This window comes from Typopeltis vanoorti, chromosome 15, assembly GCF_054136105.1.
Source record: "Typopeltis vanoorti isolate ZY-2024b chromosome 15, IOZ_Tvanoo_1.0, whole genome shotgun sequence".
Taxonomy (NCBI): domain Eukaryota; kingdom Metazoa; phylum Arthropoda; class Arachnida; order Uropygi; family Thelyphonidae; genus Typopeltis; species Typopeltis vanoorti.
Window position 1 is genome coordinate 11791229 of NC_143563.1, and position 60948 is coordinate 11852176.

Here is a 60948-nt window from a genome sequence, read left to right on the forward strand (position 1 = left end):
CAAGTAAGCCTTCAGTTATGTCAGTTGCATTATCTATTGTAAATGACGGTAGGTTTTTGTACTAGCAATCAGTTACCTAGTTAGAGCATTCGCAAGTAGACGTTAGGACCAGTAGCTGGAAGGCCAAGTTTCGAATTCCATCCAGGATACAAGAAACAAGACACAAGTATTCTGATTTCATAGCTTAGAAATGAGATATTCACAAATACTTCTATTGAGAAAACGCATGGATCTGTTCTCAACCCAGCTAAACGTAGAAACTGTAAGGATTCTACTGCTATGGTTTGAGGAAATATAAGAGTAAAATTCAGACGCCACTGTCAAACACAAAATTTCATTCTAAACTTTACGCAACATTTAAAACCTTTATCTAGTTTCTGGAATTCCTAAAAGGACTCCAAGAAAATTTGGACCTTTGGTTGAGAGGAGACTAATAAGCTCAAATTCATCACAGAAAAAGCCCTGTTCGTGGAGGAATTGCTCAAAATACCTATTTATCATTTTAGCGACATTTAGTGGAAGTTTAACTAGATGGGACATTTTAAATCATGGCTCCAGTAGAGTACTGAGATCTTAAAAATGCAGGGTTTACCGTCTTACATTCTGTCTGTATGTTTTGCAACTAAAGTTACTTCAAGACCTGCGAAAGTATTGTCGTAATATTCATTCCATATTAAAAAGGCGAATGGTAGCAACACATATCAAGATATCCAAGGACGATTATCACGTTATTATATCACACATAAGATTATATTTATTATTATTTTATTTTATTTTTTTAAATTGTTCTGGCTCTAACAATCAGTTGGAGACACAACATCTCTTGCTGTTAGAGCCAGATAGTGGTATTTGTAGTTGATATAACCTTCCTGCAACCATGGCATCTGTTCTTGTATCTTCTGAAACTGTGTCCATAGTGCCTACACGACAATTTGTGATACATTAAGTCAACATGCCAATTTCGCCTGCGAATGTTAGGCTTTAAATCGCCTAACATTTACTTTAAATAAACTTTAAATAAAAATAAAGGAAATAAAAAGAAGAAAAATGGAAATGAAGTGATGTGGTCACAACGTATGTTTTTTTTTTTTTTTTAATTTTTAATTTTATAGACATGAGCAATTTGTATGGTGTGCGGACTGAGTCGTAGACCAATTTCTATTGGAAAGTCCAAATTTGTATGCCATAATGCCTAATCGAATATTTGCTTTCGGAAAAGCTGTTGAAAATGAAATATTCCCAAAAACATAGCCCGTGTAGCTCAGTGGATGTGGCGTTTGCACACCACGGCGCTTGATCGCACGAAGGAAGACTGTTTCCAATCTAGTCGTCGACTAGAGGAAATTTTTCTAAGCTGTTTTCGACCAGTTCCGGAGTTAGTCGATCTCTGGCACGGGCAAACGGGTTTTTTTCCCTCCTGGAAACTCGGGTTTTTCGTCCCGTAAACTAGAAAATCGACCGTAGAACCCACATTTTTCCAGACATTAAATATATCGTGTTAGGGTTACGGACCACGAGATGGCGGCACTTGTTGAGTCGTCTCTGTTCAGTGCGTGCCGCTTAATTAGTGATAGCCTTGGGGGCCAGCTATCTCTGATTGGGCAGAAGTTTAGATTGAACTGCCTACTCAGTCTCCTAAAGTTAGATAGGGCTAAAAACGGCCTCGCCTACTCCCTATATATACGGGAATAAAATGGCGTTAGCTGATTTTTTTTTTTTTTTTACATTTTATTCTAGTTTGAGGATTCGACATTACAAATCATTGCTAAAAGAGGAATTAATTAAAAAAAAAAAACATTTGCCAGCATTTGATGTTCATAATCACAACTACTATTATTATAATGTCTGTTCTATGATCAATTTTTTTGTGACCAGTCACATAAATCTGGAACTTAGTTAATCGACGTTTGGCATATGTAAGTAAAGACTGAAGCTAATTTCTAATATATTTAAATTTAAAATGGACATTTAGTTTTAATCTCATCAAATTGTTTTCCATGAAATCTGTATCTGTATTTAACGAGGATCCAGCAGATTATATCATGAAAATTTCCAAGGATGAATAAAATATTGTGAATTTTCGTCCCTTAGTATGAACACAATAAATAGACATTGAAGCTAACTTGTTATTCTCTTTCAGATGTGGCTGTCACTAGTTGTGTGTGTGTCATATTAGCATCAGCCTCCATGTACAGAATTCTGAGAGTGTCATCTGTACTTTCTACGGAACCACCGGTCTCCCTGTTTGGCGTTATCTGGCTTATATACGGAAACTTCCTAGGACAGGGTAAGACAACATGATTCATCGTTAATGCTAGTACTTTTATGTATTTACTATAGAGAGTACTGAAATGAGGGTAATACGCGCATGACTTTTTACGCGAAGCAGCTTATATTATAAGTGGCTTTCATAGTTGGGAATACACTGAGGCAGAATACAGAATAATACAGAAATAATGTAGGATGGCTATTAATTGTACAGTATAGAGCATAGTTGTTAAGTAGTAAAATTGCAATGATTCCAACAGAACCAGAAGCTTTCACGATGTTCTGGATGCTTTGGATAATTTTCTCACGATATGGGATTGTTAAGGTTTCATTGATAACAGGATATAATCCATTAATATTTCATTTGCATACTCAGTTAATGTTATTCATTCTGATATTTGAAATCCTTTTAATTAACAGGTACATCAAATAGTGCCTTGCAATACCCACCTTTCCGACTGCTGTTTGCAATCTGGAACCTGTCAATGTTGGTGATCGTAATGGCCTACTGCAGTACAGTGCATTTATGACATTTGAGACACGTGACAAGTCAATAGAAACTATAGCGCAGTTATCCAAAGCTGCTAAGGAGGGAAGAGTATCTTTTGGTACTTTGCAGAATACAGCGATACATAATTACTTCAAAGTAAGTTCAACAGATGACTCAATTGTTTTATTCAGACGATTTTCTTTATTATGCCTCTTTGGATGCGTTTTGCAAGTTTCGAATTATTGCTGGGATCCATTGTAGGAATTTTTATATTTTGTTTATTAACAGTCCACAGACATCAAATCCATACGGGTCCTTCGGCATCATTTCAACGAAAATGAAGTTTTTCTTGAATCAGAGGGAATCAAATGGTTCTTCGTGGAACCTACGCCTTCATGCTCACTGAGGATATCCTCACGTTTCGGTATTTGCCTTACGGCAAAGAAAATTTCATTGTCTCTAAAGAATGTTTGTTCGTCCGTACTTCAGGACTGTACGTCCAGCATGGTCATCCTTGCAGAGAATCCCTCGGTATCATGTAAGTATGCTGACTTATTCACCGCCTGTCATTTTCACTGTTCCTTTTATCCTATTTTATTATTATGAGTAGATCCGAATTATGCAAATCACTTTGCTTTTTATTTTGTCTTCCATTGAAACGCCAAAAAAATCACTTATAAGAAAAGAGGATAAAAATCATCGTCTATCACTAGGAAAATAAAGGAAAATAAAGTAAAAGATTCATACAAGAATATTTTGGATGCCGTGGGGACCAAAATGCCCATCACTTAAAGATAGATCATCTGTGTGTGCTTTAAGATTACCCATCAGTGAGGAGATCATCCCACCTCCGAACTATTCTACGTCATCGTTAAAAGTGTAGGTGGGCTAAGAGATTTCTATTTTTTTTTTCTTTGTTTTTTTGTTTGTATTTTATTTATATTAAACTGTCTGTATGATCAATCAATTTTATCATAAGATTTTCGAAAAAAAGTTAAGTTTTGAAATGCTATTAGCAATTCCGCTTTGGCTGGACTGGATCGATTTAATTAAATTTTAGTTAAAATTTTCGGTGAATTATTTTTTCGATGAATTGCATTTTTAACGAATTGTCGTTCGATGAATTGCCTTTTCCATGAATTGTGTTTCGATTAACTGTTTTTTCGATGAATTTTCATGGAACCGAATTACAATTCATAATTATAATTTATAATTTAAAATTACACTTATAAAGCTACTAGTTAAAATTAAAGAGCTAAGATATTGGAATGAACTATCGTTATCCCACATGACATTAACTGTATATTAGTTGCAGTTTAGTCATGCGTATCCTTGAACTCTCGTGAATTGGAATTTAAATAAAAATTGGAAAAATAATTGTTTTCCTTTTCATTTAGTGGTTCCAGGAACCGAACTATTATGTAAATTTATTGTCTGTGTTCTCTGGATGGTTAGTCCGGTTTCTTGGATGAAGGTTAAAAGCCTTATAAAGGTTTCTAGCTTCCTAGAGAGGTTTTGATCCAAATGTTTTTCAACCAAAAGGAACGGATTTCTAACCCTAAATCCATGCTGTACGACTTGAAAGCTGAATATCTCCCATAAGCAAGGTACTTGATCACTCAGCCAGATGATACCAATCATCTACCACCTGGGGGGTATCCGCAAATATCCACGTCCAATGGTCAGTGTAATTCAAACTCAAATAATTGTTGGCAAATACTCTGACCACTTGGTGAACGACGCCACAAATACCGAATGAAATCGTCTCCCAAAGGAACACTCAAGAGTTAAAAATTTCCGCACTCAAACCAGGATCACAAAAATTAATCTATACCGTTTGTAAATAGGCGGTGTTTTCTGACTAAATCTCACCATAAATATCGGCTGATATTGTTTGTGGGATCTTCTTTCTTATACTTTTACTGATCTTCCTTCTCGTGTCGGCAATTTCGCTTGTGGCTTTTTACAATGGTACATACGAGAAATAAGATCAGTAAAAAAATGTTCAACTTTCCTGGTATCACTTGTGGAAGTTTAAATTCTGAAATTCTTATCACCTTGATTGCAAATAAATAGAACATAATTTGCCCTTCCATTTATACCCAAGGACTATGAGAATTCTTTTCCCGATGAACCTTATATTTCAGACTTACAGCTATGACAGCTCTGGAATTCGCTGAGGTGTAATATTACTTTTTTGAACCGTGGTACACTTTATCGTGACGGTGCAGCATATTAAAATTGGAGACATTGCTGGAAGTAAATTACTGATTATTGTGGCAATATTATTGGCTTCTACAAAAAAAAAACAAAAAAACTCCGTTTCTGTAGTTGAAAATATTTCTGTGAAACAGACCCAGAGATAGAACTGTAATAAGGATTGTCGACCATGAGGAAAAACGATTTTATATACGAAGACTGGAGTAATTAAAATTGGTTTATTAATTTTTACAGTATTATGAAAATCATGGAAGCAGGGGTTGATCTTAAATGGATTAATCAGTGCTCCTTTCTGAAACAGTTGCCTTTTCAACTAAAGAAGATCCACAAGGAAGAAATCAAAGTACTTGAAATGGCGCACATTCAGGGCGCACTCATTCTTCTAATTTTAGTTTATCTGCTCTCCTTTACGTGCCTGATTGGAGAGCTTTTGTTGAACAAATTATACTCATTTTCTACTTTAAAATGATCAAAATGCTTCATATGAAATATAACATTTGAACTTTACAAATTGTGGATATACATCCACTGTCCAAAAAAACTCCGAACTTTTCTAAAATAGAAGAAACAAGTGGCGCCACCTGTTGTATCGTTTTGTTGTCGAAAGCGGCAACCTTCATTAGTGTTGTGTCAACTATTTATGACATTTGTTTCATTAGAAGCCTAGTTACAGTGCCAAGAGTGACAGTGTGTTTTGACGAACGGTTGGAAAATGAGATTCAAACAGAGAGCTGCGATTGATTTTTGTGTTAAACTTGGTAAACGTTTTACTGAAACGCATCAAATGCTTCAAAAAGTTTACGGTGATGAATACTTATCCCATGCTGAAGTTTATGAGTGGTTTAAGCGATTTCAAAGTGGTCATGAGACGCTTGAGGACGACGAAAAGCCGGGCCGTCCAAAAACTGGACGGAGCGAAGTTAACATCTAAAAAATTCGTGATTTCATCAAAGAAAACCCAAAATCGTCCACGAGATTCATTGAAGATGAATTGTGGATTCCAAAATCAACTGTGCACAACATTTTGACCAAGAGGTTGTGCCTTCGTAAATTGAATTCGCGATTTGTTCCGCACAAGTTGACCGACGACCGAGAAATGTATCGAATTGAATACTGCAAGGACCTCATTAAAACCGCTCGTAAGGACTCAAACTTCCTTGAAGCAATCGTTACTGGTGACGAAATGAATGTTTTGAGTATGAGCCCAACATAAAGCGCCGGTGTGCTGAGCGCTTTATGTTGGGCTCATACCACTAGAAGAGGGGTATTCGAAAAAAAGTCGCTTGGAGAAGTCAAAAGTAAAGACAATGCTGATTTGTTTCTACGATTCCAAGGGCATTATCAACAAAGAATTCGTTCCGCCTGGCCAAACGGTGAATGGCGAGTTTTATCTCGAAGTTGTGAAGCGACTGATAGCGAGAATTCGTTGAGTACGGCATGAATATCGTGACGACCGACCGTTCGTCAAAACACACTGCCACTCTTAATAAAACAAATGTCATAAACAGTTGAAACAACACTAATGAAGGTTGCCGCCGCTTTCGACAACAAAAAGATACACCAGGTGGCGCCACTAGTTCCTTCTATTTTCGAAAAGTTTGGTTTCCTTTTGGACAGAGGGTGTAATGAAACCCTCTGTTGCATGAATTAATTGTGATTGAATGAATTATTTAAACAAATTCGCCGATTACCTGGCATATAAATCCTGTATTGCTCAATGATTAAAATATTTATAACGAAGGTTGATTAAAATATTTCTATCTTTGCAGCGTATTTTATAGCAAAATATAACCAGAAAGTTCGTGTTAGAAAAACTATCAAATGGAATAAATTTCATTTATTCGTTATTAAGTTTATTTATTTTATAAAATGTATTATAAGAAACATTTTCAGTAAGTTTATAAAAATAGTTATGTACAATTTAATTTTAAAATTGGTTTAAAGGCTAGCATTACGTGTTCATATAGTAAAGAACTAAGATTAAGAGTAGTGTTATATAAATTTAGAGATGAGTTTAAAATATAAATAAATATTTAAGAATCTGTTATAATAATTTGATATTTTTAATAAAAATTAAAATATTTTAATCGTCCTTAATTAAAAATAAAAATTATTTGAACACTTTTATTTATTTATTTTTTCAAAGAAAGGATATTTTATTATGACGAGAAAAATTGTTCGGAGATTCTCTAATCTCTTCATTGCATATTGATTTAGGAGTATTCTGAATCAGATTCAAGAAAATCTCAGTAACGACACTACCAACATTAATGCAATATCACTTCATAAGAAATCATGAATCATTAATTGAATAAACTGTAAATCAGCTACCAGATGGCGCAGTAATTAACCACAATGAAGCGGCTATTATCCAAAAGAATAATAATATATATATTATAATATATATATATATATTATCCGAAAGAAAAAAAAACACACACATATATATATATATATATTTCACTTAGGAAAATAAAACACTCTAAAAGTTGTGAACAAAGATTTTAAAGCAGAGGCAAAAGTATCGAAACAAGGTGCGATGAGAAGGAATGTAAGAAAGTTGAAGAAACGGATATTCACACTTATATGGAAAGATTATTTCGAAGTATTATGAAGTATTATTATGAAGTGTTATAACTAATTCTGCTTCTCTGTTGTCTTTCTTTTTCTGTCATTCTTCATCAAGTTACGAGTACTTTCACCCTATTCATTTTCTACTTTGCTTCCTTAATCCATCTCCAATCCACCTTTTTAATTTCTCATCTGTTTTAAAGAAAAAAGGTGTAGCAGCAGAAATTTTACTATTAAATATCACTGATAGTTGAACACGGCTTATATACTAAGAGAAGATTTTATTTATTTTTTTTTAAAATAAAGATAAATAAAGGGGTATATAGATAACTATGCCCTAGATAAAAAATCTTCTTTCATAATACTATGTTTTTTTTTTTCCCTTCTTCAACTATTTCTTGTGTTTTTAGCACTATTAATAAAGCATAGTTTAGATATATATAGTTTAGATATATAAAGCATAGTTTAGATATATATATATATATATATATATACAGGGTGTTCGGGATAAATTTGACATATTTATAATTAATTATATTTTTCCGTAAGTTACATGTATTAACACACACTTCTCTTCATTTAAAAGTTTGGACCCTTCTTCATTCATATACAAGATGTCAGAAAGGATGGATAGCTGGAACCCACCTGAATCATGGAAGAGAATAACTTGTATCATGATGATTCGTGCCCGCCATCAAAATAAGGATATTACGACTGCTGCCCAATGCTCCCTGAATACAGTAAAAACAATCAGGCATGAACTAGAGACTTGCAATGGTGACTACGAGGATGTAGCAAGAAGAAAGATCCCTAGCAGACGATCTGATTGCGTTCGTACAGCAGAATTCCTCGCAAATCTGCAGGAACAGGTGTTGAAGAACCCTGGCATTGGAATTCGGGCTTTGTTCGTGGAGTTGCTAACTGTAGTCAAGCCGTGGATAACAAGGGTAGCCAATGGTAGGCCGTATGTATGGCAGCAGGATTCGGCCCCTTGCCACACCTCTGGGAAAAGTCAAAAATGGTTGTCTGAAAATTTCTACGACTTCACCAGTCCAAATGTTTGGCCTCCAAACTCCCCAGACCTTAACCCCATGGATTATTTTGTATGGGGCGCAGTTGAAAAAGACACCAATCGCACTTCCAGTAATACAAAAGCCCAGTTAATGGATAAAATTAAAACAGTTTTTGCGGCCCTTCCCAGGGAGACTGTAGCATCAGCTTGTTCGAGGTTCCGAAGCAGAATTGAAGCTGTGATCGATGCTAATGGTGGTTATTTTGAGTAAATCTTGTTGATAGTATTGTAATTAACTCTGCCTGTAATGTTTTTTTTGTCAATTCATTAAATTTAATAGATACAAAGAAGATTTTCTTTTTCCTTACGAAACTGCCAAATTTATCCAGAACACCCTGTATATATATACCCCTAATATAAATATATATATATATATATACACCCCTAAGCTTAGTTCTCAACGAATTTCTGCTTAGCTGATTTGTTAAAGAAACATTGAAAATTACACCACGCATTTGTGTTTTTCAAACTGCGGGACGCTACCATTACTGGGCCGAGAAAGATTTAATGGATCATAACCAGCATGTTTTTAAAAAATATAATAGAAAACATCAGAGTTAACAATTACTAATTATATGAAGAGCCAAAGGCTCCAATTCGGCGACATAACTTATTTAAGTTAAAGGATATTACATCCCATATTGTTTCTTAGCCGAATAAGAAACTCAAAGAGTTTCATGCCGAATATAGTAGAAACTATATAAAGTTCGGCGATTCCAAGCGTAAGCAAATACCTGGATACCGCAACACCTGACCCATTTGGTAGTGCAAACAGAGGCGACTCATAGTAAGGGTGTAATTGAAGCATTTGGCTTCAATTGAAGCTTGAAGCCTTTGGCTCTTCATATAATTAGTAATTTATTAGGACACTTTGGCAATTCTCATAGAAGGGATGTAAGTTCTGTTCGCTACAAACTTGGTATTAAATTGCTCTACCTATTCACTGATGAGACCTCAATAAAGGTCGAAACCGGTCTGGGTAGTGACCGTCTCTCATAATGTTGAACAGTAATACAGCTCCCAGGAGTTAATTTCACATTATGGGTAAATACCAAGAATAGTGATCGGAGCTTGCTCCACCCTTACTATGAGTTGCCTCAGTTTGCACTACCAAATGGGGCAGATGTTGCACTATCCAGGTATTTGCTTACGCTTGGAATCGCCGAACTTTATATAGTTTCTATATTCGGCATGAAACTCTTTGAGTTTCTTATTCGGCATGAAACTCTTTGAGTTTCTTATTCGGCTAAGAAACAATATGGGATGTAACATCCCTTAACTTAAACATCAGAGTTAATCTCACAAATTTCGTAGATTTAAAGAACACTTTGATTTCATTATGAACAAGTTTGTTTAAACATTACTTGCTTTATTTAAGACATTTATTTAAGCTTCATTCGCCGCTAGACAAAACGCAATTGAAAAACTCAGCCTTTTATGTCGCAGCTTCCGCGAATCAAGATAGAAGAGAAGTCCACAGATTCTCATAATAGCTTTCGCTGACCACCTGAGATCTCTCGATGTCTTGAACAGTTCTCGATCCTGTGAAAACAAAGAAAGCGTATTAATACTTAATACTGAAGGTTGTGGTGAAATCAAGTTATAATTACAAGATGCAAACGTAACTGCGATGACAGTTATCAATTCAGATTAAAGCTAATTTAAATCAGGCTTAACATCATGATCGATGAAGCGGCAATAATTGAAAATATTCCTCAGAGCAGCAGCTCGTTTTACAAAAAATTCTGCAAATATAATAATCATTGAATTAATAATTTTTGTTGTTTTGTTATTTTCACTTTCTATCTTTCTATCTTGGAAGTGAATCTTTTAGTAGCGAAATGATCAAGTGGGTGAAAGTAATCCGGAATCATACGATGACTCCATCACTTATTGGTCATTTCCTTTCTAATAAACAATCTTTCTAATGGCGATCATTTCCTCCTGACTTGAAAACGTCCTGATTAATATGCTAAGCAGAAAAGAAAAGAAAGACAAAAGAGAAAATATACATATATCTCCACTAAGGATAATTTAAGAAGTTATTCTTACCTGCTAACATCATAGTCCTATTGGTTTCCTCTCGCAAAATATCCAGCACCATCTTAGCGCCTCTTTCTCCCTGCAAACATAAGAAAATATAGGTCAGAGATTAACAAAAAATATATATTTGACATCTACCTTGCTCATAAAGTTCAATGAGAGTTGATTTTTTCACTCTTACTGAATACATCTATAGCAGGGACAATACATCGATTTGTGTCTCCATTTATACCTCAGTAACTCACTTCACACACTTATCTTTGCGATGTAGTATCTTTATTACTAAACTAGCAGTGTGAGCTAATATACGAATGTAATTTTTTATGTGGGGGATATTGAGGGAGGGTGTCGATCTGCTATCGTTCCACTATTAACATATACAACATTATTACTGAAACCCTCATTGTTACCTTTCAAGTTACAACTAATACGCCACGTCCCTTAAACATGCGGTTTCGCTATATGCGGATACTCACATCATAAACAAGCCCCCATACTGCTGGTCGTCCTACGCACACTGCTTTGGCCCCCAAAGCAAGAGCTTTGAACACATCGGTGCCTCGGCGTACTCCTCCATCCATGAGCACCTCAACTGGAAGCAATCTCACGGCCTTCGACACCTCAGTCAGGGCGTCGATCTGAAGAAAACAAAACATTTCTTTTGTGATTATTATTACAATTACGTAAACGTTTATTCAAACAGGCACATTCATACAACGAAATAAACTGTGTATACGGGCATGTATATTTTCAATGTTACTATTAAGCAACTTGCGTTCTTTCAGGGGATTTATAATAGCATACTGATCATTGATACCGTACTTTAAAATTGAATTAGTGTATGAATAACGGAAAGAGGGGGGATACTTGCAGTAGCGGGATCAGTATCTAGCTGTCTTCCTCCATGATTGGAAACCAAAATACCTCGAGCACCGTTGAGTGCTGCTAATACTGCATCTTTACCTGAAATCAAACCATTCTATGTGTATTTATTTTTAATAGATCAGTGCAACAAAATACATCGAATGAAAGGAAAAATCAAAAGTATTTTATTATATATATATACAGAATACCTGGGTGCCAAACACTGCATCACTACAGCAAAACTCTTCCAAATAAAAGAGACATTATTCCAACTAACAAAATAATGATATATCACAGTATTTGGAAATCAGTACTTTTGCACGGTACAACAGTTTACGCATACAATGATTATTTTAAGAGTGCTTATCATGCGTGTTCTCGGGTGCTGGTTTTAACACAGAGTTTGTGGAACACTCACGTGTACATAAACAGATACCTAAATAATACAAGGTACTATTGAGAGATTGAACGAAGAATTCACCTTGGATGAATGGCTTATGGGAAAATGAGAGACGTATTCAGAAGCGACATCCCTATGAGTCTAAATACGAAAGCTTTCAGCCATTGCATATTTTCTGTCCTAACATACGGTTGAGAAAGATGGACTTGAACAGAAACCCAAAACAAAAAACTGAGAACGACACAACATCGCATGGAGTGAAGTATGCTAAAAATAACATTAAGAGATAGGAAGACAAATGCCTGGATAAAATCTCAAACAGGTGTCATGGATAGTGTAAAATACATTAAACAGGGTAAGTGGAGATGGGCTAGCCATATTGCCAGATGTAATGTTGGGAGATGGAATTGAAAGATAACAGAGTGGAGACCAATGAATGGAGCAAGACGAACAGGAAGACCAAGAAGTTGAAGGGATGAATTCGAGCATGTTGTGGGAGTGAGATGGATGGAAGAGTCAGAAAACCCAGTGGTCTGGTAAACCATTGGGTTTTCTTCGTCCAGCAGTAGACATAACGAAACGGTTGAAGAAGTAGGAGACTTTTCAGAAAAATTACAATGAGATATTGTGGTGCTCGACTTTTCTAAAAGTAAAATTTCTTCCAAATCACTCAGACAAAGGGAAATTAGAATGGATATCTGAAGTTTGTTCAGACAAAACCATAAGTTACATGTTAAGCTTAGATCCACAACAAGGAGCAGATGATCGGTTAGATTAACGCCATCTATTAAATAACACGGAGAATTCTTTTTCGGCCAAGAATCTGATTATAAGTAAGAAAGTAAGGTGGGAAACAACTGTCTCCTTCATTATTTCTTCATCAACCTCTCTAGCGCAATATTCCTATCCTTTGTTTCTTTTCTTTCTCAACTAACTTGACAAATGAATTCTTACATTGTTTTCCAAAGAAGATACAATGATTCTCTCTCTCTCTCTCTCTCTCTCTCTCTCTCTCTCTCTCTCTCTCTCTCTCTCTCTCTCTCTCTCTCTCTCTCTATTTCTCTCTCTATCCATACAGAATAATTAACACTTATTTAACAAGAGCATTCAAGTGGCATCTTAGACATCTGCTAGCAATTTAAAACTCCTACTTAATGAATCACTATCAAACCAGATTCTTGATGTAATCGATTTTGTTGTACTCATTTCTCTTTCTTTTCTTTTTGGTGGACTTAAAGAAAGAGACAAATTCCACTCACCGGAGAGAATCCCTTTGACCACAATGGGCAAGGAAGTGATAGTTCTCAACCACCGTATAGTTTCCCAGGTGGCAGCAGCATCAAAATCATCGATGAACGTTTTGTATACTGTCGACCCTGATTCGTTGAGCAGACCATAGGCTTCAGCGTAGACTGGCAAACTATAATAAAGAGAAACAGAGCAGATCATAAAGTACTTTACGCGATAGCAGTGTGGAAAATAATAATCATTTTGTCAATCTCTCTCTATCTCTCTCTCTCTCTCTCTCTCTCTCCATACCTCCCTCTTTGTATGTGTGTGTATGTATGTTATAGTTTTATTATTAATACTGATTAATTAATCTCTGATTAATTAATTTTGCGTATTAATAATAAAACTTAAAAAAAATAATAAAAGAACATTGGTTTTAAAAATGAGCTGGATGAAACTTAGTAAAACTTTTACTTGTTTAAAACTAGAATCGTTAAATACGGTTGCAGTAGTACATCTCCTAATGTCAAAATTAGGTAAGTAGTCAAGTCCCTAATTAAAAATAATTTTTATGTCCGTGTAATACTAACCAAACGTCAGGCCATCAGCTTGCAGCATCGATAATCATCCCTTTCTTTGCACGCCGAATTTTGAAGATGATCCACACCTATTATAATAGCGTATCCCAAGGATCGAATGCATAGAATATGTAATTGTGACGCTCAGAGGAAAAAACGCGTCTAGAATTAACCGACATAATAACTTTAAAGTTATCAAAATATCAATGTTTAATTAAGATAGGGTGAGAAGAATATTTGAAACCACATAACAATTTAAAAATGAAAAGCGCAGGACACTTAATAACGATTGATAAAAAAAAAAAGGCAAAGTAACAACAAGAAAGTCCTGAACAGGTAAAATATTGGAAATAAGTGATGAGAATACTCTGTTCAAAGTACCCACGAAGACTACATAAGCACCTACTATCTTACCTGATGCCTTCTGGGATATCGAAGTTGTTTTTCACATCATTCACCTTGTTACCCATTCTTGGAGAGTCTGCTGTTACTACGATTGCCTTGAAGCCATTTTGTTCAGCCTTCTTCACAATTCGACTAGTGACGTCTCGATTCTTTAGAGGGTAAACCATCATCCAGCGTATTCCATTAGGGGCTGCGTTGACCACATCTTCAATAGAAGTGGTTGAAATACTGCTCATGATCATGAGGGTTCCGATACTCTCAGCAGCTACAAAAAATAAAAATTAAAATTAAAAAAAAGCAAATTGAAATGATAGTCTGAACATTGTGGTATACCAGCAACAAATTTCTCTCATTAAATTAACGCACTTGCCTCTGGCCATTCCCATTTCTCTTTCAGGGTGGAATAAACCGTGATTAGCCGTCGGAGACACGCAGACGGGGAACGATATTTTCTGTTTCAGTAAGTTCACCGACATGTCCAGATTAGCAACGTTGCGTAGCAGTCGAGGTCTGATTCTGTATCTGAACAAAGGAAAATATGAAAAAATAATAATAATAATAACAGATATGCACTATCGGGTTCTGTAATTAAAACACAAAATCCAGGAAACCTCATCTAAACAATGACAGAATTGTTTCTGAACTAATGCTCAAGAAGCCCCTTACCTCAAAAAGGCTTTTGCATTTTCTAGCAGAGTGAAGTTTCCATCAGCACCATCATGGAGATAATCTCGGAAGACTTTTGGAAGAGCAACTCTGCTGTATCTCTCGAAGTCCTCCACAGTCACCATCTGACTAGGATCTGGTCTGCAAAAAAAAAATTCCTATGAAGAATTTAGATGTTTGAATATTCACGCATGAATATTCAAACGTCTTACTCGTGGGTGTAATTTCTTACTTGTGGGTGTCAACGTTTAGATGCGAAAAGTGAAATATTTACGTTGAAAGTTTTCGGTTTCAACTCATTCTCACTAGGTGCACTCACCACTTCAGTAGGTAAACTATTTCACTCGCTTACTGCTCTATGAGAGAAACATCCAGCTCCCATCCCTTTCTAAACTGCAAATAAGCTTAAATTCCACAAATTCCCCCTTGTTCTCTTTCCATATTGCATAACGAAAATTTATGCAATATGCCGATATCCTAAAACATACTCTCAGAAGTTTACAAACACATCATCCCTCTTTGTCTTGTTTACCGGTGTCTGCAGTTCACATTTTCTCTCTCTCTCTCTCTTCATAAGTTATTCTCATAATCCACAAAATAATCTTTATAACTCTTTATTACGTGCTTTTCACAGCTTCTTTATCTTCTTGGAACACAGGAGACCAAATTTGCCACAGTAGTTAAGGTTGTATCAAAGTCCTGTAAATAGGCAAAACCAGTTCGTTATTCTCAGATGCCAATGTTCGTATCATTGTCGCAATTATCCCGAGTTGAATTTGCAATTTTTGTTATGTGACCTTTGAACAATTCCTATCCACCGTAATTCAACGATACCTATATCCATTCGTTTCTTCAAGCATAATCCGACCAATATAATAGGTCACTGGAATTAGCATCCCTAATTATTCTATCTTCCATCATCAGCAAATAACTACGAATTTATTTCAGTTCATTCTCCAGATTATACAAGAGATCTCCAACGTTTTTGACTTGTTTGTTCTACTAGCAGTTCTTTTTCTATTGTAACTGTCATGTATTATAACATCTGCTATAACTGCTCAATGTATATCTGCATTAAATAAGCTTATTCTTCGACATTCCTTCTTTCTTAAATTGGCGGCATAACAATAACATTTGTTTGGATTGCCCTCAGCCTGCACGCTCGATTCCTTTTCTTATATTTGTTAACTTTTCTTCCTTCTACATCATCCTCTTCATACAAATGATCATCATCATCATCATGCGTATCAAGGATTTAGGCATAGCATGCCTGTTCCGGCCGTAGAAGTTATCGTTGAATGTCCTTGTTTTCTTTTTCCTAATGGCTTGTACTTTAAGGCTTGTTTAGGAAATCTTACAAATCTAAGATTACTAAATAAAATTATCTTCTTACAAATGTCTTGCTTAATAACGTTCCACATCCATTTCATTCCCATCTTTTTTGTTCTTAAATCCTAGAGACGCATTCAGATGCTGCCTTAGTTTTTTTTTTTTTTTTTTTAGTATTTTGATAATAAATACGTTATCAACTTGGACTAATTTTGGCACTGTTTCTCCTTTTAATTAATTGCAATACATCAACAAAACTGTTTGAATAATACCAAAAGATCACAATGTCGTGGAAAATATATTCGTACTTACCTTATCGGCGACTCATTACTTGAATAGTTTCCCTGAAAAGCAAAATAATTATGCAATTAGACTATTTTATAATTAAAAAAGACAGTAAATTACGATTAACTGTGTTTTTAAACTGCTAACAGGATATTTTAAAAGCTAATTGTTTTGTTTAGCTTTGATCGGATTGTGTATGCTAAACCCATTTGCCCTCTATTGACAAAAATGTAAAACATAAAAGCAAACATCATATTTGATTAATTAATCTAAAAATATATATATTAAACACCAAAACTTTTTGTGTATTTTTTTTTTTCAGTTTGTAATTGAGATTTAAAAATGCATCAGTAGAAGTAATTTCTTTCAATTGATTGTTTTTAAAAGAATATATCAATTTATGAAATGGCATTAATTAAGATTTTTTATTAAATTGAAGTACGAAACACACGCATTGAGAATGTATCTTACCATTTTTGTACCTAGAGTTGGTGCAATGAACAACATCTGTGTAAATATCACCGAGAGGAAAATAAATCTCCTAACTGCTTTATCAGCGAAATCCTGTTGAAACAAATCTTCAATTAAAATTAGGTACTATCCCGTTCGTCATATTACTGATAATATACAAACTACTATAACTGATGGTGAAAATTTACCACAGAATATAGTTGCAAAGATGAATATTAACAACAGTTTCAAATAAAGAAAAACTAGAAACGAAGCCTGCAAGATTTTTCTGTACCTATCAAGAATATTACCCGATAAAAATAAAATAAAATTAAAGAATAATATAAAAAATTCCCGATTCTAAACAAGAGTAATATATACGTATCGCATAATGAGAAGAAGGGAATTGATTTAAAGATGTCAACTCAAGATTGTATTTTGTACATATTAATGGTGGGAGTCCTAACAGTTCGTTTATTTAGGATTCATATTTGGAATACTTACCTAACAATACACCTGGAAAGTCAAATCAGGTCCTTCGAGGTTATACTACAATTCTGTTTGGTGCGTATAATCATCTCTGTATTACTCTGATGTTATATTCCAAGGTAGTGGGGTCATAGAGACTGCGCACTTTTAAACACCTTTCAGCTTGACACGTATAAAACGCAATGGACGAATAGGATGCTACTGGAAGTTGGTCAGTGACCTATATCCCTCCAGAGAAGACTTTTTTTTTATTATTATTTCCCCTCTGAGTAATATGCAAAGTTGAAAATATATCGTTAAATATCATTGTTCATCGATATATTATCGATACTTATCGAGAGAGAGAGAGAGAGAGAGAGAGAGAGAGAGAGAGAGAGAGAGGGGGGGGTATTTTCCCAAGTCTTGAATTTCCAAAAGCTGATCTTTTCATTAAACGTCTTGACTCAGTCACACATTGAGTTCTCATTCTAATCACTCCGATGAATGTCTGATTTAACTACCAACTCCTGGAAGCCATTACTATCATCACGCCTCATTCGAATATATTAAAACTATAAAGCTTCTAAATGAGGATACACTTTTCGGTAGCCAGTAAAAGACGAGTCTGTCTGGAAGCCGTATATTGATGTTCGGTTATGCGTTTGATTTAAATTCAATGGTTTTGATCGTCCTTTCATTACTAAAACATTTGATTTTCTTGATGTAGTAACAGATATGAGAATGTTTCAAATGAAGTCTCAGTTCCACTGAACAAAGAACAAATTGGCGTTGATTGATTCCACGTAAACAATAGAATTTATGATTTTCTTTACAGTTTTTAGTTTTACAACTTTGGAGCTAATCACTTCCTGATATACGATAAAATTAGCATTATAAAACTTAGTGTACAGTACTGACCGCAAATTCAAAATTATATTGGGAATATTGGAAAGAGAAAAGAAATTACAAATGCACACTCTTCAGTTCGAATGTATCATGACCACCGTTCTTCCAGCTTCTGATCAACCAAGCTGCACGATTGGCAGGAAACATGCTTGCGGTACTATCAGGGTGTGGAGATTCTTCTCGTGCACATTTCTATGCTTTCTCATCTCCAATGAACATGATTTCTTAACTGTTTCAGAGAATCTATTGTTCTACATGATGACGACGTGGTCAGCTGGATTTGGACTCTTCCAGCAAGACAATACCAATTGTCACGAGGCTCGCATTGTTCAAATATGTTCAAAAATAATATATACCGCACAATTCTCCTAATTTGAATTCCATCGAACATTCCTGAGAGGGATACGACTGTCAGCCGACTGTCGACATCAGTCCGTCGCTTGGTTGTTGACCTCTGGGACTTTATTCTGTCTAGATGGTTGAGAATACCTAAGAACAACTTCCGCTATCTAGTTAAGCCAAAGCGAAAGCGGGCGCAAGTGGTTATTTTGGCCAAGGAAGGCACAACACACTACCAGCAAGGTGGTCATAATATTTTATCTCGTGAGTATATAATGTTGCACAACCACCTCACGAAAAAAGATAACCGAATGGAGTTAGTTTCCGCATATTGAAACTAATTCTGCCTCAATACAATCTCTCAATGACTCACATCATAAAACTGTTTGCGATTTAATAATTATATAAAGTTGAGCCTCCGTACCGCAGCTGGGTTAGAGTGGTCAGACCATTGATTGGAAAGACTCGGATTCGCATCTTGTCTATGACGAGGAACCTTCATCAGGTGATTTCAATCAAAGTGTGAGTTAACCAGTCTCATACGGAAGTGGATGGGTTTTCTTCTTTCAAAGTAAGCAGAACCGGCCAGGAGAACACACGCAATTTACCGGTAAAACCACATCACAACCAATAGCTTTATATTTGTTGAGCTTCCGTAAAAGGGGTTCTCAGTTGTATCAACATTCGCCGGTTAATCAATTAACTCTTGTGTTGAGTATGTGGGAAGAAATTAGACATAATGTGTTATGTGTTCGTATTGTTTTTCCACTAAAAAGATCTCGTTTGTGGTCAATAACCTGCTATATTCTCGATGCCCGCATTGCTGCTTATTGTAAAACATAATGGAATTGGAGTGTATAGAGTAGGGCATGAGGGATGAAGGGAGTTGTTTTCCTTGTTATTCCACTAGAAATTTGTCCATGTTTAGTTAAAATCTACCATCATAACGGTAATCTGCAATATTACCTACCGTAGGACAGCAATTTCATTTCCCTTAAACATGAAAGTCCCTTATTAGTCCATAACCTTCTTATCCACAGAGACTAGTTATCTAGTGGTATTCACTTCATTAACGATCTGGACTCCAAATCACAAGAAACTAATAGAATCATTTCAAATATTAACTTCTCCCATCCCCAAAAGTATAAACGAATTATATGATCAGTAAACATACGCTTAATTTGGCATGGGCTGTTAATACTTTATGTAATGTCATTGCAATCTAGATAAAGTTGGCATCATCTGCTTGCTTCTAAACATTGAATTAATCATGTTATATTGCAGTGATATAAATCTGATTAGTTTACAATCTCGTAATGCCTTGCATACGAGTACTTTTATCGATACAGAAGCTGTCTTTCAGCCTATATAGTTAACTTGTGTGAATATTGCGTTTCTTTTCCCGTATTTATATATAGGTGTGATTATAGTGGTTTGTAGCGTGAGAGTATGTGTCCAATTACAAATATTTTATTTAGTAATTTTAACATGATCGGACCTAGTGTATCTGAATATTATCTTGGAGAAATCATGGCTTCGATTTCTTGACATTTGCTTGGATTGATTTGATTAACTTCAGAGCATATTTCTGCTCTTCATGTGGTTGAAAACCACAATGTCGGATTTTATTGTAGTCTGAGTGGAAGATCACGTTCGATGAATGGACGAATCTGTTTTATGTATTCTAGGATGTAGTCTAGAAAGCAATCGTTAAAGTCATTTATTTGGTTTCAGACAAAACAAGACTACAAGCTTAAAAAGAGCATATATAAACATGGGAAAAGAAACTCAATCAGCAGATAGAGACCCATAGCTATACTATCACTTGTCAACGCACAGTTTACAGAAGAATAAACGAACAAAGTCCTTGGCGGATTTCACACATTTAATTAACAGTGTCTTAGCGTAAGCAAACACCTGCCCCGGGTGTTTACTTACCCTTGGACTCGTCGAACTTTTATAGCTTGCTATATTCGGCATGAAACTCTTTGATTTCTATCGTAGACTTTCTTATTCGGCTTTGAAATAATGGAGAATTAAATATCCCGTTAATTTAAATAATTTTTACATCGCCGAAGTGAAGCTTTTTGGCTCTTTATTTCATTAACTGTATAATCATAATTGTAGTTTTTCTTACATAAAAAAAGAAAGTTATTTCGATGTCGATGGTTTCATAAAATCTAATAGATTCGTCTGATGGCATAATGTATTTTTCTTGTCACTCAAAATTTCTTGATAGCAAGCTAATGATTTTTTTATTCCTTGCCTTGTGGCTACAATTCGTTCTTCGTTAGAATCTAGGTCTTCCAAAATCTGTAAACCTTTCTTAATTAAGCTGAGATCTTCTGTTAATTTTGCAATTGTCATGTGCTTTTCTGGTAGAACTGGATCTGGGGTTTTGGTCTCTTCAGTAGCGCTTTGCTCACGCATCTCTATGATCTCTGTGATTCTAAGCTTATTATGTGAGTCTAACAGCTCGCTGACAATCTTCACTGTCGACTTCTAAATCTAATTGCCTGGCAAGGTTGACAACTTCTTCTATTGCCTCGGCAACTTGATCAGTTTCTGGCAACGTTTTCGTTTCGCATTTAAAAAAGGATGGACAAAGTTTTTTCCAGACACCACTCAAGGTTTTTCGGGAAATTTCACCCCAAGAATCTCCGATAATCCTTACAGCATCTAAAACATTAAACTGTTTCCAAAACTCTTTAACAGACAGGTGCTCATTTTGCCTCATAGCTTCATTCAGACTTGCAAACGAACGAATTAAAGTTGCAGGAGGATGACCAGGTGAATTATCAATAATGAGCATAACTTTAAGCGGAATTCTTTTAAACTGGCAATAACGTTCAACTTCAGGTATGAAGTGGTGACCAAACCAGTCTTCAAAAATAGAAGCTGTCACCCAAGCTTTAGAATTTGACTTCCAAATCACTGGCAAGCCAGCTTTAGATTTTTTTTAGAGCTCTTGGATTTTCGGAGCGATAAATTAAGAGAAGTTTTAACTTGCAATCACCAGCTGTATTTCCACCAAGCATTACTGTCAACCGGTCTTTGGAAGTCTTAAAGCCAGGAAATGTTTTTTCTTCGCGTGCGATGAAAGTTCTCTTAGGCATCTTTTTCCAGAACAAGCAAGCCGGTCTCGACATTAAATATGGTTTGACTGCTATAGCTACCTTCCTCGATGATAGCCTTAAGTGTCTCAGGAAAAGAAGACGTAGCCCCTTTATCAGCGCTTGCCGCCTCTCCACTCTCCGCGATGCTGTGCCAGTGACAGGGATTTTTAAATCGGTTGAACCAACCATTACTGGTCACGAAATTTTTTTCTTTGGCCGCTTCTCCAGCTTCTACTTTTAGCCTCTCAAAAATCAGCTTGACTTGGCTACATATCGTCGTTTGATCAACTGGACAATTTTTTACTCTCACTTGATTATCACACGGTAATTTAACATCGTTTCCATCTCACCAATAATCCCAAGACGTTTATGAATTATGCTTGAATTCAATGATTGCGCATTTTTCACAGCAGCGAGATTTCTGTGTAACCAGTTGGAGGAACACAAGTGTTCTGGGGAACACCGATTAAGAACCACTGGTCTAAAGTGTCTATAAATGTGTCGTTTTATCTCGAATTCCTCGTATGATTATTTTTTTAGTGCTCACAATGTCTGAAATTAAGCTCTAAATTCGGTGCATTTAAGAAAGATTGCAAATTATTCTTCTAAGCCAGTTTCATCCGTCTCTAGTTTTACAGAGATCCTCCGAATATCTTTTCCATCACATATAATTATTATGTTTTATACATACATCCGTTTATTATATTTAGAACAACTTTATTATCCCGTTCTTAACTGATAATGTAAATGCTGACGAAAACCTTTTCTATCCCTTTCTATTATTCCCCCCACTCTCCTCCAAAATCACTAAAACAGGAGCCGCTGCTAAGCAGCACCCTTTTAACACCCGAACAACTTCGCTGTCTTCTCTTTCATTCCATCTAATGTGGTTCTTTGGAACACTCTCCTCCTCCTCTCTGCCTTCCCCAGAAATTACAACCCTCAGCTGTTCAAGCAAAATGTGAACAGATTCCTCCTTTCTTCCATTCATGTTGCCCACCCATGGCACTAACATGCTATAGGTCTTGTGGCTTTCGTGTGTAGACCAGATAGAAAAAAAAAATTGTACATTGAACATTTTCTATGTAAAGTTATCTTTTTTTTTATAACGGCTAAAATGTGGACAAAATTACGTAAATGCATTATCTATTTGAGAAATGCTTTCAATGTAACTACGTTGTCAGTTAAAGCAGACTATCTTTATCTTCATTGCAATCCAAGGTTAACAAACTTAATCAACCTTGAATAATTAAAAATTATTGTTACTCAGTTTTCTCTTTAGATTAAGAGTCCTTATCCTTATAAGGACTGGCTTAAAGGGGCGAAGCAAGAATGCTTTTCATCTTCCCCGTTATCTGTATCGGACAGTGTAGGGATAAGGTGTTATTGAGCTATTAAAACTCTGATCATGGCAGAAGGGTAACAGCAGTAGCCGAGCCTCAGTTAGAACTTCATTGGCTACAGCATTGCCATCCATTACCCTCCAAGGGTATTGTAAGGGATTGAATGAATCAATCTCATCCATACCTTTAGATTAAGAAAGTTGTACAGTTTTCACTTATACTAAATTTATTGTAATTCAAAAAAGGTGTGGTAACATTTTTAAAGATTTTGCATTATATTCAGTACTTTGCTTACATCTGAGAAATGCTTTCAATGTAACTACATTGTTACATTGAAAGCCTTTAAAATCTTTAATAATTTTGAATTTTGTTTCCAAAGTCAATGTTTTTCTTTTCTTGCTAGCAGTATAAGAATCGGACTTGCTTCTTTTGGATGACTTTATTATTTTTTATGTGATAAAATGTTTATCAAGAACATAACATTAAACAATCGCAAGGTTTGTAGACTATAAAAATCGTGTATGAATGGAGACCGCGCGAAACACGTCAGTGCTTGTTCACAAGATGTGCGACACTGGCGAATGCGGCCGGCGCCGCAAAGATACAACTAGTGGTGAGGCGTGAAGCAGGACGGGAATACGTACATATAAGAAATTGCGTAACTCTAGATTCACGTAAGTCGGGATAGCGTAAGTCGGGGTATTACTGTATATTAATATTGTTTTATTATTTATTAATATTAATAATATTAATATTAATTTAATATTCATTTTTAGTATAAAAATACGATATGTCCGGTAACAGAAGGAATTTTTCTCTTTCGAAGAAATCTCAATCATCCAACCGAAGTACTAATGAATGTTGGTAAGAAAAAATAACTGAATACGTGAGAGAGCACTGAAAGATGACCAAAAATAATAATATCTTTGAATTTTTATAGTTAGATATATTATCCATTTAAAATTAATCTAGTAAATTCTATTGCTAATAAATTTTATTTTATTTTTTTTTTGCAAAAAGTATGCCAAAATCTTTAAAAATGTTACCACACCTTTTTTGAGTTACAATAAATTTGATATAAGTGAAAACGGTACAACTTTTTTAGATATGTCAAGTGACATATCTTTGTTTAACTGTTGGATGGCGTCTTTGATATCGTTTACATTCTCCTGCCATACATATATATACTGTATAAGGTCAGTTTTGATCATTTTCTTTCTTCCTAAAAATGGCGGCTCGCATTGTTGTCTCGCATAATGTTGTTGTTGCGAAGAATGTTTTTTGATTTCAGTGGTGATTAGTGAGTTTTAGATATTGTGAATCTGCTTTGTTTGCGGAATAGAAGGTAAGAATTTAACTTTTGATACAATTTTCTGGCCCTAGCCCGTTCTATTCGCCATCATACCTATCCGAAATATATCTTAATATTTCGTACACAAGAATGGAGAATGTAAACGATATCAAGGACGCCATTCAACAGCTAAACAAAGATATGTCACTTGACATTCTCAAATTCATCCTTAAGAAATTTGATACAGACTATCCTGGTTGCTTGAATCTCTTCACTCAAGTAAATGACACTGAAGATGATGATTTGGACATAGAAGAAGACATTACACCTGTTCTACCTACAAAGATTCCCCGACAGTTCGATTGTTCTCATGAGGAACAATCTAATAAAAGACGAAGAACATCGGGAGGTGAACTGGAAGATAATGTATCAACTCAACAAAATCAGATCTCCCAAGACAGAAAAGAAAAGGTCCCTCCAGTTATCCTTCGAGATAAAGACAAATGGACCTCAGTCTCAAGATCACTAGGAGAACATAATATCAATTTTTCCTGGGCAAGAAATACTGAAGAGGGTGTAAAGATCCACCCTACCACTGTCACTGATTATCGCTTGATGGCGAAAATGTTTGACAACTCAAAACTGCCCTTCCACACCTTTGCGCTAGCAAGAGAGAAGAACTTAAAGGTAGTTCTAAGAGGAGTGGCTGAAGGCATCACAACTGATGAGATCACAGCTGACCTCATCAATCAAGGACTGACTCCAACCAAAGTCAGTAGAATGTTGAGGTCAGATAAAACACCAATGCCACTGGTGTTGGTCGAAATCTCCAACACACAAAAAAGAATCTATGAAGTAACGGACATCTGTAAGCTTAAAATCACAACCGAACCTCTAAGGAAGAAGGCATCGGCAGGGCAGTGCCACAGATGCCAGAGGTTCGGGCATGCCCAAAAACTGTGCAGAGCTGCATATAGATGCCTAAAATGCGGTGAGGGTCATCAAACCAACTCCTGCACCAAACCCAGGTCGACACCTACCTGTTGTGCCAACTGTAGAGGACCACACCCCTCTAATTACAAGGGTTGCCTTTTCCATCCAAAAAACCGTGGATCATTAAGAAGTAACCACGCTCCTCCAAGAAATGACACAATGCACGTCCAAGCAGTTCGCCCTCCAGATCATATTACCTCACATTCGACAACACAGGAAGGCCCTCGACCCTCAACCATGTCCAAATCATATGCGGAAGCGGTAAGAACCCAGACTTTTTCATCACAACAGCGAACAAGCTCTAATCTCACATCAGCTTTAAATTCGTCACTTGCAACAATGCTGCATGAATTCAGCAAAGCAAGCACCTCACCATCCTCCAGAAAAAGATTCTACCTAGAAACCCAATCCATATTAAGAGCTCTCTATAATGTTTAAAAAATTTAAACCAAATTCTCTCATGATAACAGCATGGAATACCAATGGCTTAACAAACAAAATTCTCGAGCTGCAAGAATTGGCAAAAAGATACAAAACAGACATAATCTTGATAAGTGAATCCCACCTCAGGCCATCAAACAATCCAAAACTAAGAGGTTATATTTTATACAGGACAGACAGACTTAACTCTAGTGGAGGCGGAACAGCTATTTTTATCAAAAATTATTTAAGCCACAACTCGCTGACCAACCCCCAAACTCTAAACCTTGAGGTGACGGGTGTGGAGGTGCACACAAATAATGCTGGCAAACTCAAAATCTATGCAGCATACAATCCTCCCAGTATTCCACTATTGACAGTAGACTTAGACACCATCCTCGGCTCCACGGATTCCATAATTATAGCTGGAGACCTTAACTCCAAACATACGGCCTGGTTCAGTTCGTCAATCAACACCAAAGGCCGTACCTTATACAACAGCACATTACTCAACTCATCAAGAGTAGCTGGACCCACTGAGCCCACCCACTACAGCCCATCAGGAAGTTCTGATGAATTAGACATAGTTATCCTCAGAAACATCAAATATCAATACCAGCTGGAGACAGTAGAAGAGCTTAACTCAGATCATAATCCCAATCCTACTCAGGTTAGGACTTCAAGACCAACTCTCTCCCCATCATTCTTTCATACCATGGGACAAGCTCTCTAAAGTTCTTCCAATCCACATCGGTCCTCCCCCTGTCATTTGCAAAAAAGAAGAAATAGATCAAGCTGTAAACAACTTAACTAGGCAAATCAACTCATCAATAGCATCAGTCACTCAAACCACTGTCCTCCACGCTTCTAAGATCCCAATAGAGATAATGGACCTGATTAGAGCCAAGAACAAGGCCAGAAAGTGATATCACAACACCAGAGCGCCGCAGGACAAAGCAACCTTAAACACTTTGAACAGACAGGTTCGAGAATCCCTCCAGGTCCACAGCAACTCCAAATGTGAAACCAAACTGAAAGAAATCAACCCAGAAGATAACTCCATGTGGAAGTTTGTAAAATCTCTTCGTATCAAAAGACAACCACTTCCTCCTTTAAAGACCAATCTTGGAGTTGCACACACAGATGAAGAAAAAGCAGAAGCCCTAATTGACAATCTGGAAAATCAATGCAGCCCATCTTATGCAAACTTAAATATCAATCTTATTTACAAAGTTCATCGTAAAGTTAGAAATGCACTAAGTCAGCCTAAGGATGATTCAGAAACCATCCCCCCACATCTCCAACAGAAATAATAAATATCATTTCCCATCTGAAGAATAAAAAGGCCCCCGGCCCTGATGGCATTACCAATAGAATAATAAAGCTACTCCCACGGAAAGCCATAATTCATCTAGTTAATATTACCAATTTCATTTTAAGATTCCGATACTTTCCCTCTGATTGGAAAATCACGGACATTATACCTCTGAAAAAACCTGGTAATAACCCACAACTTCCCCAAAGCTACAGGCCCATCAGTCTTCTTTCCTGTCTTGGCAAAGTAACTGAAAAGGTCATCCTATCAAGACTACAATCAGCAGTGGACAGTAGTAGGGGTGGCTATAGTGACCAAATGCATCCGGTGGGCGTGGCTTTTCCGTGAAGGTATATGTGTCAATGGCTTCAGCTCCTACTAGGGGTGGAGGTTCTGACCAAATGCATCCGGTGGGCGTGGCTTCCTGACGTCATTGTGAGTGATGTCATGAGTTTGGAATGTTAGGAATTTCCCTGTGGGCAACTGTGTGAATGGCTTCAGTTCTTGTGTTTTGGTTTGTGTATGGAATTATGGGTGATGGTAGAGATAAGGATTAGTGTTGTGATTGGTGGGCCAGTTTAAACCAAATGCTTCTGGTGTGCGTGGCTTCCTGAGTCAGGAATTTCTCTGGGAGCATATGTGGTCACTAGCTTCAGTTCTTGTGTTTTGGTTCGCATATAGAATTATGGGTGATGGTAGAGAAAAGGAATCGTGTCGTGGGTGTGTGTTGTTTTCAGATGTAGATAAGTGACGTTGTTGTTTTGAATGGAAAGGATGATATTAGTGGATGAGAAATCGTGTCGTGATTGGTGGTCACTTCTGACCAGATCAAGATCAAGATAAGATAAGGAATCGTGACGCGAATGTTTGTTGTTATTGAGATTGGAATTTCGCTGGGGCCCTTGTCTGTCAGAAATATCACGTGGTGTGATGGGTGATATTTAGAGATAAGAATCGTGACGTTATGTCTTTATGTGGTATTTTGGTTTGGCTATGGAATTGTGGGCTATGTTTTGAGATAAGATATCTTTGAATTCTCCCAGGGTGACATACATCCGTCATTGTCGTCTGTGGGAATTCTAAGAGTATGTCATGATGGCTGTTGTGATTAGATTTTTCTGAATAATTAATTATATACCGGTGTCACTCAAACACACATACATTTTTTCCATACCTCATCTGTATTTTCTTCTATATTCATATTCTAATCAAGTTCATATTTTATTCATAATTCATCCGGATATTTTGATTTGTCTAAAAGTAAGATCTTAAAGTTCAATAAATAAATAAATAAATAAACAAATCGTGTGTGTATTCACGGTTATTTCAAAACTGTTCTTACTTAAGCATACATACATAACACATCAAAGACACTGTTTGTTCTTTTAAGTTTACATATTTATTTCACAGATATTATTTACATTGCAATATGCAAGAAATAGGAATTGAATTTACATATATCACCAATGCAAATAGTGTTTTTCTTGGCGTAACATTTCTTTGAAAAAAAAAAAAACTTACATTTCTTTCCAGAATGGGAACATCTTGGTACTATCAAGGTTTTCTGAATATTCCAAATTGTTGATTAACATACAGGGTGTTCGGGATAAATTTGACATATTTATAATTAATTATATTTTTCCGTAAGTTACATGTATTAACACACACTTCTCTTCATTTAAAAGTTTGGACCCTTCTTCATTCATATACAAGTTGTCAGAAAGGATGGATAGCTGGAACCCACCTGAATCATGGAAGAGAATAACTTGTATCATGATGATTCGTGCCCGCCATCAAAATAAGGATATTACGACTGCTGCCCAATGCTCCCTGAATACAGTAAAAACAATCAGGCATGAACTAGAGACTTGCAATGGTGACTACGAGGATGTAGCAAGAAGAAAGATCCCTAGCAGACGATCTGATTGCGTTCGTACAGCAGAATTCCTCGCAAATCTGCAGGAACAGGTGTTGAAGAACCCTGGCATTGGAATTCGGGCTTTGTTCGTGGAGTTGCTAACTGTAGTCAAGCCCTGGATAACAAGGGTAGCCAATGGTAGGCCGTATGTATGGCAGCAGGATTCGGCCCCTTGCCACACCTCTGGGAAAAGTCAAAAATGGTTGTCTGAAAATTTCTACGACTTCACCAGTCCAAATGTTTGGCCTCCAAACTCCCCAGACCTTAACCCCATGGATTATTTTGTATGGGGCGCAGTTGAAAAAGACACCAATCGCACTTCCAGTAATACAAAAGCCCAGTTAATGGATAAAATTAAAACAGTTTTTGCGGCCCTTCCCAGGGAGACTGTAGCATCAGCTTGTTCGAGGTTCCGAAGAAGAATTGAAGCTGTGATCGATGCTAATGGTGGTTATTTTGAGTAAATCTTGTTGATAGTATTGTAATTAACTCTGCCTGTAATGTTTTTTTGTCAATTCATTAAATTTAATAGATACAAAGAAGATTTTCTTTTTCCTTACGAAACTGTCAAATTTATCCCGAACACCCTGTATATTCACAGAACACAAACACAAGTCTGAAAAGACATTTTCATTATAGGTTACTGTGGCTAACATATATTCACAACACAAAACACACAAAACATAGTAGTTGTAAGATATTTCTGTAAATAACCAGAAAAGCTAGTGGACTACTTAATTTACTTTAGTATCTGTTTGGTTCTCTGTATTAATTCTTTCCCACTGGTGCCCATGGTGGGAAAGTCTATGCACTGTTTTGTTTAGGGTAAGTGTTATTTCCGGTTTCGAATTCCGATTGCTGTTAGAGTATGGAAATCAGACAAGTGAAATTATTATTTTTTTTTTCAAATCGAGTGGTTATTTTCTGTATTTTACTTTTAAAAGTCATTCTAACAGAATAACTGAGTAGAATTAATAAATATATAAAGTATATGTGAATTTTTTTTCCAACACTGAATATTTCTCATTAAGTCTTTTCTTAAACTTGCCCAAGGTTGGTGGGAAACTCTATGCGCCGTTTTGTTTAGGGTAAGTGTTATTTCCGGTTTCGAATTCCGATTGCTGTTAGAGTATGGAATTCAGACAAGTGAAATTTTTATTTATTTATTTTTTTTCAAATTGATTGGTTATTTTCTGTATTTTACTTTTACAGGTCATATTCTAACAGAATAATTGAGCAGAATTAATAAATATATAAAGTATATGAGAATTTATTTTCCAACACTGTATATTTCTCATTAAGTCTTTTCTTATCCACTCGCCTTTTGTTGTACGTAGGTGCGAAATCGTGTGTTTTGTTTCGAACACTTGGTTTCCGTTGGGAAATTACCAATATAACTATTAATTTTACCTTCGATTCCTTGTGCTCTTAACCTATTTCTGTAAGTAGAATTTATTTGTGAATTATTTTCCCACACTGTTAATTTCCATTCATTAACCTTGTTTGTAGATAAGGAACAAATAAGATTTTTAAGTCAATGAATCAAAAAAAAAAAAAAATTCTCTGGTTACTTTGTGGCATGAAATTTCACAAGGAAAAAAAATGTTATCTTCCTTCTTAAATTTGTATAACACATATACGACACCCAATTTGTTCATTTTAATTTACACATTTTATTGAACGAAATATTATTTTCAAATTGTATTTACTGAATCTAACAATACAGAAAATAAATAAAATGAAAAATACATCAAAGGTTCTTCCATGGTTGTAGAATTGCCATCGTATGGTTTTGACAATGTGACTGTCATCTGAAAGTTAATTTTTCGTTTCGCATTCGTTGGGAATTTATTACTGTAGTAAAATTAAGGGTTGTGTATTTGTTTCTTTGAAACCAATACATATACTTCAGAGAATTATTAAAAGCACAGAATCTTTTGTTATGTTTCCAAAAGTATTTAAAGGTACACGTTATGTTTTCACGTTTCGGGCATCCAATTTCATTTAAATCAAGAACAGGCCACCCTATTAACTTCGTTAATGTTTTTGATTTTTCTCTTCCTTTGGCAAGTAATATATGATATTTGCATGTTGATTCTATCATCCAATCTCTTAGTTTGTCCAAAGCTAGTGAACCAATTTCCCACTTCAGCTGATGGATATATTTTATTAACCAAGAATTCTGTTTTTTAACTCTTTCAGGTAATTCTTTCCAACTACAAGGTGATTTTGTCACCGCATATCTTACATTAATTCCATCAGAAATACAAATTTCTTTAGGAAATAAATTTGAACTCTTATTCAACAAAAATTGTACATCAATTATCCCAATGATAACTGAAAATTCGTATTTTTCACCCACTGTCGATTTTTCATAATCGTTTTCCTTCATTCTTCTTCTTCGATTACTTCATATGGCACCACAAATAAATAGTTATTTATTATTATTTCACTGATTATTAGCTCTGATCGTATACTTTATGGTAACATTCGTTTACAAAATTCTAAACAATTAGAACTTTTCACAAAGAAACTTTCAAAGAATTTGTGGCTCACCCATTATTTTTGCATTACCAAACACAAATCACAAAACAGCAGCTGCAGTAGATGAACGATTACCTTAAGTCCAAAGTCACTCGACTCTCTGGTATTTTCTTATAGTACTGTTTACACTTACCATCCCCTACCCTGACCGTTCCTTCAAAAATGAATCCTTTGCACAGATGACTCAATGATATGCTTTCACATGCTGTTGGATATACTGTTGGTGTGTTTTTATCTTACTTTTTGTAGGGAAAGGTAAAATTTGTATATGTGTTATCTGTAGAGTACAAACATTTTCTCTATGCCAAACTTTAAAGAAGTGTTAAACTCATGTTTTGTTGGTTTAATTAGGTGCTTTTCTCTTTCTCTCTTTCTCTCTCTCTCTCTCTCTCTCTCACTCTCTGTAAAAATAACCAAATTCTAACAGTTCGGATTTTCGATTATGTGAACGATTTGTTTTCAGATAACTCAAATAATGTCAATAGGTAGCATTAGACAATTTCTAAAATAATCAATACATGGATTTTCGTTTTTCAACACCGTTTTTTCTTTTTCCTGTCCTGGCATTAATTTCACAGTTGTGATTTTTTAAAATAATTAAACAGAATTGCATTAAGATATAAAGTTGTGGATTTAAATATCAAGATCTAATCAGAATAACTGAGTAAAAATTCACCATGGAAAAACACAACAACAAAAACACACATCTTTGTTCATTTAAGTTTACAAATGCACATTTTATTTTGCTCAAATACTATTTACAAGTATATTTACTGAGAAAAATTCGAAACATGTAATTACCTAAAAATATTTCGCAATATTTAGTTTAGACTCTTAACATTCTCCAGAGAGTTCAATGAATAAAATTTTTGTTACTCACTGTTTCTTGGTTACATTACATCAAAATAGCTGGTCACGCAAAAGAATTTTTAAATCAGATACCATGGTAACCACACTTCCATACGTTTGATATTGTGTCAGTCTGGAAATGACACCATGCCTCGCTAAACATTCTGTGGATTCTTTTGTCAGCAAATATACACAAACAGTTTTTGTAAAATGTTCGTAAATGTCCCAAAATAAAGAATCTTTATCGAATTGGATAAAATCTTGAAAGTCTAATTTTACCATTGATGAATTTAAATGTTGAGCGATAATTTTTCCCATTATACGGACAGATGGTAATTCAGTTTCCAAAAATAGTAAATGATTATCAATGTCGTACATTTTTGTTGAAAATCTCTCAGCTTCTTCACAACTAATAGAAAAAACCTTACTTCCATCAGCTCCTGTATCATCAAGTATTAGTTCCCCATCTTGGCATTTCAGAATATAACAATCACCAAGGTCCATTTCGTAGTCAACTCTTCTTTGCAAGTAGCCGAGGATATCAGACCACTTCCTGCGTAATTTTTCCCAAGTGGTCCGGGATAAATACATCACAATGTACGTGTCTTCTAAAATAATAACCGGTTTCCATCCTTTTAGAGCTAGGTGAAGAGTTTTGTCTTGTGCTATTTTCCTGAAGAAAGAAAATTTCAATGACTTTTGTGGCTCACGCATTATTTTACTTTACTTTACTTTCCTGGATACCAATCACCACAACACAATACGATAACTTCACAGGATGAACGAATTGTCATAACTGCAAAGACACTTGACTCGTTTATTTTTCCTTTACGGTGAATTTTTACTCAGTTATTCTGATTAGATCTTGATATCTAAATCCACAACTTTATATCTTAATGCAATTCTGTTTTATTATTTTAAAAAATCACAACTGTGAAATTAATGCCATGAGAGGAAAAAGAAAAAAAAGGTGTTGAAAACGAAAATCCATGTATTGATTATTTTAGAAATTCTCTAATGCTACCTATTGACATTATTTGAGTTATCTGAAAACAAATCGTTCACATAATCGAAAATCCGAACTGTTAGAATTTGGTTATTTTTACAGAGAGTGAGAGAGAGAGAGAAAGAGAGAAAGAGAGAAGCACCTAATTAAACCAACAAAACGTGAGTTTAACACTTCTTTAAAGTTTGGCATAGAGAAAATGTTTGTACTCTACAGATAACACATATACAAATTTTACCTTTCCCTACACAAAGTAAGATAAAAACACACCAACAGTATATCCAACAGCATGTGAAAACATGTCATTGAGTCATCTGTGCAAAGGGTTCATTTTTGAAGGAACGGTCAGGGTAGGGGATGGTAAGTGTAAACAGTACTATAAGAAAATACCAGAGAGTCGAGTGACTTTGGACTTAAGGTAATCGGTCATCTACTGCAGCTGCTGTTTTGTGATTTGTGTTTGGTAATGCAAAAATAATGGGTGAGCCACAAATTCTTTGAAAGTTTCTTTGTGAAAAGTTCTAATTGTTTAGAATTTTGTAAACGAATGTTACCATAAAGTATACAATCAGAGCTAATAATCAGTGAAATAATAATAAATAACTATTTATTTGTGGTGCCATATGAAGTAATCGAAGAAGAAGAATGAAGGAAAACGATTATGAAAAATCGACAGTGGGTGAAAAATACGAATTTTCAGTTATCATTGGGATAATGGATGTACAATTTTTGTTGAATAAGAGTTCAAATTTATTTCCTAAAGAAATTTGTATTTCTGATGGAATTAATGTAAGATATGTGGTGACAAAATCACCTTGTAGTTGGAAAGAATTACCTGAAAGAGTTAAAAAACAGAATTCTTGGTTAATAAAATATAACCATCAGCTGAAGTGGGAAATTGGTTCACTACCTTTGGACAAACTAAGAGATTGGATGATAGAATCAACATGCAAATATCATATATTACTTGCCAAAGGAAGAGAAAAATCAAAAACATTAACGAAGTTAATAGGGAGGCCTGTTCTTGATTTAAATGAAATTGGATGCCCAAAACGTGAAAACATAACGTGTACCTTTAAATGCTTTTGGAAACATAACAAAAGATTCTGTGCTTTTAATAATTCTCTGAAGTATACGTATTGGTTTCAAAGAAATAAATACACATCCCTTAATTTTACTACAGTAATAAATTCCCAACGAATGCCAAACGAAAAATTAACTTTCAGATGAGAGTCACATTGTTAAAACCATACGATGGCAATTCCACAACCATGGAAGAACCTTTGATGTATTTTTCAATTTATTTATATTCTGTATTGTTAGATTCAGTAAATACAATTTGTAAATAATATTTCGTTCAATAAAATGTGTAAATTAAAATGAACAAATTGGGTGTCGTATATGTGTTATACAAATTTAAGAAGGAAGATAACATTTTTTTTCCTTGTGAAATTTCATGCCACAAAGTAACCAGAGAATTTTTTTTTCCTTGTGAAATTTCATGCCACAAAGTAACCAGAGAATTTTTTTTTTCCTTGTGAAATTTCATGCCACAAAGTAACCAGAGAATTTTTTTTTTTTTGATTCATTGACTTAAAAATCTTATTTGTTCGTTATCTACAAACAAGGTTAATGAATGGAAATTAACAGTGTGGGAAAATAATTCACAAATAAATTCTACTTACAGAAATAGGTTAAGAACACAAGGAATCGAAGGTAAAATTAATAGTTATATTGGTAATTTCCCAACGGAAACCAAGAGTTCGAAACAAAACAAAACACACGATTTCGCACCTACGTACAACAAAAGGCGAGTGGATAAGAAAAGACTTAATGAGAAATATACAGTGTTGGAAAATAAATTCTCATATACTTTATATATTTATTAATTCTGCTCAGTTATTCTGTTAGAATATGACCTGTAAAAGTAAAATACAGAAAATAACCAATCAATTTGAAAAAAAAAAAAAAAAATTCACTTGTCTGAATTCCATACTCTAACAGCAATTGGAATTCGAAACCGGAAATAACACTTACTCTAAACAAAACGCCCATAGAGTTTTCCACCAACCGTGGGCAAGTTTAAGAAAAGACTTAATGAGAAATATTCAGTGTTGGAAAAAAAATTCACATATACTTTATATATTTATTAATTCTACTCAGTTATGCTGTTAGAATGACTTTTAAAATTAAAATACAGAAAATAACCAATCAATTTGAAAAAAAAATAATAATTTCACTTGTCTGATTTCCATACTCTAACAGCAATCGGAATTCGAAACCGGAAATAACACTTACCCTAAACAAAACAGTGCATAGACTTTCCCACCATGGGCACCCATGGGAAAGAATTAATACAGAGAACCAAATGGATACTAAAGTAAATTAAGTAGTCCACTAGCTTTTCTGGTTATTTACAGAAATATCTTTCAACTCCTATGTTTTGTGTGTTTTGTGGTGTGAATATATGTTAGCCACAGTAATCTATAATGAAAAGTCTTTTCAGAGTTGTGTTTGTGTTCTGTGAATATATGTGATTCAACAATTTGGAATATTCAGAAAACCTAGATAGTACCAAGATGTTCCCATTCTGGAAAGAAATGTAAGTTTTTTTTTTTTTTCAAAGAAATGTTACGCCAAGAAAAACACTATTTGCATTGGTGATATATGTAAATTCAATTCCTATTTCTTGCATATTGCAATGTAAATAATATCTGTGAAATAAATATGTAAACTTAAAAGAACAAACAGTGTCTTTGATGTGTTATGTATGTATGCTTAAGTAAGAACAGTTTTGAAATAACCGTGAATACACACATGATTTGTTTATTTATTTATTTATTTATTGAACTTTAAGATCTTACTTTTAGACAAATCAAAATATCCGGATGAATTATGAATAAAATATGAACTTGATTAGAATATGAATATAGGAGAAAATACAGATGAGGTATGGAAAAAAAGTATGTGTGTTTGTGTGACATCAGTATATAATTAATTATTCAGAAAAGCTCGAAAGACTGACGCCATCACGACTTACTCTAAGAATTCCCACCCTTTAACAGGAAACAAATACCCCTAATGCATTGGAAAATTAGTACAACCATCTATATAAAAATTAAAAAAAAAAAGAAAACGTATGTTTGAGTGACACTGGTATATAATTAATTATTCAGAAAAATCTAATCACAACAGCCATCACGACATACTCTAAGAATTCCCACAGATGACAATGATGGATGTATGTCACCCTGGGAGAATTCAAAGATATCTTATCTCAAAACATAGCCCACAATTCCATAGCCAAACCAAAATACCACATAAAGACATAACGTCACGATTCTTATCTCTAAATATCACCCATCACACCACGTGATATTTCTGACAGACAAGGGCCCCAGCGAAATTCCAATCTCAATAACAACAAACATTTGCGTCACGATTCCTTATCTTATCTTGATCTTGATCTGGTCAGAAGTGACCACCAATCACGACACGATTTCTTATCCACTAATATCATCCTTTCCATACAAATAACAAATGACGACATTTATTTACAAATAACAAATGACGTCACTTATCTACATCTGAAAACAACACACACCCACGACACAATTCCTTTTCTCTACCATCACCCATAATTCCATACGCGAACCAAAACACAAGAACTGAAGCCAGTGACCACATATGCTCCCAGGGAAATTCCTGACTCAGGAAGCCACGCTCACCAGAAGCATTTGGTTTAAACTGGCCCACCAATATCAACACGAATCCTTATCTCTATCATCACCCATAATTCCATAGGCGAACCAAAAAAATCCCACACAATCCCATACGCGAACCAAAACACAAGAACTGAAGCCATTCACACAGTTGCCCACAGGGAAATTCCTAACATTCCAAACTCATGACGTCACTCACAATGACGTCAGGAAGTCACGCCCACCAGATGCATTTGGTCAGAACCTCCACCCCTAGTAGGAGCTGAAGCCATTGACACATATACCCTCAGGGAAAAGCCACGCCCACCGGATGCATTTGGTCACTATAGCCACCCCTACTACTGTGGACCAACAGAAAATAATCCGAAATGAGCAATTTGGGTTTCGCAAAGCTCACAACATGGTGCAACAAATTCACCGACTAACAGAAAATATCACTCATGGCTTTAACTGGCACCTTAATACTGCTGCTGTATTTTTGGATGTTGCCAAGGCCTTTGATAAGGTCTGGCATCAAGGCCTTATCTTCAAACTAATTGAAAACAATATCCCAATTAAACTAGTGAAACTCATATATCCATATATTAATGAAAGATACATACAAGTAAAACTCGACGGAATTGTTTCTTCAAGGTGCAAAATCCTGGTGGGAGTACCTCAAGGTTCTCTTTTGGCCCCAATACTTTTCACAACTTACATGGCAGATATTCCTCTCAACCCAAAAACTACTACGGCTCTTTATGCCGACGACACCGCTATTCTAGCTAGATCACTCAGTCCTCACCTAGCAATCACTAGACTCCAAGGAAGTATCAATGAGCTAGCAAACTGGTTCACCAACTGGAGAATTCAAGTAAACCCCCTCAAAAGCTCAGCCATGATGTTTTCAAGAAGAAAGATCTGCAACAAAGAAGACATCCAGCTCTCTGGTCAAAAGATCCCATGGCATTCAGAGACCAAATATCTTGGGGTATTGATGGATAAGAAACTCCTTTTCAACAAACACATCAATCTCGTTTGCTCCAAATCTTCCAAAGTCATAGCTCAGCTCTACCCATTGATCAACCGCAAGAGCAAATTGAACCTACATAATAAATTGCTTCTTTACCAGATGGTAATACGTCCAGTCATTACCTACGCCTCACCAGCATGGAGTCACACTTCAAGATCAAACATTTCAAAATTACAGAGAATCCAAAATAAATGCCTTAGGATGAACCTGGATGCACCGTGGTTCATCAGAAATTCACAAATTCACCGAGAAACCGGCACTCCATACATCTCCTCTCTTCTTCGTGATCTTGCAGAAAATTTCTTCGTGAAGACAAGTTCACATTCAAACCCACTAATCGTGCAAGCTGTAAATTACAATGAGACTGATTACTACAAACACAAAAGACCGAAGGCTATTCTTCTCTCAACTGTTCATAGCTCTACTGCCCTCAGAGGGCGAGCTTAATTGCTCACAAATTTCCCATTCCCAAATAACTCTCATTACAGATAAAGGGGAATATGAAAAGCACTTGTGCTTCACCCATCCTGTCAGTAACGTCAAATTCTTAACTAATCTGAACCAATCGACCGTGAAATGCAGTGATTGATTCATTCAATCCAATACCCTTGGAGGGTAATGGATGGCAATGCCGTAGCCAATGAAGTTTTAACTGAGGCTCGGCTATTGCTGTTACCCTCCTGCCATGATCAGAGCTTTAATTGTTCTTAACTAATCTCTGGCGCAGTTTTTCTAGACATCACTCAGGCATTTGATAGAGTGTGGCATCATGGAATAATTTTTAAACTACACGAAGTTGGTATTCCATTGCCACTAGTGCTACTTATCAAATCATATCTAAATAACAGAAAATTTAAAATAAAATTCAACGTTATCAGATCCACAGAGAGGGGAATCACGGCCGGAGTACCTACTCTTCTCCATATACACGGCAGATCTCCCCAAACTGTCTCCAGCTATCACCGCTCTGTATGCCGACGACACAATCATTATAGACAGGTCCCTCCGTCCACACCTGGCCACAATCAAGCTGCAGAGAGCAGTCAAGGAATTGGAGAATTGGTAAACCAAATGGCGTATCGTAATTAATCCAAACAAAAGCTCTGCAGTACTCTTCAACAGACGTAAAGCAGAACCGAATACAAGCATACAAATGTTTGGTAAAATCATCCCTTGGCGCAATTCTACCAAATATCTGGGAATTCATCTTGATAGACGTCTAAACTTCAAGTCATATATGGATAGTGTTGCCACTAATGCAAGTCAGACTATAGCACAGCTACATCCACTTTTGAATAGGAACAGCTTTCTAAGCATAAGCAACAAAATCCTCCTTTTCAAATCGGTAATCAGACCGCAACTAACTTACGCCTCTCCAACCTGGGGTCACACGACTAAAAGCAACATCAACAGACTTCAGATAATACAGAATAAATGCCTAAGAATGGCATTTAATGCCCCATGGTTCGTCAGAAACATCCAGTTAAATCAAGAAGCCAATCTTCCAAATATTAAGACCTACATGACAAGCATTGCGGAGAAATTCTTCACAATCACAGATAATCACCCAAATCAGTTAGTTCGACAGGCAGCGGACTACAAGCCCTCAGATCGTTTCAAACATAAAAATCGAAATCCTCCATCGCAAGAGAAAGCTGATACAGCCTCAATGCTCACAATGAGCGGGTAAATTACCCACAATAATCTCATCACCCACAATCTAAAATCCAGATGAAGGAATAAAGAGTCAAGGACTCAGTCCATCAACAAATTAAGTTCAAAGTCTTAAACTAATGATGGTGGAGGTGGTTAATCGACCGTGAGATCAGGTGATTAATACCCTTGAAGGGTAATGGATGGCAATGCTGTAGCCAATGAAGTTCTAACTGAGGCTCGGCTATTGCTGTTATCCTCCTACCATGATCAGAGCTTTAATAGTTCAATAACACTTTATCCCTACACTGTCCTCTACAGATAACGGGGAAGATGAAAAGCATTTTGCTTCGCCCCTTTAAGTCAGTCCTTATAAGGATAAGGATTCTTAGAAGAGTGGGGGGAATAATAGAAAGGGATAGAAAAGGTTTTCGTCAGCATTTACATTATCAGTTAAGAACGGGATGATAAAGTTGTTCTAAATATAATAAACGGATGTCTGTATAAAACATAATAATTATATGTGATGGAAAAAATATTCGGAGGATCTCTGTAAACCCAGAGAAGGATGAAACTGGCTTAGAAGAATAAATCGCAATCTTTCTTAAATGCACCGAATTCAGAGCTTAATTTCAGACATTGTGAGCACTAAAAATATAATCATACGAGGAATTCGAGATAAAACGACACATTTATAGACACTTTAGACCAATGGTTCTTAATCGGTGTTCCCCGGAATACCTGTGTTCCGCCGGTGTAAGATGTCACTTTACTACGAGGCACGCCAATCTTGCTTCAAAAACGAAAGATTATTTCAAGAGATTGTTGGACATGCAAGTTAAACAAGTAAAATATTTTGAAAACCCTGTTAAAATTTCTGATTAGACACAAGTGCATCATATAAGGTAGCTGAATTAATTGCGGTAGAATTAAAACCACACACTATAGCAGAGTCTCTTATTTTACCAGCATGTTGTGAAATAGTAAACATTATGTTTGGCGACGAAGCAAAAAAGGAAATTATGAAAATTCTTCATTCGGACGATACAATAAAAAACAAAATTAAAAATATCTCAAATGATATTGAGAAAACAGTTACCAATAAATTTTCCAAAGAACATTTTGCTTTACAAATCGACGAGTTCACTGCCATTAACGGTAAAACTCATATACATGGGGTCCTCGAGTTACGTCGGAGATCCGTTCTCACGGACCGACGTAAGGGATTTTCTATGTAAGTCGGAATTACCATAGCCTAAGTTACTTACTTAACTTAAAACACCCTAAAGCCATACGTAAATATCAAGAAACTGAACTAGGCCATAGGAAAATGAAAGGGAGAACATAATTACTGTATACTACAGAAAAATGACAAAAATGAAACTAATAAAAAAACAAACATCTCAATCATGGGCCTAGTACGTTTTTTTTGTAATCACAGTCGATTTCATGGGCGCCAATCCTTTCGCGTGTTCAAGAATGCGAACTTTATCCTTGGTAATAATCCCGACTGTGGTACGACTTAAGTTCAACGCGCGGCCGATGTTCGTTGTCGTTTCTCGCTTTTTTGCCCTTTTAATAATGTCTAATTTCACTTTTAATGTAATGGCTTTCCTTTTCATCGACACACTGCCATCAGACGAGTCTGCCTTACGTTTGAGAGCCCTATTGAAGGGTAAAAAGTCAAAAAAAAAAACACAAACACAAAAGTGAGAGAGCGGATGTAAACAAAGCACGCGGTACCCAAAGAGTGTATGCTGGGATCCAAGCGATGCCACCTCTCCCAAACAAACGCCGTCTAACGGCGTATTCTTCAGTCGCGCTCACAAACAAGTTCGCCCGCGACGTTTGAATTTTACGTCGCGCTGCTTCAAGTCGAAATTTATTTTTTAAATTATTTATGGGATTACCGCCGTAAATTCGATACGACGCATGTCGAGGACGACGTAGGTCGAGGACCCCCTTGTACTAGGATTCGTTCGTTTCATTAATGGAAACGAAATAGTAAATCAATTTCTATGCTGCAGAGAACTTACCGAACGTACAACAGGACAAGATATTTTTGACTCTGTTACATCATATTAAGAAAATTTTAAAGTTTCATGGGAGCTGTGTGTAGGAATTTGTAAGCGAGTAAACAAAATGATGAGTGGTCTGAGGAATGGTCTCTACGTTGATAGGTTGAGAGTTTGTGGATGGCAGAAACTGGTTGATAGGCGAAGAACAGGGAGATATTATAGAAACATTTAAGGGATTTACACGAAACGGTGAATATTGCATAACAGTACCAAACTAACATGAATATATTCTTCTACTCACAGGAATACATAGTTTTAATTACAATACAGTTTTCTAATTTCAATCAGCCGATGTAAATAATACATATTTTAACGTAATTAGGATACTCCACTAAATGATACACATCTAATTGAGTGTTATCGCTGCTTTTTATTTAATAGTTTTATTTCTTAGTTTCGGTTTTTATTCCATTTGATCGCTTCTCAGACACGAAGTTTTCTGATTAATTTTGCTATCAAGTACTCTGGGAAAATAGAAATATTTTAATCAAACTTTGTTTTACATATTTTAATCATTGAGCAATACAGGATTTATATGCCAGGTAATCGGCGAATTTGTTTAAATAATTCATTCAAACACAACTAATTCAGTTGCGGTGTATATCCATAATTTGTAAAGTTCGAATGTTATATTTCATATGAATCATTTTGATCATTTTAAATCAGAAAATGAGTATAATTTGTTCAACAAAAGCTCTCCAATCACGTAAAGGAGAGCAAATATCCTGCAAGTAAAAGAATGAGTGCGCCCTGAATGTACGCTATTTAGTGTTGGCAATTTAGCTCTTTTGGAGCTACACCAAGTCTTTTTTTTCTTCCCTAGCTTCAAAAATTTTAATCTAGCACCTCGCTCCAAATCCAGCTCCTTCAGAACTAGTTTCAGCTCTTTTTTAGTTGTTTTTATAACTTACTGTTAAAGAAAGAAATTGTTTTAAAAGTTTGATGTTCGCATTTGATAAGGAATTGTATTGTACGTTTGATACAAGCACCGTACACGTTTCAAATGCATGATGACGTCAGTCAGTCACGTCAGTCAGTCAGTCCAACGGTCTGCCATCTTTTCGTTTTAAAGTTGATAACACCTCTACAAGTTAGTCTTTGCACAGTGTTCGGGTTGGTAGTTACAATTACGAGTAGGAAGTTTTCAAAGACTGATCGTAATTCGTTGCAGTAAAGAGTTGTATACTCTTCTTCAAAAATGAACAAAGAGAAAACTAAAGCTTACAAGAAAAAATTTAAAAGGAAGTGATTGCAAATGGAAATGTTTAGTAAATGGTTTTGTGAAGTTCCTGCTGCAAAAGGCCCCTACGTTTTGCAGATGTGATCTAGCTGCTAAATATTGTCAGCTTGTAAAGCATAGCGAAACTAAGAAACATCTTGCTGCAATTCCATATAAGGCTGTTCCTATTACAAATATGCTTGTGAAAAAGTCTGATGAGACCGCGAACTTTGGTACAAGAAATAATGCTAACCTACCTTTTCTTAATTTTAAGAAGGTAGGTTAGCATCATTTCTTTGTTGTCACTCATCATTCAACAGTTACGATCATCTTGTAGATCTTTGCAAAAATATCATCCCTGACAGTCAACTTATGCCAAAGTTAAAAATACGCCGAACTAAGTGCTCTGCAATTGTAAAGAATCTTCTAAATGAGCATTTTGAAGAAGATCTAATTGCGGACATTGGAGATGAAAATTTCAGCTTGCTAATAGACGAATTGAATGATATCACAGTGAATAAGATTTTAGGAATGGCCATCATTTATTATAGCAGGAAATTCAACAACATTATGCATACATTTCTGAGCATGGTGGTTCTAGAAAAGTGTGACGCTAGTGGTATTGTGGCTGCACTGAAAAAAAGAGCTCTTGACCAAGAAACAGGACATTAAAAATCTCATTGAAATCGGTACAGACAATGCCAGTGTTATGGTTGGTGGCAATAATGGCGTTTATGAACAACTGAAGGCATATATTCCCTCCTTAATTTTAATTAGATGTGTATGCCATTCATTACAACTGGCAATGTCTCACACTTGTGCAGAATCTCTCCCAAGAAAATTAGAATTTTTACTTGCCGAAACGTATAAGTGGTTTTCACATTCTTCTTCAAGACTAGCAGCATACAAAGAGCTGTATCAAACTATCAACGAAAATCATGCTTCTCTGAAAATTATAAGCAATTGTGCAACATGGTGGCTCTCCATTGAACCTGCAGTAGACAGAATTCTCAGCCAGTGGGTGGAATTAAAAACTCACTTCGAAGTCGTGAGTGTGACCGAGAAATGTTACGAAGCTCAAATTTTGTGGGAGATGTACAAAGATGAAAGGAATCTGTTGTATCTTTTATTTTTGCATCCTGTTCTAGTTCAATTTCAGCAAGTTAACAAAATGTTTGCATCTGACAGTGCGGATGAGATGAGATTGTTTGAAGACCTTTCTCGTTTGATTCGCTCTATTGCTAATATGTTAGTGCTACCATCATCCACAGTCGACCCTCTAGAATCAGAGATTGATGGTTATTTGGATCTCAGTCCACATCTTGGTTACAGATTTGAAAGAAAAATTTCAGAGTTGATGATACAAAAGAAAATTACGCAAAATGATGAGCGAAATCTTAGAAGTAGAAAAAGACAGTTTCTTCTTGGTCTCTTCAAACAGCTTAAGCAAAGGCTGTCTGAAAACTGGAATATTTTAAGAATGATGTCTTCTTTTTCTGTTGGCAATATCCTAAAACATATAAAAGAATCTGCTACTCCCCTCTTAGAAATGATGCTGAAAACAGAAAAAGATGTTACTGCTGCTGAATACCAGTACAATACTATCCACTTAAAGAAATGGACAAATATAGAAAACGCTGAGCTATTCTGGAGTGAAGTACGAGAATATAAAGATGCATCTGGAATGAATTCATTTAAAGAAATTGCTCAGTGTGCGATAAATTTATTAATACTGCCAAATTCTAAGCGGAAATTGAACGAATTTTTAGTTCCATGAATGTAGTTAAAACTAAATTAAGAAACAAGATGGAATTGCCAATTCTGACAGCTATTTTGTCAGTCTGGTATGGCCTCAGGCGTAACAACAAGTGCTGTACAGACTATGATTTACCAGCATCTACGCTGAATAATATTGGAACGATGGCCACATATAATAAAGCTGAAAATCTAAGTGAATTAAGCGCAGAAGACAACATGGAAGATGTATTTAGCCACTTATACGCAAGTATCACTTCAACGTGAATACAGTAAATAACTTAAAAGTATCAGCTACTACTTTTAAAATTTTAGTTTCAAATTTTTATTTTTAACTCCTTTTTAGCTCTTTTTTTTTTAAGATTTAGCTGTTTTTAGTAATTTTCATTTGGCAACACTAGCGCTATTTCAAGTACTTTGATTTCTTCGTCGTGAACTTTCTTTAGTCGAAGAGGCAACTCTTTTCAGAAAAGAGCGGTGATTAATCCATTTAAGATCAAGGCCTGCTTCCATGATTTTCATAATCCTGTAAAAAGTAATAAAAATTTTTAATTATTCACTGTCTTTGTATATAAAATCGTTTTTCCTTATGGTCGACAATCCTTATTAGAGTTTGAATTACATTGACTATTGGACGTGGATATTTGCGAATACCCCCCAGGTGGTAGATGATTGGTATCATCTGACTCAGTGATCAAGTACCCTGCTAATGGGAGATATTCAGCTTTCGAGTCGTCACGCTCGGTCTGTACAGCATGGATTTCGGGTTAGCCAGTCTTAAGTCAAACAATGTTATTATTACTAAAGTAAGCTAAGTATCCAATCGTTTGAAGATGCATTCACATGAAAATGTTACATCGCAGTGACCCTTTAAGAAAGTGCTTCTTTAACAAAATAGTCGAGGAAATGCGAAACTTTCTTTCGGTTGAAATAAATTTGGATCAAAGCCTCCTAGAATCTGTAGGAAGCTAGAAACCTTTATAAGGCTTTTAACGTTCATCCAAGAAACCGGACTAACCATCCAGAGAACACAGACAATAAACTGACATAACAGTTTATTGTCTGTATTTATTGTAAATGAAAACTCACAATTTTTTTTTTCTAGTTTTCATTTAATTTCCCATTCAGGAGAGTTCAAGGATACTCATTACCGAACTGCAACTAATATACCGTTAATGTCATGGATGATAACGATAGTTCATTCCAATATTTTAGCTCTTTAATTTTAACTAGTAGCTTTATAACTGTAATTTTAAATTAAATTTATGAATTGTAATTCTCTCATAGTGGAGAATGAAGTGCCATGAAAACTTTCCATGTTTGGGGCTCTGGAGAAGGGTTTGCTGAATACGGAAAAACAAAGAAAAAAAATTAGAATTCTCTTAGCCCACCTACACTTTTGACGATGACGTAGAATATTTCGTCGGTGGGAGTCATATAAAATCATCCCTAATTGATATCCCCATAGATAGGGTAATCTTCAGGCACACAGAGATGATCTTTAAGAGATGGGCAATTTGGTCCCCGCTGCATCCAAAAGATTCTTGTATGATGTTTTACATTATTTTCCTGATATGTTTAGGTGTAACCCTCTGAATAAATAGTGATAGACGGGGATATTTTCCTCCTTTCTTATAAGTGATTTTTTGGCGTTTGAATGGGAGACAAAATAAAAAGTAATCTTCTGCTTCTTCTTCTTCTGCAGCTTTTCCCACTTAAGTAGGGTCGCTGTTTGTGGTGAGTCTCCTCCCCAAGAGTTCTTCATCCTCAAGTCCGCCTCCACCATTTCCCTCCATCTCTTCTTTGGCCGTCCGCTTCCTCTTCCCCTGCACATCCATCTGCCTGACCTTTCTTCCCACATACTCTTCCTCCCTCCTCATCACATGACCAAACCATCTCAATCTCGCCTCCTGTATCTTTGCTCCCAACTTCGTAACTTTCACTGTTTCCCTTATATACTCAGATGATCCTTTCTAGTGACACCGCACATCCGTCTAAGCATTCTCATCTCCGCTACCATCCTGCTGATGTTATTTTTCCTCAGAGCCACAGTTTCCAAAGCATACGTCATAGCTGGTCTCACTACTGTCCTGTAGATTTTGCCTTTTAGTTTGATCGGCACCCTCTTGTCACATAGCACACCAGCCATCTCTCTCCAGTTCCTCCATCCTGCATCCCACTTCCTTCTCAGCCTCACCATCCTCTTTCATTTTTGAACCTAAGTATCTAAAGTTACTGACCTTCCTGATGACATTTCCTTCCAGCTCCAGATCTCATGGCTGCCATCCACTTTGCAACACATATACTCGGTCTTATTTCTGCTCGGTCTCATCTCTCTCTCTTCCAGTACTTTCCTCGAACTGTCCAGTTTGGCTGCCACTTCTCTTGATTCTGCACAAAGCAATGTCATCTGCATACAACATAGTCCAACGCGCGTCTTCTCTCACATCCTCCGTCACCCCCTCCATCACAATATTAAACAGGAATGGACTTAATGCTGACACTTGATGCAAGCCAACTGTAACCGGAAAACTTTCTGTCTCTCCCAGGCAGGTTTGAACTCTTGTCTTCACATTTCTGTACATCTCTTGCACCAACCTGATATATTTCTCCGGTACCTTCTTCTCCCTAAGACACCTCCAGACTTCCTGCCTTGGCACTCTATTATACGCTTTCTCCATATCAATAAATACCAGATGTAGCTCCCGTTGCTGGTCTCAAAACTTTTCCATCATCTGTCGTACCCCAAAGATTGCATCTGTCGTCGATCGACCAGGCATGAAGCGAAATTGCTCTTTTGCAATCTCCACATCCTTTCTCATTCTTCCATCAAGAACCCTCTCTAGGATTTTCATTGTGTGGGACATCAACTTTATTCCTCTGTAATTCTTGTGCATCCCCTTTACTCTTGTAGATGGGGATAAAAGTACTTTCCCTCCATTCCTCGGGTATATTTTCCTGTTGACAAACTTTTATTAACAGGCCCCACAACAGCTCAATTCCTTCTTTCCTCAGTGCCTTCCATGCCTCCACTGGGATCCTGTGAGGGCCCACCGATTTTACATTCCTCATCCCCTTCAAGGCCTCCGTCACTTCCACTCTACTAATGTTCTGCACCACAAAATAAAAAGCAAGGTGATTTTCATAATTTGAATTTACTTAATAATAAAATAGGAAAAAACGAACAGTAGAAATGACAGGTGGAGAATGAAAATCAATGAAATCAGCATACTTACATGATACTGAGGGATTCTATGCAAGGATGACCATACTGGACGTACAGTCCTGAAGTACGGACGAACAAAGATTCTTTAAAAACAATGAAATTTTCTTTGCCGTAAGGCAAATACCGAAACGTGAAGATATCCTCAGTGAGTATGAAGGCGTAGGTTCCACGAAGAACCATTTGATTCCCTCTGATTCAAGAAAAACTTCATTTTCGTTGAAAGGATGCCGAAGGACCCGTATGGATTTGATGTCTGTGGACTGTTAATAAACAAAATATAAAAATTCCTACAATGGATCCCACAATAATTCAAAACTTGCAAAACGCATCCAAAAGATATAATAAAGAAAATCGTCTGAATAAATCAATTGAGTCATCTGTTGAACTTACTTTGATGTAATTATGTATTGCTGTATTCTGTAAAGTACCAAACGATATTCTTCCCACCTTAGTAGCTTTGGATAACTGCGCTATAGTTTCTATTGACTTGTCACGTGTCTCAAATGTCATAAATGTACTGTACTGCAGTAGGCCATTACGATCACCAACGTTGACAGGTTCCAGATTGTAAACAGCAGTCGGAAAGGTGGGTATTGCAAGGCACTATTTGATGTACTTGCTAATTAAAAGGATTTCAAATATCAGAATGAATAACATTAACTGAGTATGCAAATGAAATATTAATGGATTATATCCTGTTATCAATGAAAACTTAATTCAAAGAGAAATTCAAAATTCAAAGAGAAACTACTGAAGACGACACTGAGACATAGTGTGTGTTTAATCAGTGGAAAAATAACCCAAATTGCTTGTTTAAGAGGTGTAACCATGGTCCTAAAAGAGAGAGAGAGAGCATCTGTCAGGTAGCGATTGTAGACTTCTGAGGTGGTTTGTATGGACAAAACGAACTTCCCCTTTGCATCATTTAACCGACGTATTTAATGAAGTCTGCTCCGTACCTATATCTCACCGAACTGTACGCAGGGAATTGAACAGGATCGGTGTTTGCAGTCGCATGCCTATACGGAAACCAATGATTACTGAGAAGTCACTCACTCAGTGGCCGCTTTGTGTATGATAATGAATTTCGGACATTCACAGAATGCGAAATAAAATATTCTTTTTTTTTATTTAGAAATGTGAAACAGGAAGATCAACACAGCTATGGCTCCCAACAGATGTAGGACCACCTTTTGGTGCGAACTCCGCAGCAATCCTATGAGGGGCATACTTTTTCACACGCACACGATAACGATTAATGGAAATATCGCAACAGTATTCAAGTAGGCATGTATTGAGGTCCTGGACTTGTCGGAAATCCCTTGACCTCACACGAAAGTTCAATTCATCTTAAAAGTAGGGTTGAGATTAGAGCTCTGTGAAGGATAGTTGAGTGTGGTGACGTTAATGTTCAAAAACCACGCCGTTTCAGCAGCAACCTTATTATACGATGCATTGTCCTGCTCAAAAACACGACGGTCAGGTCCATATAATCGCCACAAAGTATGAAGTATTGCATTGTCCAGAATGTTCAGATACATCTTGGAGTACGACAGGCCCGAGGACAAACCAGGAAAGACAGGACCATATCATCACAAGGCCACCTCCAAATTTCATAGTTGGGGTTACACACTCAGTTAAGTGAAGTTCACCGGCATCCACCACAGCCACATCCGTCTATCTATTCGTTAGTGGGTGTAGCTTGATTCGGCGCTCCATAAGACAGCTTCCCACTATACACGCCACGCTCTTTGCGCCGCTGAAGACGACGCTGCATGTTAGTCCCGGTAATGTGGGACTTGCATATTGCTGTCCTAGCGTGGAAATCCATTTTGTAAGCCTCGGTTCTGAATGTTTTTGTACAGCTTTGAGTTCCAGTCGATGCCCGGAACTGCGCATTCAACGTGTGAACCTACAAATGAAGGTGTTTACACATTATCCTTCGTAGCGCCCTATTGGTGACGTTCGCGATGTGTGGTGGGTCGTTCACTGCGGGTAGCTCTTAGAGCTTGCCCGTGCGCTTCCATCTCAGTATGGTAGCACTGATCGATGACCTGGGATGGCCTAATTTGTGAAGAACTTGCCGAACTGACAGGCCTGCAACATGGCATCCTATTACAATTCCTCTTTCAAATTCTGTCACTTCCCTCCTCGCAACCATTTCATGCGAATACACTAGCAGTGACTCGGGAGCATCATATTCCTCCAATTTATGATGGCTACAAACACGTGATTACTTGGCACGATGCACCCTGTCCATGAAGGTGTCTGTTGACTTAATGAAAATTTTTAACAATTTTAATCAGAGGAAACCTTAAATAACGTCACATATTTTTAGAAAAAATCAAGGAATGGTCGACTGGTGATTTAAAGTAGGAATAAGTACGAAAATTTCCCACGTAATAGTTGGTTTTACCAGAATTCAGAATTCAACAGTATTTTTATATAAAAAAAGTAAATTCATTCAATGGTTTTGTACAAGATGGAAAGGACATAAATATACGTACTCTGTAACACCCTATTGTCTTGAGAAACAGGCCAAGTCTACACATAGTATATACTTATGTAAGAAAAGTATCTTCTTTCAAAGATGATTGGCAAGATGATCAAGACAAGGCCATACGAATACCTAGTCTGTAGTGTATAGTAACTACTGCTAATATTAGTGAAATGATAGAACAAAATTTCATACATTCTCACACAGCGACTGACACCATGAAACTGGAGGCTACTTGCATGTACACCCTCTGTCCAAAAAGAACCGAACTTTTCTAAAATAGAAGAAACTAGTGGCCTGTTGTATCGTTTTGTTGTCGAAAGCGGCAATCTTCGTTAGTGTTGTGTCAACTGATTATGACATTTGTTTCATTAGAAGCCGAGTTATAGTGCCAAGAGTGACAGTGTGTTTTGACGAACGGTCGGAAAATGAGTTTCAAACAGAGTGCTGCGATTGACTTTTGTGTTAAACTTGGTAAACGTTTTGCCGAAACGCATCAAATGCTTCAAAAAGCATACGGTGATGAATGCTTATCCCGTACTCAAGTTTACGAGTGGTTTAAGCGATTTCAAAGTGGTCGTGAGACGCGGGCAGTCCAAAAACTGGACTGAGCGAAGTTGACATCTAAAAAGTGCGTGATTTCATCAAAGAAAACTAGAAATCGTCCGTGAGATTGATTGAAGATGAATTGGGGATTTCAAAATCAACTGTGCACAACATTTTGAACAAGTGTTTGGGCCTTCGTAAATTGAATTCTCGATTTCTTCCCCACAACTTGACCGACGACCAAAAAATGTATCGAATTGAACATTGCAAGGACCTCATTAAAACCGCTCGTAAGGACTCAAACTTCCTTGAAACGATCGTTACTGGTGACGAAACGTGGAGTTTTGAGTACGAGCCCAAAACAAAGCCAAAATGCTGGGTGGAGATCACCAGAAGAGGGGCATCCGAAAAAAAGTTGCTTGGAGAAGTCAAAAGTAAAGACAATGCTGATTTGTTTCTACGATTCCAAGAGCATTATCAACAAAGAATTCGTTCCGCCTGGCCAAACGGTGAATGGCGAGTTTTATCTCGAAGTTGTGAAGTGACTGATAGCGAGAATTTGTTGAGTACGGCATGAATATCGTGACGACCGACCGTTCGTCAAAACACACTCTCACTCTTGGTACTATAACTCTGCTTCTAATGAAACAAATGTCATAAACAGTAAACACGACACTAATTAAGGTTGCCTCCAACAACGAGATTGTTACTCAAGTCTACAGAGGGTGTAGAGGGGAGTAAGAACCTCGTTAATTAATACGTCTAATCCAATGGTTCCAAATCTTTTTCGATTCACAGCGCCCAAAGTCAGAACATAGGCCTACCTAATAGCTGCAGTGCGCAGTTAGGTTGGTTAAGTTAAAAAATAAACGAAACACGAATTTCAAATTCACAAATAATTTATGCCAAAAGTATTAAATAATAACATATTTTGAACAATCAAATCAGTGAATAAAGAAATCGTAATTAGTGGGACGCGTGCGCATGTTGCTCACTGCACATCTGAAATCAAACTGGAAATAGCCACTCTCATTTCCTGTTCGATCGATTTTTTTTCCTTTTTTCAAGTGATCTCGACGAACGTTCAAGCTGTAAGAGAAAGACTGCAAAGAAATAAGAAAAAGATGACTTAAACAATTTTCAGAACGAATGGACCTTGGACTTTTTTCACAGTCAGTTTTGGTTCTTCTCCCTTAAGAATTTGAGGCAATTTGTCAGAGTAAAGCGCCATCTACAGGTAAAATGTGATTTCAATAAGTAAATGATTATATAAAAATGATTTTAGTGGAAGTCTATGGAGAACTTTACCTGTGTGTAAATCATTCCGATGATTCCTGTTATAGCTTTATTGGCTACCTTTCCATTTTTGCCAACTCTTGATGTCTTCGTCTTTATTCTGGATAAATAATAAAATTCTAATATATATATATATATATATATATATATAATCTCATTTATATCAGATTCAATTTCTATTAAAAATAAGAATAAATACGGAACTTGTTCAAATAAACAAGACATATAGATAAGAATGTTACTGCCTGTTGTTCCTGGCTTCATCCGAATGAGACTCATATTTAGTTGAGATTCGGTTTCTAAATGTTTCTTGTATCCTGGATGGAATTCGAACCTTGGCCTTCCAGCTACTGGTTTTAACGTCTACTTGCGAATGTCCCAACTGGGTGACTGATTGCTAGTACAAAACCCTACCGTCATTTACAATAGCTAATACAACTGACATAACTGAAGACTTAATTGAAATCATCTCCGACAGTGTCCTGATAATCCATGGGAAAGTTTCCAGTCTCCATTAGCATCCTTGGTCACTTCGAGAAATGTAGTCTAAATAATAACAGAAACAAATCGACATTCATTATCTGAGTCATTCAAATAGCTTTCCCATAACTTTATAGGATCGATCTACAAATCCAGCATTTATTAAAATTATAGGAAATGGCTTGAAGATTCCGAAACACTGTTAATCTAGGGGAACAACTTACGTTTATTGCCGCGACAAAGAGAGGCTTGTTATAGCGGTGCACTTCGTATTGTGTCAAATTCCGAAATTAAAAGAAAACTAAAATGAATTATTATGTGATTCAGCGTTACAATTGGGAAAGATTAGATTTGTCACTTCTAATCCAATTTCGTTTGCAACTAAACGCATACGATAAACCAATGAATGTATATAAGACAACTGGATTCAAAAATTTAAAACCAACCATATTATATTCAAATTATTTGATCATTTCATAACTTTAATTTAGTGACCCGGATCTAAAATGCAATTTGCAACCAAATCGACTTGGCGCTTTCTTGAAAGGCAATTTAAAATTATTATTTCGAGAGAACTTGACTTACGCTTTCTGATAGAGAAGGTGTTCTCGGAGATGGGCTAAACATAGTCAAACAATAAATCCCACTTAAAGCAGAGAACGTCTGTACTAATTCGGAACTGTTGATCTACGAACACAAGCCTGCTTGTAAATTTTGGTCTAATGTGAACCTGCAAAAGAAATGAATATCACTGAAACAATCCCATTGTAAAGAAGGTAACATCGATATTGAAACGTATTTCAGACTATTAATTTAGGATTCCTACCACGACATTTATTCTTAAGTTATTCCTGATGGTAAAAATATAATGAGGTGGATATTTGGGCAAACCTGTCTAAATTACGACCGTCTCCATCATTTTGTTTCACTTTATTATTAATTTGTTCTCTTTCCTTAAAATTATTGATTGGTCACAAAATATTTATTGAATAATCCGTTCATTGCGAATTATATTTTTTTTCTGTTAGTATAATTCTGGTATTTTTCTAAATAAATCATTCTTTTCATTGGCTTATTCTGTGGCAAGTACTGGGTCATCAACAACCGAAGTTCTACTTAGATCTGTCTGTATTTCGTTTAAAGTATTGGGTTATACGCTGCATAGCTTAAAACCTGATTGAGAGAGAGAGAGAGAGTGAGAGAGAGAGAGAGAGAGACTTACCTTCTTAAGATTGAATATCGCATTGCTAAGAGTGTCACTTCTGTAAAGGACATTGTGGTTTATTTCGTTCTGCACAGCTGGATTAGGACTAAAAGGATCGTTCAAGTTGTTGATGTACTGAACTCCTTTCTCGTCTTCGAACAGTCACTGAGAAATTCCTCTTTCGTGCAATATTCGCACTGCATATTCGCTGGTCATCATCAGCGAATCTGTAACTCCAACAAAAGAAGGCAATGACAGAACATACACGAAGATGACCACAACACTTTATGGTACATCAACACACAAATTACAGAATTTCGGAGCGGTAAATAAATGTTGTCAAAGAGTTCAAGGTCTTTGATCAAAGAACTCTCGACAATCCTGTAAGTTCCCTAAGAATTTCAAAAAAAACGTTTAGCTCTGTTCTTCTAGCGGCGTTGGGCATGATAACTGCTCAATAATCGGCGTACAAATTTATGATCAAATTCGCGCAGCAACTGTTCCCTCTTCTGTGCTCAAGTGGCTAAAAGCAGTTTTAAAACCTCGGCAAGCAATTGACAGCTTGATCAAGCTTCACGAGATTTTCTCCCTTAAAATGGAATCAATAGAAGCAAAGCTTGATGCCATTCATAATCAACATCTCTCCGGTAACATTTCTACTGCTGAATCACCAGAAAGCTTCGCATCCTCATGACACGAATGAAGCTGAGAATATAAAAGATGATCTCAAAAATATAATCTCATCCGCACACGAGATTAGCAAGTGCGTGATAATATATAATTTTGATCAGGAAAACTATAAAGTTCGAAGGATTCGCGATCCTGAACGCAGGTGAGATGCAACGAACTTCATATCCGTCGGTATCTTACTAAAACGCATGGTCCCTTCTACAAATATGGCAAGGTCCCTTTCCTCAGAAAATCTGATTTTTTTCCGCCAAACAGACAAATCGACCACAGAACACACGTATTGAACAGGCAGCCATAAAAAACTAACAATTCGCTGATATAAAACAAACAAACAAACGCTAAAGTCTTGTTAGAATTGTTTGCCTTCATCTACAAAAAGTGTACAGATGTAATTTTTTTGAAGAAATTAAATAATATTAGAACTCGCTTAGAATAAATATTATACAGTAAACCCAGTGAATAAACAGCTTACGAGGAAAGTTATTATTGTAGCATAGAAGAATAAGTCGCATTTAAGTCCGTCAGGCTTAAAACATATAATTTCAGTTCAAAATTTAAAAATATATATATATTAAACTAATCTTTTGTTTAGATTGCGTTTCTGGGAATCAGTACTTAAAAGTCATTGGAATCAATAGTAAAAAATTTTAATAAATAAGTAAAAGTCGGCTCTCATTGTAGGATATAAAAAACAATACAAAATACGCTAAGTCAACAAAAGTGCATGATTTAGTGGAATGCATGTGAAGAACGTACACGTTGGCAGCAGAGTTTTTTGCAAAATCTTTAATTATTCTTTGCAGAGAAAAGCACTTCCAATCTAACAAATATAAAAGAATAAATATAAGGTTATTAATAAACACTTGCAGCAAATAGTATTTATTTATGCTCTGCATTAATAAAATTAATACTTTTTTAAATATTTATTTTTTTCAAAGATATTTTGTATAATTCTTTATATATCAATAAATAAACTATCTATTAAGAGAGACTACTTTCGTTGGGAAGTAGGGATTTGAATTCCCTGTTTAGAAGCAAAAACCTGTATTTCAGCTGAATATATAATTGATAATTTAGTAACAGATGCATCTTTTTTACACCTAAAAATTTCCATTGACAGAACACTTGAAATTCAGTATTCTCACTTAATACTAAATCAGAGAATCAATAGTAATTAAATACCTCAACTAGAAACATAATTTTATATGGGAATGAATATTTTGAATATATTAAAAACATTATATTATATGAATATTAATATCATTAATATTATATGATATATAAATTAATGTCATTATGAATATTATATGAATATGAATATTATTATGAATATATTACTTATTTAAAACAATTCATTATTAAAACAAAGTGGTTTTCTTTTATAACTAATCCAACTAATCTTGAAACAGAACAAATTCAGCGAAATTTTAAATATTTTTCATAGATATCTATTACACCTTTTATGTTTGCATATTCCATTTATTATAATCCTAATACAAAAATGAGATCAACAGTGGATAGAATGGATCAATCGACCGTGAGATGTGGTGATTGATTCATTCAATCCAATACCCCTTGGAGGGTAATGAATGGCAATGCTATAGCCAATGAAGTTCTAACTGAGGCTCGGCTATTGCTGTTACCCTCCTGCCATGATCAGAGCTTTAATTGCTCAATAACACCTTATCCCTACATTGTCCTCTACAGATAACGGGGAAGATGAAAAGCATTCTTGCTTCACCCCTTTAAGCCAGTAGAAAAAAAAAAAAAAAGAGATCAACAGTGGGGGAGTGATTGATTCATTCAATCCAATATCCTTGGAGGGTAATGGATGGCAATGCTGTAACTAATGAAGTTCTAACTGAGGCTCGGCTATTGCTGTTACCCTCCTGCCATGATCAGAGCTTTAATAGCTCAATAACACCTTATCCCTACACTGCCCGCTACAGATAACGGGGAAGATGAAAAGCATTCTTGCTTCGCCCCTTTAAACCAGTCCTTATTATAAGGACTATAAGGAGATCAACAGTGGCCTTTTTAGGACTTCCAGGGTAACAAATGGCAATGCTAGCCAATGAAGTTTTAACTGAGGCTCGGCTATTGCCATTACCCAGCCATGACTAGAGCTTTTTAGCTCAAAATAACACTCCATCCACACAGATTTACTTCATTCAGATGACGGGATAAAGAGTCAAGGACTCAGTCCATCGCCCAGTTCTTATAAGAACTATAAGATCAACAGTGGAATCGAGAGGGAGGAGGCGGATTTCAAGAGTGAGACTTATGAGTCCTTTTTAGGACTTCCAGGGTAGCGGATAGCAATGCTGTAGCCAATGAAGCTTTAACTGAGGCTCGGCTATTGCCGTTACCCAGCCATGACTAGAGCTTTTAGCTCATAACACCCCATCCACACAGATTTTCTTCATTCAGATGACGGGATAAAGAGTCAAGGACTCAGTCCATCGCCCAGTTCTTATTAGAACTATTAGATCAACAGTGAAGATTCATGGGTGATTAATACCGTGGAGGGTAATGGATTGCTATAGCCAATATGGCCAATGAAGTTTTAACTGAGGTTCGGCTATTACTGTTACCCTCCTGCCATGATCAGAGCTTTAATAGCTCCATAGCACCTTATCCCTAAACAGTCCACTACAGATAACGGGGAGATTGAAAAGCATTCTTGCTTCGCCCCTTTAAGCCAGTCCTTATAAAGATAAGGAGATCAACAATGATGGAGTAGGAAGGATTGATTCATTCAATCCAATACCCTTGGAGGATAATGGGTGGCAATGCTGTAGCTAATGAAGTTCTAACTGAGGCTCGGCTATTGCTGTTACCCTCCTGCCATGATCAGAGCTTTAATAGCTCAATAACACCTTATCTTTACACTGTCCTCTACAGATATGGGGCGAAGCATTCTTGCTTCGCCCCTTTAAGCCAGTTCTTATAAGGAGATCAACAATGGGCGGTGATTGATTCATTCAATCCAATACCCTTGGAGGGTAATGGATGGCAATGCTGTAGCCAATGAAGTTCTAACTGAGGCTCGGCTATTGCTGTTACCCTCCTGCCATGATCAGAGCTTTAATAGTTCAATATTAATTCGCCCCATTAAGCCAGTCCTTATAAGGATAAGGAGATCAACAATGAACGTGGGAGTAAAAGGTCAATCGACCGTTAGATGCGGTGATTAATACCCTTGGAGGGTAATGGATGGCAATTCTGTAGCCAATGAAGTTCTAACTGAGGCTCGGCTATTGCTGTTATCTTCTTGCCATGATCAGAGCTTTAATAGCTCAATAACACCTTATCTCTACACCGTCCTCTACAGATAACGGGGAAGATGAAAAGCATTCTTGCTTCACCCCTTTAACAAGGTCCTTATAAGGACTATAAGGAGATCAACAATCGGGCGGTGATTAATACCCTTGGAGGGTAATGGATGGCAATGCTGTAGCTAATGAAGTTGTAACTGAGGCTCGGCTGTTGCTGTTACCCCCTGGGATGCAGAGATTCGAGAGTTTGAGTTCGTTCTCTTAAGGTTTTTGCCTTAATGGAGCAATTTGAGTCTCCGGGGAACGTGTTCTCCGGCACGGCCAGGTGAGGGGCTTTGTCGATGAATGCTTTTCTTCGGAGCATGAGCGGTTCTGCTCGGTGATGGTGGTGGGTGAAAGGCCCGGCGCTGAGATGGACGGTCTTTCTTCCACGATTGAGTTGCTTAGGGATGGTCCGAATTTTTAGAGACGGCTTTACCTTAACATATGGCAATGCTGTAGCCAATGAAGTTCTAACTGAGGCTCGGCTATTGCTGTTACCCTCCTGCCATGATCAGAGCTTTAATAGCGCAAGAACACCTTATCCCTACACTGTGTTCTACAGATAAACGGGGAAGATGAAAAGCATTCTTTCTTCACCCCTTTAAGCCAGTCTTTATAAGGATTATCGTGATGAAATATCATCCAACTTGTATTAACATAGATGGTAATTAAATAAGTGCCAACGTATTTTGAATCATACTTGAAAATGATCATGTTGTAGAACAAATGATTCCGGAATATAAAAATATCAGGCCCCTGTAAGAAAATAGCAATTCCATGTGCATGTTGTGAGTTTCTTTAACATACTGCTTGTCGTGTTTACTGAAATGAGAAGGAAAGGGATGTTGCTGAAATGCATGAGTCTTCTGTGTTTGCGTAAGATTTGAATAGTCAATTCAAATCTTATGGCAATTTAAAAATTTAGAACAATTAATTCATTTGTTTACAAATTGTTTTTATTTTACTTTTTTTTTATTTCCGTGGCAATTTTCTTCAACTTTTTTTAAATTCCTGCTTCGTTCAACAATGTACACTTTTTTTAATGAAAGATCGCGTTTGTCTAATCTCATATTAGATAGATATCTTATAATCTCATATTAGATAGATAATCTCATATTAGATTAAATTTTAATGAAAGATCGCGTATGTTTAATCTCATATTAGATATATATCTAATAATCTCATATTAGATTAGATAGATATCTAATATCAAATTGAATGAAATATCAAATTGATGAAAGATAATAATCTCATATTAGATAGATTATCTCATATTATTATTATTTATTTATTTTTTTTTTTTATTCAACTTGTTTAAAATTTACATTAGACGGTAGGTAACAACAACTATTTACATATTATAAGTATATAAGTATATATATATATATATATATTACAGAGAAAGAAAAAACATTTTCCTTTCGGGTATACAATGGAGAATGCAGTAAAGGAAATCAAAGTTTACAGTTCAGTTTCAGTCTGAGTTATCTTTCAGATGAAGCGTATTGTCGTCGTCAATCCAGAAGAGGGTACCAGTTGGATTCCACTCCTCTATGAATTTAGCGACAGTTCTTGTTTCTTTGAAGTATTCAAGTTCCAATAAAAGCCTGCTTTTTAGTTTCCGACGGAGGATGTACATGAGGGTTTGTGCAGTTTCAGTGATGGATGGGTGCTGGTTATTTCTTGTCTGTTTTAGGAAGAAGCTATAGATGATGGCCTTAGCGCGGATGAAGAGGAAATTGCATGTTCTGTGTCTGTTTTCTTCTGTGTGGACTAAATTCCAGTAGTCTTCTTGGCTGTGTGCGTGGTTACAGGTGCTCGAGGCAGTATTCAGGACGTAGGTGATCATCGCTTTGTTTGCGGGACAGGTCAGATAGGTGTGTTCCAAGGTACCTGAAACGTCACAGAATGGACACAGATCCGTTTCTCTTATCTGAAATTTGTAGAGCTTAGAAGGAGTTGGCAAGATGTTATGCCATATCCTCCACTGCATGACGGAATCTGGTTTGGCACACCTCGATATATATGGAAGATCCCACTGAAAACTGGGTGACATGTGCAGCTTAGTAAATGAGAGCGTTAAGGATGAATATACGAAGGGCGAAGTTGGAGGCACTGATATGAGGAAGTGGTATATTTTCTTGTAGTTGGAGGGAAGATTTGGAAGTGAGGCTTCAGATTGTACAAGATGAAATATCGGCCCCGAGCAGTTTCTAGAAGGAATACGGATTTCCTGAGGTGTAGCGATATCTGGATAGGCTTTTATAACTGGAGGCTTGCAGCTGTTGATATTGCTTTTTAGTTTTTGGGTTCGTCATTGGTAGACTTGTGAATGCTTTCCACTTTAGGGTCTGGGTTAGGAGATCCCCTATGACTCTTATTCCTGCCCAGTTCCATGTATGGAAAAGAAAAGGCTGGCCAGTTGTGGGACTTGTTATGTTTCTGTTCGAGAATAGTGGTTCTGTAAGTGCTGCTGACTCTGTTGATACTATAAGTGTGTGATGAAGGCGTGTGTTTTTCCACCGCTATAGAGCATCTTTGTAAAAATGAGGTAATTTAGGAGGAGATGGTTTCCACATTCGGAGGATTGTGGAAAGTGTAAGTCCTCTTGTGGATGATTTCGTGATGTAATCGAAGGTGGTTACATAAGTGTGATTCCATTGAAGTGTCTTTAGGAGGAGGATTATCCTGAAGGATCGAATCTTGTTTTCAAGGGAAATCAGGCCTTGACCTCCCTTGCTGAGTGCTTGCAGAGTTGAGGGTATGTTGTCCAGTGAGTTTTGTTCCAGAGGAAACGTTTGATCTCCTTTTGAATGTGGTAGAGAAATTCTTCAGGAGGTGTAAGTGCTTTGAGGGTATGCCATAAGACAC

At 36.3% G+C, this 60948-nt stretch overlaps 1 protein-coding gene across 1 annotated transcript; it reads right to left on the reverse strand.

Moving 5' to 3' along the window:
- Positions 1–10277: 10277 nt before the first annotated feature.
- Positions 10278–48224, reverse strand: LOC150098385 (2-Hydroxyacid oxidase 1-like). The gene is made up of 9 exons (XM_090405183.1): positions 48055–48224; positions 14808–14948; positions 14512–14663; positions 14151–14406; positions 13188–13348; positions 11536–11627; positions 11141–11302; positions 10674–10743; positions 10278–10366 (listed from the first exon to the last, which is right to left on the reverse strand). Exons 1-9 carry the CDS (start codon positions 48222–48224, stop codon positions 10278–10280), a joined length of 1293 nt encoding a protein of 430 aa, XP_090261309.1.
- Positions 48225–60948: the final 12724 nt, after the last annotated feature.

Excerpts from the sequence above, each read along its gene's own strand:
- LOC150098385 (XM_090405183.1), bottom strand. The coding sequence starts at position 48,224 with ATGGTTCTTCGTGGAACCTACGCCTTCATACTCACTGAGGATATCTTC. Across the intron at positions 14,664-14,807 it reads AATGCAAAAGCCTTTTTGAG|ATACAGAATCAGACCTCGAC; the intron begins GTAAGGGGCTTC and ends TCCTTTGTTCAG. Across the intron at positions 14,407-14,511 it reads AGAAATGGGAATGGCCAGAG|CTGCTGAGAGTATCGGAACC; the intron begins GCAAGTGCGTTA and ends TATTTTTTGTAG.